Below are 69,872 nucleotides of genomic sequence, written 5' to 3'. Positions count from 1 at the left end.
ATAAAACACAACACAAGTAACCAATAAGGGAAAACACTGATAAAACCAACTCGTTCAGTTGTGAGAAACGTGCTTCGTCAAAAAGCAGCTCCAGGAACATAGCATTCTACTCAAAACCTAGTGAGGGTATCTGCCACATGTGTCCCCAGAAGAAGCTTAGCGTTTGGGTTGCATATTACTGTGGGAGGAAGCACCCGGATCTTGGTGGCTTAAAAGGGCCATTATTATCGTCCCCGTGGTTCTGTGAGTTTGCTGGGTTCAACCGGCCGGTTCTTGCTCCGGTTTCCAATGTGCTTACAGTGGGAGGGGGGCTGGGCTGGAGCCATCTGTTGGGGGTTCAGGGCTCCAAGAGCAAAAGTGAGGGCTGTCCGACCTCCGGCTGCCACCGTGGTCCATTGGTCACAGAGGTGACAGGCAGCTCTGGTTTGAGGGGGTGCACGGACTCCGTCTCTCGACACAGCGGTGGCCTGATGGTCATGGAGGGGGAGGAGGTCATGTTGGCTATGTTCAGAGAGAAATCACCACATTCTCCAAAATATATTAAGATCTAAAAGTTCGTAGGAAAAAGACAGCTATCCCGGTGGCCCAAAGGACAATCTGGCAAAAAAAAAAAAAAAAAAAAAAAAAAAAAAAACTGTGTCAGTTTCTGAGTTTAGAAAGGGGCTGCTTTTCGTGGGTGGAGAACAAGGTAAGAAGGCCCCCACTCCCGCGTTATCGGAGGTGCGGAGGCAGACCACCAAGGGTGATTTTACCCCCGGCAGCCTGGCCGGGGCTGGGTCACCAGGAACCGATGTGGTACAGCCACGCTGGGAAACCCGTGGGACCGTCTGGTAAGACTGAGGACCCACCTGGAGAGACCTGCCCGTCTGCACCACGAGCGAGGGTGCTCCCGGCAGCAGAACGCGGGCTGGAAAATGGCAACGGACCGGCGGTGTGGTCACAGGACGCAGTGGGTGCAGACTGGCCTCTCGGGCACACGTGGCCTGGAGGGCAGAGGGGAGCACAGGCCCGTCAATCAATTTAGATGGACTTCATAGACCTTCCAATCCAAAAGCCAACGATTTGGGGCTGCAGACACATGGTGAGCAGCATCTGGGTTTGGGGTGGGAGTCTGTGTGAGTGTCAGGCTTCACTCCTCAGGCAGGACCCGGGGACCCGGGGGCAGTGGGAGCCCCAGATGGCCCGGGGGCGACTGTTCTGCCAGTGGTGGAGACAAGGCTCGCAGCTGGTGTGTGTGGGCGTGGCGGGGTGGTGTTGGCACCAGATGTGGTGTGAGAAGCCCCTGGGCGCCCTCGGGGACCTCCTGCACCTGCTCCCTGGGGAGGAAGTGGGGGACCGGCGCGTGCACCGACCCTCCCTCCCTCCCCCCCCCCCCCCCCGCGAGTGGTTTGAACTAGGACGTGAGCAGTTGACCTGGGATGGGAAGTTGGTGTATCTGGGAAGGTCACATCCTCTCTCCCTTCATGATGTGCCAACTTTGCGATGTGCCAGCTGGAGCCGTGAGCACGCAGAGCTCAGCCGAGGGAATGGGGTAAATGTGTCTCGGGGCCGAGGGAGGCAGGTGCCGTCCGCCCCATCGAGCTGCACACCCGCGGGACGCTGGTGGGGCGCCTCTGCGTGGGGTTGGGGGTCTGTGCCCGCAGGGACCCCCCCTTTGTCTGGCGTCGGTGAGCTTGTCTAGTGCACCTCCTGCTGCTGTGGATGCTGGGATGATCTTGGCGGACTCTCGAGGGCTTTGTCGTCGCAAGCGGCCCTGGTTGCGGTCACGGTGGGCGGTGTTCTCAGGATCTGTGGCCGAGGAGGATGTGGGGGGCGCTCACTTCCTGTTGTCCCCTAGGCAGCCCGGTCCAGCCGGCGTGCTCCGGGCCACACGGCCTCAGGGACCCTGGGGGGGACACCTGTCCCCGGCGTCCTCCGGGACCACCCACCGATCACCTTGCCGGACTCCGCGGTTCCCGTGAAAACAGCTTCTAAATATGGACGCCCTGGCACTAATTATAGCACAGATTGCGTGGGGAATTTGGCGGCCTGCACCGTGGCAATCCAGATTAAGCAATTAACCTTGATGTCACTGTAATTATTAAGATACTTTAGCAAAATGAACTAATTTCCCCACAGGATGTTGAACCGAAATCAACTTTCACTCTCTTTAAGATGCCAAAATAGGAAATGTTAATGGAAAATTACCTTTGGATGTTTAATAAATCTCCGGGGCCTGTGGCTCCCTGTCAATCCCGGGCCGCGGTGCGACCTGGCGCCTGCCGGCTGGAGCCGGCGTGTGCACGGAGCATCCTGGGCGAGTGCCCCGCGCTTGGGATGCGAGCGACGCAGGTGGCCGCCCCGTGTCCCCGTCAAGGTCGCTCCGCCCGGTTTCCTGGTCCAGGAGCCGCAGAAGAGGGGCCTCGCGGGGCATCGCCGCTCCCTGGGTCCGTGGCTGCACGTGGCTCTGCCGCCCACCCGCAACCTGAGCCCCGTCCACAGTCCCGGGGCTCCCGCGCCCCTCGAGGCACAGACGCTCCGAGGGGACCCGGAGGGGTAGCCCCAGGCCCCGCGGTGGGCGTGCAACTCCAGCCACGTCTCCTGTGCCAACGGCAGCTGAGAACAAGGCGGGCTCTGTCTGTGAAAATAACGCTCGCTCTGGCCGTTGGTCTCCTCGCGTCTGCTTGAACCGGTTAACGACTTCAAATAATGTATTTTAAAATCGTCATTATCTTTGTCATTACTAGATGAGCTGCGAAGATATGATGGCGAATTTTACACTTAGAGTGAGATTCCAAGGGCCTGCGACGCTCAGCTGTGATTTCCTCAGGCTCACTTCCGCTTAGCGGGACGAATCTGGGCTGCAGGCAGCTGGGCCGGCGGGGAGCAGCGAGTCGGGTGGAGGAAAGGCAGCACGTGAGCGGGAAGCGGTGGCCTCTGTTCTGCCGGGTCGCCTGGAACCCCACCTGGAAACGGGCGGGGCTGCAGCCGCAGGTGGGAGGGCTGGACCAGCCAGACCTCTTGGATTTAGTGCTCTTGGAGCCTTCCTTTCGAAAGTCGTTTTCAATGTCGGCGTCTCCTCCTTACTGGAGTTTCACGAAGGTGGCTGGGATCGGACACCCGTCGGCCCCCCGCCCCCCCCCCCCCCCCCCCCCCGAGCCCCCGCACGAGTCAGGCGGACAGACGGCCGGGCAGGCTGCAGCGTCCTCCGCTGCGTCCCCTGCCCTGCTCGGCTCAGCTCCACTCAGGCCTCCACAGGGACACGGGCTCTTCCTGCCGCTGCCACGGGAGCGTCCCCTCCCGTCCTGCCCCAGGCCGGGCGCTGCCCCCGCGGGACCTGCGGAGTCAGGCTGACGCCGGGAGCGCAGGAGTGCGTGAGGACCGGCCCCTCGGCCTCCCGGTGTCCGGGGCCCCCTCTGCTCCGGCCGCCACGTCTCCTCCTTGAACGCTGACCCTCCCGCCTCCCTTATGAAGAACCTGGGATGACGTGAGCCACTCAGACAGTCTGCGCCCGCCCCCGTCTCGGGTCCGTGTGCTAATCCACCTGCAGGGTCCGGTTTGCCGGGTGAGTCACCCGCAGGGCGTGAGCTCAGGAGGGGCGCCTCCCAGGCTGGCGGTCAGCTGCCCCACGTGCGCGTCATTCCCGGGCTACAGCTGGAGGAGGGTCAAGGCTCCGCGTGGACGGGCTCGCCCGGACCTCCAGCTGGAGAACGGCCGAGGAGCTCTGTGTTGGGGCGTCGTGAGAGGCGGACCCCGTGCCCTGTGCCCAGGACGAGCCATCTCGGGACGACCCGTGCCGGTCGAGGGAGGGCCTGGCCTCAGCGCGTTCCTGCCTCTGGACTCGCCGGTCACCCCGCCCCTGGGCACTGTCTCAGCATGTTCTGACCCCTGGTGGCCCTCGTCCCGGCTGACGGCCCCTCACAGGCCCGGGGGACACCGAGCGCTGGCTGAGGGGAGGGGGTCGGGGCGCACTGCCAGGTCTGTGGGGTGTTGGCTCTCGATGGGGGCTCCTGTGAAAGCCACTTGGCCTCCTGCCACCTTGCCTGGACTGACCTGGATGAGTGTGGAGGCAGGACCCAGGTGGGTGAGCCAGTTCGTGCTGCCGCATCGCCACTCCACGCCCACTTGGTGCCCCCCCCCGCCCCCGCCCACAGTCCTTCTCCCCGGGTCTGCGCACCAGCGGGAGGGGCACGGCCGAACTGGGTCTGTCGGGGTCACACCAGGATGCAACGGCAGGAGACCCGGGGGGGCCCGACCCCTCAGGCGGAAGGTCCTGCCGAGCGACTGGCCCCTCGTGAACGGGCAGGGCACCAGCTGCCCCCTCCCGAGGAGCCAACAGCCAAGCCGAGGAGAGGGCTGGCCGCCGGTCACCCAGGGCCTGGGTCCCGGGACCGCAGTGGCCCGAATGGGCCCCGGAAGAGCTGTACGTGAGACCCAACTGGCCGACACCTGGATTCAACCTGGGGACACATGAGCAGAAAGCCCAGGGTCACCGGGAGGTAGTGACAGTGGCTCCTGTGTGCCTCTAACTGGTTACTGGTCATAGAAAATAGCCAAGACGAGTTTCTTTCACTGCCTGTGAGCGACCACAGCAGCCAGGACGAGCGGGGACAGGGACAGGCACTGCAGAGCTTCACACACCGGGGAGGTCCCAGGAGGAAGCAGCCATGGTGAGCGTGGTGCAGGGACGGGGGTCCCCGGGGGTCCCCAGTCTCGCCCAGGCTGTGTGTGCTCGCCCACTCGGGTGGCAGCCCCCAGCTCCCCGGGGTCTGTGCTGGGCCTGTCCCAACAGCAGGCTCCGCCCCGTCATCCCTGCGTTCTCTGTGCTTGGCACGCACAGCACGGCCTCGCGGGGGGTGGGGCCGCTCCTTACGTACACGAAGGCGAACGTACGCACTTGTGTGCCCAGCCTCCACACGGCCGAAGGACAGGGCCGCAGGGCCCCGCTGGGGGTCTTGGTGGTGGGGGGGGCTCCGGGGCCCAGGAGCGGCCGAGGCGGAGGCCACCCCGTCTGGACCCTTGCTGCACAGGCGGCCAAAGACCTGAGCCCTCCCCGGTCCCGCATCCCTAAACGGGCTGGTGCCGGCCACCCGTGTCCGGGCCGCTCCCCTGCGGCGCTCAGGTGGGACAGATGGCAGGTGGCACCGGGGGCCCGGGGACGTGGACGGGGAAGGTGGGCAGAGAGATGGCTGATGGGAGCCTGGTCCCCGTAGACTCACGTCAGCGCGGACGCAGCCGCTGGTTCCCGGCTGTGGACCCGCCGCGTGTCTCAGTCCCACCGCTTCTCTGGATGGAACACGAGAGGGAGCAGACTCCGTGTCTCTTCGGGAGAAAACAGGGCTCCTGTGTGCGTCCGGCCCGTTCCGCCTCCCTCGGTGACCCGACGGCCCGGACTCAGAGACACTGCCGCTGTGCAGTGATTGTGAGAATTGGGTAGAAGGGTGTGTGTGCACACGTGAGTGCACCGAACCACGCCAGGGCTGTCCCGTCTGCAGAGAAGTGACGTGAGGCCCCCGCAGCTTTGCACCAAGAAGACACCACCCGGACGGCTCTGGGAAGGTCAGGGATGCCCGGTGGTGAGTTCCTTGAGAAGAGCCATGTTTCTCGAGAATCCGTGCTGGTCTCCTGCCCCTCCACTCAGCAGGCCTGGCTGTAGCCCACAGGGCATCATGTTACCTGCCGTCTGTGGATGTGGTGAAGGGCCGATGTCGGGTCCTGGGTGCTGGGTGCTCGGTTCCGGGTGTCAGGTCCTGGGTGCTGGATGCTGGGTTCCGGGTGCCAGGTCCTGGGTGCTGGGTTCTGGGTGCCGGGTCCTGGGTGCTGGGTGCCAGGTGCTGGGTCCTGAGTAGGCACTGTGATGCGGGCCAGGAGTCTGTTGGTCTGAGAAGGCTGAGTGCCCTGGGACCACTCTGCACTGCCAAGGACTGGGTGATGGGAAGAAGGGTCCTTACGGGTGCTGCTGCCCCTCCCAGAGAGCGCCCCAGGGTGATGTGGACCAGGCTGTAGCCTGATGTGCAGCAAGGTGGGCCAGGCGCTTGGGGAACGGACGTAGCAGGACCGAGAGACCGATGTGATCATGAGCCTCTGGTCCCATGAGAAACGGGGCCTCTGTGCCGTGCTGCTCAGCCCTTTGGGGCCACAGGCTGCGTCCATGCTCAGGGGGTAAAGCCCCAGCGAGGGCCGGTCGTGGGAGCCTCTGGTTCACAGACAGCACTGGGACCAAGCTGGGGACCAAGTGCTGGGGCCAAGCGCTGGGAAGCGGAGTCTGTATAGCACTGGAGACTCCCCCCAGTTCCCTGGCCTCGTGTAGGCCTGTCTCTGCATGGGGTCCTGAGTCTCAGCAGATGCACCAGGGGGACTACACGGGCTCCACCTTCCTTGTTGGCCGGGGCGCCCCGCCCACGGCCCGCCCCACCCACGGCCCCGCCCACGGCTCCGCCCCCAGGCCCCGCCAGAGCCCGGAGGGTCAGTTTCTAGTGCTTACCTGGATTCCTGCCCACGCGGAGCCCGGTGGCCCTGGTGTCCTCTCCATCTGCACCAAACTGGAAGTCCTGGTGTCCCCTCTGAGCCCAGCGTCCCCTCCAAGCCAGTGTCCCTGACGTCCCGCCCCCTCACGTTCTACTTTATTAGCCCCCCACGCCTCCTTTCTGACCTCAGAAGCCTTTTTGTTTCATTGAAACTTTAAATAATTTCTTAGTGTTTAAATCAAAGGGGAATGTAGTTCATAGAATTTAAGGAAGAAACACATTTATCAGCTCACACTGGCCACGTACACCTTGAAGGGCCTTGGGAGGCTCTTGGAGACTGGAGGTCCCAGGAGAGAGACATCCCAGCCTGTGAGCCCGGTGATTATCCGCTGGCCCGGGTCCCCACCCCCGGGGACTCTGCTCTGGAGGACACGACCCGCCCCTCCTTCACCCTGCTACCTCCCGGGGGCGGCTGCACCCACCCGTCCAAGACCAGGTGGCATCTCTGTTCTGATTCTGGAATCTGCCCTGCAGCTCTGGGTCTGTAGTACCTGAGGGGGGGGGTGTACACAGTGGGTGCCTAATAAGTGTCTGTTGGAGTAGACTGAGGGTGCCTAATAAGTGTCTTCTGGAGTAGACTGAGGGTGCCTAATAAGTGTCTGCTGGAGTAGGCTGAGGGGAGAGCCATGGGGAATGATCTTCAGTACCTGGGGGGGGTGTACACAGTGGGTGCCTAATAAGTGTCTGCTGGAGTAGACTGAGGGTGCCTAATAAGTGTCTGCTGGAGTAGACTGAGGGGAGAGCCATGGGGAATGAGACCCCTGCCTGCTTGACCTTCCTCTTCTTCCCACCCCGAACCTCTCCCATCCAGGAACCCCCAGCCCCCTGAGAAGCTCGGAGCAGACTCTGGGAGGGGTCCGCCCGTCACCCATAGCCTCCACTCTGGGATTGTCAGTCGGGCCTCTGGGCCCCGGCCTCCGACTTGGCCGTGGCCGACCTGGGGAGCCTCTGGCGATGGTGGGCCCCAGACGCAAGGCTAACCACAGGGGACACGGGGCAATGGAGCAGTGGCTGCGGCTCCCCCCCTCAGCGTCCCCCAGGGAGGCCCCCCGGCCTCACTGTGCTCCCTGTGCCATGGCCCCGATGTCTCTGCTGACTGCATCCCCGTGAGGGCCAGAGGACGTGAGGGGTGCAGGGGGACAGGGCTCCCCAGAACCCCCACGTGCCCCTGGCCAGGCACGTGCCCTGCAGGTGACAAGGCCCTTCTCAGAGCCAGCACCCAAACACGCCAGGCTCCGGGCTGTGTCTGATGGCGGTGTGGGTGCTTTGGCGTGTCCTGTCCCCCGGTCCTCTTTTGGAGGCCGTGGAGGTGAGACCACAGCTCTGAGGACCCGCCAGCGTCTCCCGGAAACACTCATCCAGGCGAGTCTGCAAACAGGGAAGGGCCCGGGGACCCAGCCTGGAGGTGCACTGGGGCTCATCTCTGCCAGGCTTGTCCTGGGCATCCAGGCTGGGGAGGAAGACATCCCTCGGGCTCTGTGAGGGGGTGACCAGGAGAGAGAGCCCGCGGTGCAGGGCCTGTCTGGAGCCTGCCAACCCGGAGCTAAGCAGAGTGGGGTCGTGGGGGGGGAGCCTTGTCCGAAATGGGGTGCACGCTCCCCAGAAGCGGCACAGCAACGTAGCGTGCTGTCTTCTTGCCCGCAGAAGGCCAGCCGACGGGGGTGGGGGGCTGCCCGCCCACGTGTGTCCACATCTTGTTTCCTCCATGTTGACAGCTGGCCCCGCAGTCACTGCCCACACGCCTCGCCTGCATCTGGCCCCACGAGGATGCCGGGAGACGGGGCCTGGGGCACATGGTGTCCAGCCGGCCTCCCGCGGGCCGTGTGCTCGTGGCCCTGTGTTGACATGCAGCCTGGCGCTGAGAGTTGCGATCCGTGGAGCTTTGGAAGGAAGGGAGTGCGGAGCGTGACCCGTGCCGGGGTCATGGGCAAAGGGGAGGCTGTGGTTGAGGAAGGTGGGGCTGTGGTCTCCGGCATCGGGGTGGCACGTAGAGGGGAGCTTACGCAGGAGTGGGTGCGGGACCACTGCCACCTGGCGGAATTTCACGGCCCGACTGTGGCCTCTGTCACGTGTTCCCTGGAGGTCTTTAAGTTTTCATGCAGGGATGTCTTGTTTCATCAACCAAATTCCAAAATCCCTCAGGCCAGGACTTAACATTCCCCTCTGTCTCTGGCACAGCCTGGCATGCACACTGCTCTCAGGGGGCTCCGTAAGTCTGCGGGGTTGAGTCAAAGGCACGCCAGATGGAGGGGCCCTCACAAGGCTACAGGGACCCCCCCCCCCGGGGGCGGGGGGCTTCACATAGCAGCTGCTTTGGAGCCAGGGGAGGGTGTGCATAGACGGGGGTTCGTCGGCCCTGTGTGCTGGACTGAACTCTTCCAGAAAACGGCCAGGTCCCAGAGTCCCCACATGTCTGTCCCTGTTTTTGGCTTGGGACGATGAGGTCGGGAGCTGGGCTTTAAGACGCCTGCACTGTGAACTTTTTGCTGTGGGAGCCCCTGGCTGATGTGGGCTGAGTCATGAGGCGAAGGGTGGTTAGATAGTCCCTGGCACTTAACTCGGCCAATGTTTGGTGAATGAATCAGTGGGCGGTCTGCGTAATGGTGTGTGCTTTAACTGAGAGAAAGACTGGCAGAAGGCAGACTTGGTTTTGTTCAAATTTTAGCTTCCAAGGACCCCCAGGTTGGAGGGACTTATCCTGGCAAAATCTTTATATCTCAGCCTACTGAATACAGGTTCCTCATTCTCACCATCATCACCGTGTCTATGTGCGGGTTGAAAGGTGTCATGTGAGAAAGAACCTAGCGAGATCTCCAAGATGAGCCACTGTTACTATAAATGCCATAGATGGCGATGAACACGATGGTGGTGAGAGCACTGCTGGTGACGACAGTGATGATGATGATGGGGTGATGGTGATAATAATGGTGATGATGCTGGTGATGATGATGGGGATGATGATGACGGTGGTGATGGTGGTGACGGTGATAATGATGGTGATGATGGTGGTGATGATATAATGATGGCAATAGTACCTGGAGTGTACATTTTGGGCAGCAAGACCCAGACGATCTCCTTGAGGAAACTGGAGACCTGTAGGAGCCACGGAAGGGAGACATAAGCACATCTCAGGACGAATACAGCAATGGACTCCTCATTCCACACTGAGACCCAACAAACGTCAAATTCCACCTGTGATCAAACCAAAGTCATGTTCAGCCCTTACAGATGGGGAGAAGGCATTTAGTTCCCTGAGCTGGGTCCGGGTCACGCCTTTGAACGCTCACTTCCGCGTCACGGACGCATCGTTCCCCAGACGTCTGGCTCTCCTGAGCACGGAAGCACCACCGATGGCACCACTGGATGCTGACAGCAGGCGGGGTAAGCGCCTGACGCTGGGTCGGGGCTCCTTGTCCTGGCCCAGCGGTGACCTGGCTCCACTGCCTGTATCCTGGTTTTTATGGAAGAGCTTCTGCAGCTTAAAAGCATGAGCATTTGCATGGGAACTGGCTTTATGGGCTTCGTAAACATTTATTTAAAGAGAAGTAAAAGTAGCAACAGAAAATAATTGCCTCCTGACTGTGAAATGCCCTCCCCAGCAGCCTCTGAGAGCATAATTATGCTCACACAAATTTTGTAGCTCCTGTCAAGTACATCGATGAGAAACACTATTTTTAAAGACTTTATAATGCGGCAATAGCATTTCTGCTCCGGCTGAAATATCACAGATCAAGGTGTCACCCAGGAGCTAATAATGCTATAGCCCTTCAATTCACGTCTCCCGACTTAAGTTGTAAATGGAGAATTAATATCAAGGTAGGCATTTTCAGCAACTGCAAATTGTTCTATCCCCGAACTTGGTGTTATCTAAATTAAGAAATTTCAAAGTACGTCAAATGGTACTTTCATCCTGACGTGAGAGTTTCCATTGCACACCCCTGGCCTTGCTGGTGTCTCCTGGGTCCCCTGCTGATGTCACCGGGTGCTGACCTTACTCCCACTGGCTCTGCTTCAACCAAGCTGACCTTCTTACAGGGAAAAAAAAATGGAAAATTTACACTTTAACACGTTTTTATTTAAATTCCAGTTTAGTTGACCTATGGCGTAGTATAGTTCCACGTGTACAATACAGTGACCCAACCCTTCATACAACGCCCGGCGGTCATCACGAGTGCCCTCCGTAATCCCCGTCGCCTGTTTTCCCCATCCCGCCACCCAACTCTCCTCTGTTAACCACCAGTTTCCTCTCTATCGTGAAGAGACGTTTCTCGGTTGGCCTCCCTCTCTCTTTTCCCCTTGGCTCACTTGTTTTATTTCTTAAATTCCACATATGAGGGAGATCGTACGGTATTCGTCTTTCTCTGACTGGCTGATTTCGCTCAGTATTATCCTCTCTAGCTCCAGCCATGGCATTGCAAATGGCAAGAGTTCATGCCCTTCTATGAATGAGCAATATTCTGTTGTGTAGGTACCACCAAGAGGTGGATCCACTCGCCCATCAGTAGACACTTGGGCTGTTCCCGTAATCTGGCTCTTGTACGTGATGCTGCTATAAACGTTGGGATGCAGGGGTATCCTTTTAATTAGCATTTTTGTGTTCTTTGAGTAAATACCAAGTAGTGTAATTGCTGGGTCACAGGGCAGTTCTATTTTTAACTTCTTGAGGAAACTCCACACTGTTTTCCAGAGCGGCTGCACCAGTTTGCATTCCCACCAAGAGTGCGAGAGGGTTCCCCTCTCTCCACATCTTTGCCAACACCTGCTGTTTCTTGCGTTGTTGACGTTAGCCGTTCTGACAGGTGGGAGGTGGCATCTCATTGTGGTCTTGATTTGTATTCCCCTGATGCTGAGTGATGCTGAGCGTCTTTTCATGCGTCTGTGTGTCTCCTTTGGAGAAACGTCTGTGCATGTTCTTGGCCCATTTTTCAATTGGGTTATTTGTTTTTTTTGGGTGTTGAGTTCTATAAGTTCTTTGTAGATTTTGGATACTAACCCTTTATCTGACATGTCATTTGTAAATATCTTCTGTTCCTTCAGTTGCCTTTTGTTTTGCTGATTGTCTCCTTCGCTGTGCAGAAGCTTTTTGTTTTGGTGTGGTCCCAATAGCTTATTTTTGCTTTTATTTCCTTCGCCTCAGGAGACATGTCTAGAAAGAAGTTATTACGTCTGATGTCGAAGAAATTACTGCCTGTGCTCTCCTCCGAGATTTTTATGGTTTCCGGTCTCACATTCGGATCTTTCCTCCATTTTGAGTTTATTTTTGTGTCTGGCGTAAGAAAGTGGTCCAGGTTCACTCTTCTGCATGTTTCTTTCCAGTTCTTCCAACATCATTTGTTGAAGAGACTGTCTTTTTCCCATTGGATATTCTTTCCTGCTTTGTCAAAGATAAGTTAACCGCATAGTTGTAGGTCCGCCTCTGGGTTTTCTATTCTGTTCCGTTGATCTGAGTATCTGTTTTTGTGCCAGTACCATACTGTCTTGATGATTACAGCTTTGTAGTGTAGCTTGAAGTCTGGGATTGTGATGCCTCCTGCTTTTCTTTTCTTTTTTTAAAGTTTATTTATTTATTTTGAGACAGAGAGATAGAGAGCAAGAGAGAGCAGGGAGAAGGACAGAGAGAGAGAGAGAGAGAGAGAGAGAGAGAGAGAGAGAGAGAGAATCCCAAGCAGGCTCCATGCTGTCAGAACAAGCCGGACACGGGGTTCAAACCCACAAACCGTGAGACCTTGACCTGAGCTGAAACCAAGAGTCAGATGCTTAACTGACTGAGCCACCCAGGCGCCCCTCTGGCTTTGCCTTTCTTTTTCAGGGTTACTTTGGCTATTCAGGGTCTTTTGTGATTCCATACAAGTTTTAGGATTTTTTTATTCTAGCTCTGTAAGATTGCTGGTGGTATTTTGATAGGGATTGTAGTAAGTGTGTCGATTGCTTTGGGTATTTGTTCTTCCAACCTATGAGTATGGAACGTCTTTCCGTTTCTTTGTGTCCTCTCCAAGATCTCTCATAAGTCTTTTATAGTTTTCAGAGTAGAGATCTTTCACCTGTTTGGTTAGGTTTCATCCTAGGTATTGTATGGTTTTTGGTGCAGTTGTAAATGGGATCAATTCCTTGATTTCTCTTTCTCCTGCTTAATTATTGGTGTATAGAAATGCAACAGATTTCTATATGTTGATTTTGTATCCTGCGACTTTGCTGATTTGTGCATTAGTCCTAGCAATTTTGGGGTGGAGTTTTTTGAGTTTTCTTTCTTTTAAAACATATTTTGTAATTTAATGTAATTTAACTTAATTTTTTAGTCATCTCTACCCCCAGTATGGGGCTAGAACTCACAACCTTGAGATCAAGAGTCACACACATTACCAACTGAGCCAGCCAGGCGCCCCTTGGGTTTTCTATACATGGTATCATGTTGTCTGCAAATAGTGAAAGTTTGACTTCTTCCTGGCCGATTTGGATGCCTTTTATTTCTTTTTGTTGTCCGATTGCCGAGGCTAGGACTTCCAGTACTGTGTGGTGAGAGTGTACATCCCTGTCTCGTTCATGACCGTAGAGGAGAAGCTTTCAATTTTTCACCATTATGGAAAATAATGGACGTCAGCTGTGAGTTTTTCATATGTGGCCTTTATTATATCGAGGTAAGTTCCCTCTAAACCTGCTTTGTTGAGGGTTTTTATTAAGAACGGGCGTTGTACTTTGTCAAATGTTTTTTCCGCATCTATTAAAAGGATCATATGGTTCTTATTCTTTCTTTTATTGATGTGGTATATCACGCTGGTTGATTTGGGGAGATTGAACCAGCCCTGCAGCCCAGGAATAAATCCCACCCGATCGTGGACTGTTAATGTACTATTGGATTTGCTTTGCCGGTATCTTGTTGAGAATTTTTGCATCCGTGTTCATCAGGGAAATTGGACTATAATTCTCTCTTTCGGTGAAGTCTTTTTCTGATTTTGGAATCAGGGTAGTGCTGGCTTCATAGGATAAATTTGGAAGTTTTCCTTCCTTTTCTATTTTTTGGAACCTTTTGAGAGGAATGGGCTTTAACTCTTCTTCATGTGTTTGGTAGAATTGGCCCGTGAGGCCATCTGCCCCTGGACCTTTGTTCGTTGGGAGAGTCTTGGTTACTGATTCCATTTCTTTGCTGGCTATCTGTCTGTTCAAGTTTTCTGTATCTTTCTGTGTGAGTTTTGGTAGTTTATATGTTTCTAGGGACTTATCCATTTATGCCAGGTCGTCCAATTTGTTGGCGTAAAGGTTTTCATATCACTCTCTTATAATTGCTTGTATATCTGTCGTGTTGCTTGTGAACTCTCCTCTCTTTCATTTGTCATTTGATTTATTTAGGTCCTTTATCTTTTCTCTTTGGTAAGTCTGGCTAGAGGTTTATCAATTTTGTTAAGTTTTTCAAAGAACCAGCTCCTGGTTTCATTCGTCTGTTCTAAAAAATAGAACATTCAAATAGTCCTATATCAATGAAAGAGACTGAACTTGTAAAAATCCAAGAAATAAAAAATTATACCCACAGGGGTGCCTGAGTGGCTCAGTCGGTTGTGTCTGACTCTTGATTTCGGCTCAGGTCACGATCTCGTGGTTCGTGAGATAGAGTCCTGCGTCGGGTTCTGTGCTGATGGTGTGGAGCCTGCTTGGGGTTCTCTCTCCCTCTCTCTCTCTGCCCCTCCCCCGCTTATTCATTTTCTCTCTCTCTCTCTCTCTCTCTCTCTCTCTCTCTCTCTCTCAAAATAAAGAAATAAACATTAAAAAAGGTACCCACTATGAAAATCTAATCCCAGATGTTTTTGCTGGAGAGTTCTATCAAATGTTTAAGGAACGAATAATGTCAAATGTGTATAAACCCTTCAAGAAAATGAAGGGACTGTGTCCAACTCATTCAGAGGCCAGTGTGAACAGAAAACAAATGCAAGAAGCATTAACGAGGCAGCATGGCAGAGCCCAGAATCTCCTATGAGCACAGGTGCAGAAACGCTTCCTACAATAGACCAGACGCCCGCGACACGCGGTGTCAGGCTGTGACCACTGGGGCGTGTCCAGGAGGGGAACTTCGGTGAACATTCAGAAGCAATGGTGTCAGTCCCCATGTAACGACATGAAGCAGAAAAAGCCCGATGACCTCGGTAGATGTGGAAAGAGGAGGGAATTTTCTAAACCCAATAAGGGGCATCTGTGAGAAACCTCCAGCCCATATCTTAGTGAATGTGAAATACTGACCTCGTTCCCTCTAAGCTGGGGATAAAGCTGGGATTTCTGCTTTTACCACTTCTGTTCAACATTCTGCCGGAATCCGAGCCAGTGCACAAGGCAGAAAAAGGACTTAAAACGTGTGAACTTGGCCAAGGATTTGGGTCGGAGGCAGCCTGGGAGGCAGGTGCCGCGGTGCATGGTGGGGCTGAGCCTCCCGCGGGTGGAGGGGCTATTCTGGGCGCTTGTCCAGGTTGACGGCCACACGTGGGCCCTGGGTCTCCTGATGGGTCTGGCTGCTCCGCTCACCCGAAAGAGACCCCACAACAAAACCAAGAAGGCATCCGTGATCAGGTCAGGGTGCCGACCCCGAAGAATGCCCGAGGGGTCAGGCTGGGGCCGCCAGCTCTGCTGGGGGCGCTGCTGACCTGGGCAACGTTGTGCTGTTGCAGAGCATGGGCTGGGGGCTGGGGTGGTGTCAGCATTGGGTACCCATTCCGGTGGCCACGGATGAGCCTGTGTCTGCTTCCTGGACCACCACCGCAAAGTGGCACAGACGGGGTGGCCCGAACCACAGAAACCCATCCTCTTGTGACCTGGAGGCTGGACATTCGGGATCACCATGTCTGCAGGTTGGGGCGCCCCCCGTCCTGCCCTCACCCGCACTGTGTGTTCTCCCCGTGCACGTGTCCAAGCTCTCCCTTTCTATACGACACCACTCGTGTGACCCCATCTTAGTCATTCTGCCTGCAACGACCCTGTTTTTCAATCCAGTCACATCCTGTGGTCCTGCGTTCAGGGCTTTGACACAGATCTCAGGGACACAATTCAGCCCACAAGGGGGCTGGGGGGGCCGCCCCTTCTGCATCCAGTGGCCGACACTGAGGCCACCGTCCCCGCTCCCTGGGCTCGCCAGGCACTGGCTGTCCGCAGACCCTGCCCCAGCAGGACCTTGGCCCCAGGCCCGTCCACCTGAATGGGCCCCAGCTGTCTGCTGGGAGAGCCGGTGGGGGGGGGGCAGGGCCAGGTGTCTGCACAAAACTGTGCCCTCGGGTCGCGGGGAGCTGGCTGCCAGCAGGAAGCACCCACTTCGGCCTCCACTCTGGTCGACGAACTGCACGGACCGGACCGTAACTATTAATGGTGGGAGCTTTTCCCCTTGACACGGTGAAAATCCAAAAGGAACTTATAATATGCATCTAAAATGAAAGGTACCTTTGAAACTTGATAATTTCCTATTTTTCTTATTTCAGAGAGAAGTGAGCTGGTTTGTCAGAGGCAGGAATGACCAGTTTTGTTTTTATCTTAGGAAAGCCACGTCTGTCTGCTTTTCTGTTTCATGATGTCTCCCTGGGGTTTTCTTGTCCTCACGCTGCTGGGGCAGTGCTCCGGGAGAGGCCTCCCTACCAGGCCTGAGCCCCTCGCGTGCGTCCCTGGCGCTGGGCAGTGTGGTGCTGCGGCCTCCGTGTCCTGGGACAACCCCGCACCCCCCTTGGGAGAATTCTCCTCGGACCCCCATCTCTGCAGTGGCAGGGCCGCGGGGGGGAGCTCCCACCTCCCGGAACTTTGCAGAGGGCAGGGGACACGGCTGTGCTCGGGCTCAGGGAAGGCCAGCCCAGGGCCGATGGGCCCTCCAAAAACGGTGTCGGGGTCCCCACGCCTGGCGCTGGATGCTCGGGTCATGTCGGTGTCAAAGGGGGGAAAATTCACTGAGCTCAGAGACTAGGTGGGGTGGGGTGGGCGGCAAACCAAATACTCAGATCACTCCGTCCCTTAGGAGGGGACACGCGCTTGAACCCAGAGCGAAGGAGGGGCCAGAGGCAAGGGGAAGGGGATGTGCCAGAGCTGATTTGGGGGTCAGAGAAGCTGGGATTTGAACCCAAGTGTGACCGATCGGCAGCTGCTGTTGAACAAACCCCCAGCGTCCGGGGCTGACGTCGTGCTCCGTCTCGGGGCGGGGGCTGGGAGCCTGGCGTGGCGGAGGCCTCTGCCCAGGGTCTCACGTGGTGCAAGCACGGTGTCGGCTGGCCGTGGCCTCATCTCAGGCGTGGCCGGTTCCTTCTGGCTGTTGGCCCGAGGCCACCCGTGGGTCCTAGAGGCCACTTCTCCTGACATGAGGGTCCCCCAGCACGACCCCGCTCTCCTAAGCCCAGACGAGGGGAGCACGTGTGTGAGGGATGGGGCCTCCAGTTCCGGGTAGGACGAGGACGTTACTGTGTGGGTGACCACGTGACCGTGACGCTCTGTGCTCTGTCGTCGAGGAGGTCGCAGGCCCGCCCACACCCACGGTGAGCGACGCAAGCCCGTGCACGTGGGCGGGCTGGGATGTGGGGTCCCCGGGGCGTCCACGGTGCAGAGGCCGCTCCACAGTTCCCAGCAGCAGAGGCACATCGTCTGGAACGTGCAGAGGACCCCACGGTCAGCATCGCTCCCAGACTGTCCCGTCCTGGGCCTTTCCATGTCTTCCACGGTAGAGGCCACTGAAATGCCAGCAGGGAGCACCCATGTGTGTCTGTCCAAGGACAGGAGCCTGGCCCTCATGGGGACCGTGGGAGGGTCCAGTGGAAAGACCAGCAGGGCGCATGTGGCAGAGGCCATGCGGCCCGGGGTCGCCGACCCTGGAGACGGTTGCCAGGGCATCCGGACGCGGCGCCACCAGCTGTCCGGCAGACGGCCTGGGGAGCCAAGGGGCGCACAGGGAGCGCCGCGGACGCGTGATCCTCTCTTCCAGGCGCGTCCTCCCGTGGTGGTTTCCATAACAGCTTTATCGAGGCACATTCGGTTCACACACCGCACTGTTCGCCCACGTAAAGCGTGCGAGTCGGTGGTTTTCAGTTTGTTCACAGAGACGCGCAGACAGCGCACTGTCGATTTTACTTATTTATTTTTTATTTATTTATTAAAAAAATTTTTTTTTAACGTTTATTTATTTTTGAGACACGGAGAGACAGAGCATGAGCGGGGCAGGGTCAGAGAGAGAGGGAGACACAGAATCGGAAACAGGCTCCAGGCTCCGAGCTGTCAGCACAGAGCCCGACGCGGGGCTCGAACCCACGGACCGCGAGATCATGACCTGAGCCAAAGTTGGACGCCTAACCGACTGAGCCACCCAGGCGCCCCCGCACCGTCGATTTTAGAGCGTGGTCATCACCCTGAAAGAAACCGCATGTGCTTGGGCTGTTCACCCCGGCTCCTCCGAGGCGGGGGTCCCTGTCTCGGCTCCAGAGACGCGAATCCACGTACGTTTCCCGTGAACGGACCAACATACACTGAGGCCCGTAGAGTCCGGCCTCTCCCACAGAGCGCCATGTTGTCACGGCTCATCCACATTGTAGCACGAGCCAGTGTCTTGTTCCTTCTCGCGGCCGAGTGACGTCCCGCCGCGTGGGCGGACCTGTTCTGTTTATTGTCTGTCCACTGATGGACACGTGTGTGTTTCCACCTTCGAGCTCTTGTGGGAGGTGCTGCCGTGACCATAGGTGTGCAGGTGCCCGCATGGACACGGACATGGACACGGACTTGGACACAGACACGGACTCGGACTCGGACTCGGACACGGACTCGGACACGGACACGGACTCGGACACAGACACGGACACGGACTCGGACACGGACTCGGACTCAGACTTGTTTCGTTCTCTTTGGTGTCGTTTCTTTGTTGCTCTGCAGCTGATGTGATGCTCGTGTGTGAAACTTGCCACAACGCACCGCAAAGTTCACGGCCCCCAGAATTGTCACATAAATGTTGCGCGTTGCATTCTTTAAATCCGCTTTCTTGCCTGTGCGAAGGTCGCCTTCTGTAGTGACCGCGTTTCAGATCCGTAGCTGCGTCCGTCTTGCCGCTAAGCCTCCACGTGCACAGACGAGAGCCCCAAGTACACCGGCCTCCACTCCGCAGATAGCGCTTACCCCGTCGTACGAGTGTGATTTGGGAGACAATTAGGCCCGTGTCAATCACGGATAATACTGGAAGGCAGGCTGGTGCCCGGGGGCCTCCTTCGAGCCGGAGACGGCAGGGGCTGTCAGATTAAATTAAAATTTACAACTCTTGAAGCTAAGTGGGGATTTTCGTAGGAAAACGAGAACTTTTCTCTCTCGGCTATGTGCGGCAGTAATTTGGGAGAGCGCAACGGCCGTGAGATCCTGACTGTCCCCGCAGACCTTGCCTTCTGCCTTGGGCACGTCGCCTAAGCCTGAGGCCTGGTTTTGACCACGAGTGATTGAACAGAGGCTCGTGGAGGGTACGACGCCTACCCTCCCACTGAGTGTCCACCGAGCCTCTTCCCACGGGACCTGGCCGTGTCGGGGGGAGCCAAACCCCTCCCCCCGCCGCCACAGCGTGGGGCCCGATTTCCTCTCACCGGGGCTGGCACAGGTGGGCACGTGCCCCACTCTGACCAACGGCGCACGAGGGACACTGACCGCAGGGAGGACACAGACCCCAGGGATTCTGGACGATCTCCCTTCCCGGAGACCGTTTGAGAATAGGCGGCCCCTCCTTAATCTCTGGGTGCTGCTGCACCTGGATGTGATGGCTGGAGCAGTGGCAGCCATCATCCCCCTCCAGGCTGAGGTGGGGCCTGAGCTCCCGGCTCACCTGGACGGTGCAGGGCACGGGGGAGGGGTGGATGCGGACGGGCAGGTGGCTACACCCACCCCCCAGACCCTGGAGGGCAGCGCGCCTGTCCGAAGCAGTCACGGATGCCGTGCAGACTCCGGGCAGCTCTCGCTCTCCCTCCCATACCTGCTGCTCTGCCAGGTGACCTGCAGGGAGAGGGCTCCCTGGCCGAGCCTGCTGGGGGAAAACGCAGGGCTGCCCCCCACCAGCCGCCTCTCCTCCGTGTCTGCCCCCTGCCTGCCTCGCCGGCCCCTCCCCGGGCACCCCCTAAAAGGCCTCCGTGAGCCCGTGACCTGGACAACCTTGAGGGCTCAGGACAGGCGTGTGCATAATCCCATTGCCCAGGCGGGAAAGGAGACCCACAGAGAGGGCGTTGCATCCCCAGGGCCCCCTCGACGGTGAGACACGCACCCTTCGTGCCGAGCAGACCCAGTGCCTGTGCGCGGGCGCCCAGACCTCGCGGGTCAGGACCCGCAGGGGGAAGGGGAAGGAACGTTGGCTCCCTTTGCGTCTGACTCGCTGCAAACCCAGAGGTCTCCTTCTCGTGTCTGGTTTGGGCAGGGCTTTCCGCAGGCTTCATTTATTGATCGCGTATTTTGTCAACAGGACGGGATAAAACTGACAGCAGGTTGGAAGGGAAAGTGAACAGCAAAGGCTCCCGTTCCGCGGCCGTGAGTGGTCAGACAGAGAAGGGGCGTTCGGGGAGCTGCAGAGAGGAGCCCTCGCGGCGGCTGTGGGATCTGGAGGACCGACTCGCCCCCCCAGGTGCCCTGTCTGTGCTCCTTCGACACCAGACGGGAGCGGGATCCACGCGAAACACGGCTCTCCTCTGGGAACGCAAGGGTGAAAACTGCCGGCCAGGGTGCGAAGAGGCGTCCAGGCTCCTGGGGGTTTCGGGGCGCAGCCCAGCTCTCGTCCGTTTCCGAGCGTCACCTCAGGCGGCCTGACCGTCCTCGCGCGCGTGCGCCGGGATTGGGTTCCTCTGTGGACCCCGGAGGCAGGTTCCGGCTGTCTTCAGCGGGACTCCTCCTCCCCAGAGGGGCCTTGAAGAGGTAATTAAGGTGACAGAGGTCGGGGGGCGGGCCCTAAACCGACAGGACCCGTGTCCTCGTAGGAAGAGACCCTGGGGTTCCCACACACAGGTGAGGACAGGTGAGGACACGGGAGGGACGGCATCCACACGCCAAGGAGGAGGCCTCAGGAGGGACCAGCCCGCCCGCTCCTGGATCCCGCACGTCCAGCCTCCGGGACCCGGAGACAGTACCTACCGCTGGTTGGAGCCGTGGTCTATGGTCTGTGGTCGGAAGCCAAGCACAGGCTGCGGAAGCTGCTGACGGGGAGGGAGAGGAGCGCCACGAGTCTCCACCAACTACGTCCACCCTCCAACACCTGCACGAAGCTGAGCGGGGCCGGGACCAGTGACCGGCTTCGGTGGGCGCCGAGGGCCAGCCTGGGGCCCGGGGGCAGTCAGTCCTGGGGGGCGGGCACCTCGCCCCCGGGCTGCCTGGTGTGATGTGCTGAGCCCCACGAGGCCGTGCTGAGGGGAGGGCACCGTCCTCCCGGCTCGTCCGGGCCTCCCTGCATCACCGCTGCGTCCCTGGGCACCGGGGACCCGGTGTCAGGCCCTGCCTGCCGGTGGCCTTCCGTGACCTCCACTCCTGCCTTCCGATCCCTGCTGGCAGTGAGCCGGTCACCCGCATCGGCCCCTTGAACTCATTGGCTTCATTGTCAGTTTGCGAGGTGATTGGCCCGTTAAAAAGCCGTGTCGATCAGACTTGCATTTCTCCTGGAGCACAATTCCAGCTGTGACCTAGGGCTTTCTCTCCGTCCCCGAGGTCTGTTTCGCGCTCCCTCTGCTGGATGATGTCTACCATGGCGGCCGGTCTACGGGCGCATGCGTCCAATTTTAATATCCAGGTAGGAACCCACGGCATCTCTGTCCGCCGTCATGTCTGGGAAGCTCTGGGGTCGGCCGTACGCCGTGGATGGCAGGGGGCTCTCCCAGCCATGGCCGTGGCCGTGGCCGTGGCCGTGGGTACCCAGGTGGGTCCCTGACCTCCACTTGCTTTTACAATGCGCTCTTACCAGAAGTTTATCGCCATGGAATTAGATAGGTTTTCGTCGTATTCACCCTCGTGGAGGCTCTGTGGCCGTGGTCTGTGGGTGGACGTCGTGGCCAGCTGTGTCAAGGTCTGACCGCTGTCTCAGGCGTGCTTCTGTCCTTCCCTTGATGGGCGAGAGGCGCCCACATAGTCACGCCTGATGACGTTTAATTATAAAATGACACTGATTTATGGCCTGTCACTAGAGATTAACATTTCTGACTAAGTAATTTTTAAATTAGAACCGTTAAAAATGCTTATTAAATAAAATTCTAAACTGAACAAAAAATCTGGGCAGGGGAGGCAGGAGTCACCGTCCAGGGAAAACTATCCTTGAAGATTTAGAGAATTTCCCGTGTTTTGTCTGTGAGGGGATTTGGAAGCTGTCTTAAGTTACGGCCGTGCCTTAGACAGACCTTCCCGTCCCGCTTCCCTTGGGGTCCAGGGGATCTCCGGAGTCGGCTTGAACGTCTTATTTCCGAGATGCTGCGGGGACTCGGCCCTAAAGCAGCGCTGGGGGCCCCCCACCGTGTCCCTGCCCCCATCGCCCTGCTTCACGGGGGGCGCCTGAACATGTGCGGCCGGGCTCCGTGGCCAGTGGGGCGCCGCGTGTGGCCAGAGGCCGGTCGCTGGTGCGCGGCTTCTCGGTCATGAGGGTCACGCCTGCCGCTGTCACCGGGGCCACGGCGCACGGCGTCCTCAGCCACCTGCCTCTGGCTGCGTTGACCTTCTCGGCTGAGAAAATGTTTTTACTGCGTAACTAGGGGATCAGCCATAGGTTTCTAGGCTGTTTTCCTTTCCTCTGGTTTCTGTGGTTTGTTTGAGAGCGGAGACGATCGTGTGAAAATTAACCTGCGTTGCCCTTGCTCTACCTGTCCTGACCTGCCGTTTCGGGGTTCCTGGAGGTCTTCCCTTTCCCCGAGTGTGATGGGAGACTCCCCGGACACCCCAGCAGGAGCCCCTCGCCTCCCATAACGACCCCGAGCCCCCAGCGCCGGCAGACGTTCACCCTCACCTCCCGCCTGCTGGCCTCCCTGGGGGGTCCCCACCTGGGGGCTGCCAGGCCGGGTCCCCCGCCCCCACCGTCCCCTGTCCTTGAACGGGCAAGCCTCCACTCAGGGTTAGCAGGGCAAGGCAGTGGCGAGCAGGTGGGGTCCCGAGGCCGTGCTGTGACCCTTCTGGGGATGGGCCAGCTGTGCCCGACCTCAGTTCAGGGAGCGGGGCGTCTGCACGTGGGTGAATTAAGATACTGCCGGAGATCTGGGCACAGCAGAATTCGGTCTCATAATGGCCCCGATATCGAGGAAAGCGTGTGGGTATGGTCCATGTCGCGGTGAGCGAGCAGGTGGCCATGGCTGATGCCGGCAGCCCCGGTGCCGCTGGGAGGAAATGGGGACCCGGGGGCACCTGCCACAGGTGGGTGAACGTCTGCCCCCCAGACGGCCCGAGGCCAGCCCTGCTGCTGCTGTGATCTGCTCTGAGCCCGCACGATACCCCTTGGGCTGACCTGGGCCCGGTCGGACTCTGTCGGTGGCAACCGGCCCTCATGACGGATAAACGTGGACAGGCAGGACACAGAAACACCGAACCCAAAGAGCTGGCTTGTTGCCAACAGCGACCGTGGGCTGCGGGCACACGTGTGAGTGTGGCCGGGAGGAGCCCGTGGCGTCGGCGGGCGCACGTTCGGCACCGCTAATGCGGGGTTGAGACCCGTCGCCGCCGGCCTGGCGTTGGGCACAGGTGGGTTCTGGGTGAAGGTGGCACATTTGTTCCCTCGGAGTCGAGCCCCATCCTGGAGCGGCTCCCGGCTCTGACCTCGTGCGCTCTGCCCGCAGCGGTAACAGGGCGGCAGGCTATTCACAGGGCGTTAATACAAAACGCCTTTTTTAGAGCAAAGGAGGGTCGTGTCCACGGGGGAGCGGGGCCACGTAAGAGCCAGAGCGACCTCCACAGGGAGTTTTCCCGGCTCTGGATTATCCGCGCAGGGCGGGCGGCTCACCCCTTATCCGCGGACCATTCTCAGCTCCCTGCTGACTCACGTTTTCCTAATGAGTTCCTACCGGGTCCTCAGGGAAGTTACCGGAAAGCAGCGTTGTCTTCCGTGGGCAGTTTGTCTAGTGTAACAGGGGGCTGGGCCTCCTCCCGACCCTGGGTGCCCCTCGACTCTGTGGCTCCGGACACATGCGCCCCCAGCAAGGACGGTGGGGCCACGTGTCCCAGACACGGTCCAGCCCGTGGCACGAAGACGTCACCGGAGGGGCCCGTGCCCTCAGAGACACCGGTCACTGCTGGCCATTGTGCCACAGCCTTTGCCCACCATCCTCTTTAATGTGGAGTCGAGATGCGGGGAGTCCGGATGCCTCGTGTCCAGATGCAGAGCAAGTCTGTTCCCGGCACGTCCAGGCCTGTGTGACGTGAGCCCTGGGGGTCGGCCGCTGGGACCTCGTGGACCCACCAGAGGCGTCCGGAAAACGTGCCCTCGGATGCGTGTCGTGGCCTCCTTCCCTGTGGGCACCTCGTGTCACTGAAGGGTTTGGGCATAAAAGTCAGGTAAAAAAAATCTTCACGCGATGCTGGCATTTCCTGTCTCCCTGGGCTGCCCAGTTAGGAAGCAGGTCAGCATGTGCCTCGTGGGGGACATCGTGCAGGGGACACTCACAGGGGGCAGAGGGCGCCACACAGGGGACACCCCAGAGGGGACACCCCAGAGGGGACACCCCACAGGGGACAGAAGACACCTCACAGGGGCAGGGGACACCCCACAGGGGACACCCCACAAGGGAACCCCACAGGGGACAGAGGACACCCCACAGGTGACACCCCACAGGGGACAGAGGACACCCCATAAGGGACACCCCACAGGGACAGAGGGGACACCATGCAGGGGACACCCCAGAGAGGACACCCTGTGGGGTGTCCCCTGTGGGGTGTCCCCACAGGGACAGAGGACACCCCACGCAGGGGACACCCCACAGGGGACAACTGTCGAGGACGCCGTGCAGAGGACACTGTGGTTTGGCTGTGGGCACAGCAGGGGTGCCTGCCAGGCTTGACCTCTTGCCCCAGGTGCTAACACGACTGGACATGCGCCCCGGGGCTGTGAGAGACCGAAGTGCCACCTGTGTTCCCAGCACAGCAGGACAGGGGTGCTGTGGCCAAGCTGAGGGCCCCTTCTCGGTGCCCCCATGTCAGGGCCGGCAGGGAGGGCTGCAGCGAGGGTGGGCTGGGGTGCGGGAGAGGGCGGCCTTCTCAGCACAGCGCTGAGTGCTTTGCGTGCCAGCAAAGTGACCCATCAGCGCGCAGTGCACGGCGTGGCTGCAGGTGCGGCCCAGGTGGGGGGGCCTCGCTGTGCGGGTGGACGGGCTGCGGCTTTGTGGGGCCGTCCTGCTCCAGCCCCGGGGAGGCCCCTCCTTCGGGCCGAGGTGGGACGGTCTCCTCCAGGCTAGCGTTTCACTGACTTTTCCTGTAAGTTCGCCGCACAGAACACACAGCCACAGAATGTTCCCGAATGGTCTGGGCCTACACACCGAGGTCCAGCAGTCACCTTGCCGACCTGCAGATGTGCACGTGTCTGTGCGTGTGCACGTGTGCGCGTCTGTGTGCACACACGCGAGTGTCCAAGTGTCCTGGGGGCCACAGACCCCAGAGCAGGTGAATCATTGCAAATGCCCCCATCTTTAAACTTAGACACGCACGCGCCCCGAGTCGTTTCGTTCCTGACTCTGGTCCTACTGTGCGCGGCCTGGAGAAACGGTGAGGGATTGTTGCCGCGCATCCCGCCGGTCACTGCCATGTACGTTCTAACCCCCAGGTCAGGAGAGAAGGAAAACACGTCTGTGGAAAGAAACGTAAATCTGAAACCTGATCAGTCCTCCGAGAGGTGGGTCCATGTCCTGACTTTCTGGCATTTATCAGGACGAGAGTGCTGACATTTTGAGAGCTGCGCGGGGTCTCCGGCATCGGGGCGGAGGGAGGGCCGTTCGGGGGGTTATGGAGGTGCTTCCCTGTGACACGAAAGCGGGAAACGGAAACCAGGAAAACGGGCAGAATTGACCACCTGCTCTCAGCAGGTGTCGCCTGCGTGAGTGTCTGATGCTGGGTCCACCGTGAACGCCGCGGTGGCGGGCTGGCTTACACTCTTCTCCAAAACGGGGACGGCCGCCTCGCACGCGAGGGCAGTGGGGGGCTCTGGGACGGCGTCTCTGACACCAGCGGCTCTGCGGGCTGGTGCGTGGGGGACCGCGTGCCCGTCACAGTTAACACACGTGGTCGCCCCTCTGTGTGTCTGTGTCCTAACCTCCGCTTCTCACGGAGATCCAGCCCCACTGGATCAGGGCCATCCCAAGGACCTCGTTTTGCCTTAATCAGCTCTTCGAGGGCCCCATGTCCAAGCGGCCCCATTCTGGGGGGCTGGGGGACAGGACGCATCTGGCTCTCGGGGCCGCAGCTCAGTCCCAACAGCAGTCCGGTCGCGAACCCACGGCTTTCCCAGGGCCCAGACCTGTGCCATTGCCGTGGCAGCACCCACATGTGGTTTCTGGACACTTTTCGGCTTTACCGGGGCACACTTAGCGCACAGAAGGTTGCACATGTTCACCACGATCAAGGTAACAGACGTAATCTATCCGCCCCAAAAGATTTCTGCACCCCTCTTTATGTTTCCGTTTTTGTGGTGAAAACCTTAGTTTGAGGTCTGCCCTCCTGGGTTTCAAGTGCTCAGCAGGTATTCGCAGGGGGAGGGGAGGGGAGGGGGGAGGGCGTCCTCTGAGGCCCGTGGCCTCTGCTCCGTCTGTTCCTCTGAGTCTGGGGTAGCGTGAGGCTCACTGACATCATCAGCAGCACAAGCAGTGAAGACGCCCTTCTTCCCCGAGAGCCGGGAGCAAAGCGGCGTCGGGGATGCGAGGAAGGGGCGTGCAAGGCGGCGGGCTCCCGTCAGAGGCTGCCATGTGCTCACAAGTCGTGTGAGTGTGTGAGTGTGTGTGCGTGCGTGCAGAGCCTCTGTGTCCAGGGAGCCCCTGGGTTTTGTGTTTTTGGGCCAGAAATGATGTCAGAAGAAACGAGTGAAGAAACTCTGAGCCCACCTTCCTTTCTCCGTCTCTTGCGAATGTTCCCCCACCCACGCAGGCCGAGCAGCGCCTCCTGTCCCCAAGCCGCCTGCCCGGCCGGTGCTGCCTGGAGGTTTCCTTAAACCCACGTCGGCACCCGCTCCGGCTGCCCGGCCCGCTCTGCAGGGTGGGCTGGGGGCCGGCGGAAGGGCCTCCTCCCTGCGGTCCGGGCCTCTCACCCTGTCCGCCCCGCTCCATAAAAGCACGGAATGGACCTCGGGGTTTCCCTTTGCCTTTTCCCCGTGGAGAGGGAGGGCTTTCTGTTCTGTCCCGTGTGGCTTTCATACATTCCGTTCCATCCTACCAGGCTGACAGGGTGGCCTGTGTTGTTGTTGGGCCACACGGAAAGAGACAGAGAAATAGAAACTTCTAGAGTCCTTTGCCCCCAGGAAGGGCCAGGAGACCCAGGCCGCCCTCAGCACTTGTCCCGGGGTCAGGGCCCAGAGCCGAGCCCGGTGACCTGAGCCTCAAGGAAGTCGCGGTCAGTTCCCCTGCCTGGATCCAGGCCTCCTGCCCAGACTTTATTCCAGTCTTGAGGCAAGTAAGAAAGTGTGTAAACTTACGTGTCAACGTGGCCACGGCGCCCAGCTGTTTGGTCAAACACCAGCCTAGACGTTGCTGTGAAGGTGTTTGGTGGATGTGACAGCATTTAAAATCAATTAGCTTTGTGTATGCAGGTTAGCCTCCATAATGTGGGTGGACCTCGTCCAATCAGTCGAAGGCTTAAAGGCAGGGACAAAGAAGGAATTGTCTGTCCTCAGGACTGCAACAAAGAAACCAGCCTGAATTTCTGGGCTGCCCGCCTGCCCCGTACGTCCCACATGTAAGTGTGTGTCCTACACTTTCAAACATGAATGTGCCCATCCCACAATCGCATGAGCTGATCGCTTAAAATCGATCCCTCTCCCACCGTGGGTATGTGTGCGTGTAACACACTTAGGGCCCACGCCCTCCCTGGGTGCCTAAGGGGACACACATTACGGGAGGTCAGGGAGGTGCGCTGGCTCCCCGTTAGTGTCTGAGTGACAATTCAGAGGGCAAGACTTCCGGATGGTGGAGTAGGGAGTAGGGGCCTCGGAAAATCCACTCCCAAAAGCACTGAGAACACTGGCCAAAAAAAAAAAAAAAGAAGGAAGGAAAGAAAAAGCAAAAAAAAAAATCAACTTTCAGAACACTGGAAATTAACCAAAGGCGTGCAAATGTTTGGAAAACGTTTATTGAAGAAAGATGAATGCCGGTAGGAATAGAATAACACGGACACCAGCACCGAGCACTGCTGGGCGAGCCTGGAGGGTTTCAGCTTGTGCTGCGTCTGCCCCGTCTCCTCCACCTCCCGGAAACCAGCCTCCCTGTGCTCACGGCTCCTGCGGAAGCCGGCGGCCCAGCGGCCAGGGGAGGGGAGCCTGGGTCTGGGCCCCACAAGCCCGTCCCCGGAGAGCTGTCACACTTCGGCCCCATCTGGTGGCTCCAGCCCTGGGCCCTACAGACAAAGGGGGGGCTCCTCCCACAGCCGAGCCCCCAGGTACGGCCCAGCCCGGCCACGGACGGACTGCGGCCCGAGGGGGGCCCAGCTGCGCCCAGACTCCTGCCCCGCAGAAACCGTGACATAATAAAGCGAGATGTTTCCAGTCACTAGGTTTGCAGGCATTTGCTGCACAAAAATAGATAATAAATATGCACCGTGTGGCCTGATTTTCCTTCTTTTTTCCCCAGAGAGTCACTGTCCTAAAGGCAATATTTAGCAATTTCCATCTCCCCTTTGGGGACTTGCCAGAATTTTAAAAAATATTTTGCATTCTGGAACGTTCATGTGCATTTAACAAATTTCATAGTGTACGTGCGTTTTCCACTCGGTAGGAAGGTCCGGGGTTTATCCATACGGACTCCCATTTAACTACGTGATTAATTCTCCCCGCGACACTGAGGTCGCTCCTGCGCCTCAGACCCCCGGCTGAAGGACTCTCTGGGAGTTAATAACTGTGCCGGGTTATTTTGGAGTTTCCCTTACAAACAGTGAGGAGATAGAGATTCCTGGATGACCCTCTTCAGACATAGACACGGGGATTTCTTTACGACGTTGGCCTTGAAATAAGTCGCTGAGTCGTAGGGAAACACGCCTCCAGCCCTAGAGTGCAGGACTCACCGACGTCACACCCAAAGCAGGGCTGGAGCCGGGGTGGGGGGGGACGGGGGAGGGACAGGTGGGGGGCGGGCGGCCAGCACCTGAGTCAGCAGCACCTCACGCCGGGACCTGTAGCCCGAGTCCGATTGGCGTTGAATGTCAGCCTCCTTCTGCACGCCTGGCGTCCTGCTCTCCGAGAACCTTCCCTTCCTGACAGCTGTGCTTTCGTATCGGTTGTAGGGTTTCTTGTTACGTCAGCGTTACTGTGCCCTTCGTGTGGATACAAATGAAAACTGTCTTCCTCTGAGGTTTGTCTCACTTCATGCAAATTGTCTTCGTTCGCACCGGAAATGTAAGTGTCGTGCGTTCACACTACTGGTCTTTGCCCTGTGCTTTACGCTCAGTGTCACCTGGCTAACGCCCTCCCAACCCGAGTCATAGTGTCTTCCGGAAACTTCTCCCCACACGCTTCTCTCTTTGGCTTTTCCCGCTGAGGCCGAGTTCCTGGACGGTCTTTGTGGTTGTGGGAGGTGGGTCATCTGACGGTCCCTTGTCACCCTCCCCGCCTCTGCCTCCCACTTGCCTTCGGGAAGGGCTAAGGCCCCCCAGCAGGTGGCATACGGGGGCACTGCTCCCAGCACCTGCCCCCGCTGTGCATCAGGTGAGGACACGGGGTGAGGAGCCCCCGGTGGAGGGGTGCGTGTGGGCGTGGGTGGGAGGGGTGAACACCCGAGATCTTCCTGGCTCTGTCTCTTCCCTAGCCCGCGGTGTGGGAGACGGGAATAAAGGGGGTCAGAGCTGACCCAGTGTGGGCGTGTGTCGGGAAGGTGGGAGCCACGGGGCCCGTCCGGGGACCTCCTCCCTGGCAGGCGCCCCCCACAGGGGCTTCCAAGGTCCCCCTCACTCTCCAGCGAGTGTCCTTGGCCCACGGGCTCCGCGTAGGAGGCAGCAAAGTCGTCTGCCGTCCTGCTGTCCCGGGAGTATTCGCTTCTGGGATGTCCATGTTTAAATAAAACTTTTATATATCTCAATAATGATATCAATAGATCTTAATCCGGGTAATTAAAATTCAACGAGACATTCCGGGGAGGTAACAAACGCCCACAAACCATTTTAACGACCACAAGCTGTTCCCTCGCAGGGAAGCGGCCTCACCGGGCGGGGAGCACAGGGCTGCGGGCAGAAGGCCGCTGGGGCTCTTGGGAGGCTTGTACCTGGCAGCAAGTTTTTATCCTGAATTTTATTAGCCTCAGAGGAATCCTTCTGTGAGAGGACAGTCCACACACGGCGGAGGAAACGGCCCGGGGTCAGGGGCCGGCTTTGCTCGCGCACCGTCCGTGTGGCTGTGGACGAGAGGGTGACCCTGTGTGAGCACCTGCAGCCCCGTGGACGCCCGCCCACCCCTCCCAGGGCTCTCCGGCGTTGTTCATTCCAGCACGGTTTCCCGTGTGCCGCTCTGCCAAGGTCGTTGCAGAAGGGGGCGGAGGGCAGGACGCGTGGCCTTCCCGCCCCATTTGGCAGTTTGCCGCCGTCCATTTCCAGTGAGCTGAGCTCCACACGGCGGCCAGAGGGGGCCTTGTGACCTTCACCCGCACGCAGTCACCGCCAGCCCCTCCTGAGTGTGCTCGGCTGGGCTCAGGGAAGTGCGAGGGGGGGGGAGGTGGCTGGGGGCCGGGGCCGCGATGACCACAGGCAGGGCCACGAGCCAGTTCAGGGCTGCTCCATGGGATCGCAGGCGAGGCCCCTCAGGGTCGTCTTGTGGCCGTGCGGGGGCGGGAGTGGGTGGGCGGGGACCAGGACGGAGCTGGTTCTGGGCGGGCTCGCCTTCCTCCAAGTCTGCAGATCGGTGTGGACTGGGAGGGCAGTCCCGGTGCAGCGGCGTCCCGACAGCTGGGCCCAGGGCACGGGGTGCATGGGGGTCCCGCCTGGCCAGGGCCTGGGCCCCGGGAATCACGGACAGGATTCAGGGCCCTGGACGGAGGCAGTGCGTGGGCTCCCCCCGGGCTGGGGTCTGGTGGGGGGGGGGTCAGCCTGTGCTCGGTGACCGACAGGAAGCTGGGACGCGTACCTCCGGTCCTGGACCGTCCCTCCAGGCTGGTGGAGGCTCGGATCTGGACGGGTGTTTGTCAAGTCTGTGTCCACGGTGCGTCAGCCCAGCCACGAACAGGCCCTTGCCACGTGGCCACAGGTGAGCCTGTTCAGCAAGCGAAGTCCCACGCCTTCCAGGTTACGCCCCCCGTGACCCTGGGGCCGCCCGCACCCGTCACTCCCCAGAAAACACAACCCAGTGGTAGTTTTGCTTTATTTACATTAAAATCAACAGATGTTAGCAAGTTAATGTCATTTATTATATCAGATGTGATGACAATACAATTAGTATTTTTTAAACTGTAATTGTAAAATTGACCTTATTAAAATTCCACTTCCTCCATAATTAAAAAAAAAACTAATTACTTCTAGTAATTGGACCAGAAATGACATTTTGAGTTCATTAATATTCAGCAAATTGTTTTTGAAGACGTTCTCGCACCGCGCACTGTCAGTCTCCCGCATTTCTGTTTGTTTCTTATTGAAAACTGGTCTGGAAATAACACTTTGCATTTTAACAAGATGTACGTCCACCAGCTGCCTTTATAAATAAAGTTTTTAATTGCTAATTAATTGGCGGGGGGACTGTCTCCGCAACGCTTTCCAGGCTTGAACGTGGCGGTGGGCCCGACGCCCGGGCCGGACGCTGGTCCTCAGGCCTCGCGGCCACCGCCCGCCGTCTGCGGGCGGCCGGTGCGCAGGGACCCGGTCACGCTCTGCTGTGCCTGAACGCCAGAGTCTAATTACTGGGCGGCTGCGGGAGGTGGGGGCAAATCCGAATGACGGAGTGCGAACTCGGTGTGTAATTAACTGAGCTCAGTGGAGAAGGGTTAGGAAGAACGAAAGTCGGACCGTGCAGGGCCGCCACGGGGACGGGTTCCTGGCTGCGCGGGAGGGCGGCCGGGCCGGGCGCAGGGGCGTCCTCTGTCTCGGGTGGGACAGACAAGGGCTTCCGTGATCCTGTTGTCTGTCTGTCCCCTGCAGGGATGCTCTCTTGACACATGAGCTGTGGCTTATTGTCTGCTGAGGTAGGTCCGTCCCCCGGCTCCTTGGAGGTCCCCACGGCCTGCGTGCAGAGAGGCCCCAGGCTGCCCGCTGGACCAGGGCGGTGCCCCCAGAGAGGGTGGTCCTCCGTGCACGAGTGTGGAGAGCTGGTCATGCCCCACCCCGGTAACCTCTGGCCGCGGCCTGCGTGACCCCAGGGTGGGTGGACATTTGGGAGAGGCCTCCCCGTGGCCCTCCCTGTCCAGGGCGAGCTCCGGCCAGCGACACCCCATGCAGCCCGGGGCTGAAGCAGTGGGATGGGGGGGTCGCGGCGCCTGCCGGAGTCAGCCATCCCGCACGTGTGGCATCATCAGGCTGTCTGTCCTTGGTGCCCCGGCGTGTCCCCCGTGTGTGGCGTCCACCCCCCGCCCCCGTCCTGCTGCCCACGCTCCAGTCTCTGTACAGCCCTCACAGGGTTTCGGCGGTGCTGAGGGAGGGGTGTGGGCACCGGGGCAGAAGCCACCTGCTCCTGTGACACAGGGACGTTCCGCGTCCAGCCCCACAGAGCCTCTGCAGCCCGTCCTGCCTCGATGGGCCCAGGAGCCCCACACAGACTCACAGGTGAGGGCCAGTCACCATCGTGAGTGTCACTCAGGGGGTCCCGAGGGCCCTGGGCTCACAGATGCAGTGTCTGTCGGGGGTTGTGACGCAGGGGCTCTACCTGGGGCTGGACTGGCTGAACACAGAGGGGCTGCTGGCCCTGAATTTGCTGAGACCCCAGGGCCACGCGGAAAGCTGCCTGAGGACGTGGGCGGGAGAGAGACGGCCACAAGGCCACTGTCCCTGAGCAGAGCCCTGTGGCCCGGCTCACGGCTCGTCTGAGATGCGTCCCCCTCAGAGGGCAAGTCCCCAAGGAGTGGAGGGAAGCAGATTGGCTGGGGGGGGGGTGTCCCCGGAGCCATGGCCGTGCCTGCCGTCACCTCGGGGGCGGGACGCTGGGGATCCGATTCCCGGGCGGGTGTGGACTCGGGTGCTGGGGTCCCGCTACTTTCCGCGTCGGGGTTTCCTGGAGGAGGTGGGCGTTCTCCTTCCTGCACATCTCAGGACCCCTCTGAGGCTCCCCCGCAGGCCGGCCCCTCGGACGTGGGCCGGGTCCCGCTGCCTCCTGTGCTGCCTCTCTGTCTCTGTGTCCCTCTTTCTTGTTCTCTCCCTCTGTCCGCCTTTGCGATCATGGTGGGATGTTTTCCCTCGGAGGTGGGGTCAAACCTGCACCACCAGAACAAAGGGCAGGGGGGACCCAGAGGGGCCTTCTGCTCCCCACGGCCTCCGGGCAATAAAGCGGGGCCTCGGGCCTCTGCCTCGCCCGGCGCCCCGTCCCCTCCTGGGCAGCCTCGAGAGCCCTCGATGGGAGCAGGACGCGCACACAGGGCATTTTCTAGGCGAGGGAGGTGTGGGGCCCTGCCGGGGCCCCGTGCTCTCCCGCGGGAGCCCACTGACCCGCGAGCCACGGGCCCAGGGGCCCGAGCAGACCTGCTACCCACCACCCACGGGCCGAGGCCCTCCTGGCGCCACTTTCTTGAAACTGACTTTCTTTTAAAACTATGGATGCTTTTATTTAAAAGAGAAAAGCTTCATATCCACTGTGACCAGAGACAGTGTCCCTTTTGCCTCAAGGAGGAAATAACCAGGAGGGCCAACGTGGTGGAGGCCGGCTTGGCCCTGAGACCCCGGGGGCCGCCTCCCTGAAAAGGGTTTCCCCCTCCCCGTGTCCCGGGGCGGCTGTGACAGATGACCACAGACCGGGCTGCTTAAACATCAGAAATTCATCCTCTCAGTCCTGGAGCCGGAGTCTGAAGTCGAGGTGGGGGCAGGGCCGTGCTCGCTCTGGAGGCTCCAGGGAGGGTCCTCCTGGCCTCGTCCAGCTCCTGGGGCTCCAGGCGTCCCCAGCGTCTGCCCCCGTCTGCACCTGTGTGTGCCCGCATTTCCTCTTTTCAGAAGGACACCAGTCGTACTCCGTGAGCGTCCAGCCTAGTGACGTCGCTTCACTCCATCACTCCTGCAAAGACCCTATTTCCCCGATGCGGCCACACTCGCCTCGGCCTCTGGCGTATCTCTCTGAGGGACACGATTCCACCCGTAACAGAGATGTGAGCGGAACCCCACAGACCCGACTGAGAGCTTCTCCCTGAACGAACCGGAACCTTGAAAACCACAAAGTTCCCCCCCACAGGCCTGCAGGAGGTGACGTGGCCCTTCGGGGAGCGTGGACGGAGGCCTGGCAGGACACTGGGGGCCTGGGGACCGAGGGGACGAGAGCCCTCGGGGGGTCTGTGTCCGTGAACAGATGGACCCGGGCAGACGGGCTGCAGTTTTGCAACGCGGGTGCACACGCGTGCCTGTGCTGAATACGTGTGTGTGAGTGTGGCGATGCTCTCGGTCTACAGATCGGGGCATGTGTTTGCACACCAGCAGGCAGTGTGGAGGAGGAACGCGCCGGATGTCTGAGCCTGTGTCCCCGTGGACACAACAGAAGACTCCCTCCTGACCGAAGCCGGAGGCAGCGTCCCCGAGGGGCCGGAAGGGCGCCTGGGTCGGCACTGGGGCTCTGAGACGGCGTCTCTGATGCCAAAAGGTGGCGCGGGCCCTGTGGACAGGCGTGTTGGTGACCACGTGCCCTTCACACGTGGCACACGTGGACGTCAGCACCTGCCTTATTAACGCAAATCCGAAACAAGTAGGTATTTTACTCCAAGGCCCTGAGGAGATAACACAATGTAGCTGGACTCTCTCTCTCTCTCTCTCTCTCTCTCTCTCTCTCTCTCTCTCTCTCTCTCTCCAGTGCGGTAAAAGCTTACAGTTAAAGGCAGATCAAGGAAGGCTTGAATATGAATTTTTGCACGGATGCCAATGATGGAGAATTTCCATCTGAATCTTTGGCAAACCCCATCCGGACGAGCTTCCCTCCTGGCTCCCTACCTCCCCCGCCACCCATCTCCCCCTAGATGATGCCCCTCCCTCCACACCCCCTCCCCAGAGTCTCAGAGTCCAGGACAGGACCGAATGTCACCCAGCAGGACCTCGGGGCCGGGAGGGGTGCGGAGGCCGGGCTCTCAGGAAAGTGTCTCGATTTTACAAGTGCCTCTTCTCCCTTCTCGGCGGCCCCAGGACGGGCAGGATCACTGCCGGCGTCCATGTGGGTGTCGGGAGATGTGCTGGTCAATCCTTTGCTCAGCAAGTAGGGGCATCGCTGACGAGGAAAGGGGGTAACCGTGTAGAGCAGACCCTTTGGAACTCGTTTTCGGGAATTTCGAGTACTTACCAAACATATCAAGTGCCCAGAGCAAGGTGCTGACACCCACGCGACCTCGTCTCGTTTAAGACGCGGCGTCAGGGGCGCCTGGGTGGCGCAGTCGGTTAAGCTTCCGACTTCAGCCAGGTCACGATCTCGCGGTCCGTGAGTTTGAGCCCCGCGTCAGGCTCTGGGCTGACGGCTCAGAGCCTGGAGCCTGTTTCCGATTCTGTGTCTCCCTCTCTCTCTGCCCCTCCCCCGTTCATGCTCTGTCTCTCTCTGTCCCAAAAATAAATAAATGTTGAAAAAAAAATTAAAAAAAAAAAAAAAAGACGCGGCGTCGCCTCTAGGGCCCCCCTGGACACGCCCACTGCCTCCCGCCCCGTCAGCCGTGCCAAGGGTGCCGTGCGCCGTGTGTGCATTTGCCCCCGTGCTCTTCTGAATGTCTGTCCTCACTTCGCTCCTACAGTTAGAACAATGTGGGACATACTTTGGCATGGTTTTGAATTTTATGAAACAGCCTCATTTTATAGGAGGAGGATTCATTTCCGAAGCTTGCTGACGTCACTCCTGCCAGTCACTGACATTGATTCCTGCCCCTGAAACACGTTCGTATTCATTGATGTTCCGTTGCACGAACGTATGAACATATTTTATTTATTGACTTAATGATTGAAGGACACGTGGGTCACTCCCAGTTTTCTGGTTTTCTGCTTTTGCGGACAGGACGCCTGGAGCTTTGTCCGTGTTTTCCTGACGCGCACAGCTCGTCATGTGTCAGAGGTTCAGCCTGGCCACGGAATTGCCTGAACATAAATGTTGCTCAAGTTCACTTTATCTGACAAGGACGGTTATTTTCCAAACTGATCACTCCGACCTTCTCCCACCAGTGGTGTATTAATACTTCCCGTTTCTCCACATCCTTGTCAACACTCGAGACTCTGAGATTTACCACTGTCTGTTCTGCTGTTGATAGACGTCTGCATCGCACCGACAATTACGTATTATAAATTGCGTAGCTATGACCATGTACAGGCAAGTCTTTTTCGTGGACATTTATTTCCACTACTTAGCAGCAGAATTGCTCGGTCAGAATCGGACACTTGCATTTGGAAGAAATCTTTATTTGCAGTTTTTCCTTCCTTCTTTTGCTTTATTCTGCCTTGACGCCGTTTTCTCCTTCAGTTTTTCTCGGACAGTTTGGACAACGCACACGCTTTCTGTTACCTCAGTGATTCGTCTATAAATGTCACTCCTCCGCTTAATTCGTCAAATTATAAAATTAGTCTCCTCAACTTTCTCCATGCACGACGGCGGCCCCCGGACGTTCTGATCGCCTCTCTGACTCCTGTGCCCTAACTGTTATATACATATTTCTGGTAACGCCTGAGGCGTTACTATATTTTGCACGGCTAATTGTTCATCTCCTGTTTGCCAGCTTGTCTACGCCTCCCTCCTCTCCCCGGTGGAGATCTTCCTTCTGGCCGTCTTCCGTGCGAACTGCACACTTACTTTCTGTTAGTGATGGTCTGTGGATGCAGCCGATCCCCGGGTTGGGGTTTTGAAAAGTGTGTTTCGCTCTTGTTGCTGAAAGATGCTACTTGCGGGTGTAGACCCCGGAGTTATTTCACCTGTGCGATGTGGGCTCCAGTCGGCCGTCTCCCCGAGTCCTGGCCACACTGGCAGGTCAGCTCTGAGGCCGAATGCGGTTCCTGCAAAATGTCTCCTGTGTCTGTGCACATCTGCACTGTCCCTGTGCTGTCCCAGTGCACAGGTCCTCTTCAAATTTATTGATTGGAATCAACTGGCCTGGAGTCGGAGGTATCTTTAATCTTCTATTCTTTTAACATTTGTCGGCCAGTATCGTTTAAAACATTGTCTCTGTCCTGTTGTCTGTCTTTTGTTCTCTTTCGGGGGCTCCAGTTAAATCCAGTTACGTGGCTTCACTCGGCCTTCAACCCCCGGCCTCCCCAAGAGCTGGCCTCTCCGTCTCTCTCGATGCATCTGCTTTAATTTATTTTTCTGGAACTTGTAGCTACCGATCCCTCCTTCTCTTCAGCTTTGTCTGTCAGGTATTAAATGTATCACTTACTGCCTGCAGCCCACTGACAGGTCCTTGAAACGGGCAGAGTGACCTCCGTCCAGGAGCTCAGCTGCCTCGGCGAGGACACTTGGCCGGGGGCGAAGGGGAATCTCGGCTTAGCGCTGTCCTGAGCTCCCGGGATCCTGTGAGTCTCCTTAGACACATAAAAATTCATTTGCGAACTTCCTTTATCTTTAACCCCCGAGTGCACGCTGGCAAGTGCACGGCAAGCTTCTGCCCCCCTGAGATGCATCTGAAGGGTCTCACGACCGAGGTTTGGCTGCGCAGAAATACGTCGTCTTTTCCCCACACAGCTCAGCCCTGAGGGTCCTGGCCACCTTGCTTCCAGAATTCCTTAGAGACTTACTGCATCCCTGCCCCCCTCCCAACCTGAGGGTGGGTGAGCAGTCACCCGTCGCGACCCCAGCGCAGCTCCTCCTGCCCACGGGTCCTGTCCCCGTGCTTTACTAAAATCACCTTTTTGCACCAAAGACGTCTTGAGAATTCTTTCCTGGCCGTCGGCTCCGCCAACGCCCAGCACCCCAAAACTTCATGGTGCGGTTTGTTAATCCAGATCAGAGTGGATCTTTGTGCGGGACACTTAGAAGATGCTGTCCTCCTCCCGTCTCCCACGCGGACCTTTCCCCGCGTGGGCCCGTGGCGGGGATCCGCGCGGAGATTCAGTCCTGGGGGGGGTCTCTGTGCGCTTCCTACCTCGGGAAGATTCTGGGCTCTGCCTTCTCTCCCGCAGACGGCCAGGGAAATGGACGTTGGAGTTCCCTGCCTGTGACCCGGAGGTGAGAACCAGCTCAGGGGGACCTGCCGTTCTCTTTGTCCACGGATGCACTTCATACATCGTGAAAGTATTTTATGTGGAATGTTTTTGGCCTTCAAGAGGCGATCCAGATATCCATGCTGCCAGATAAAATTCTAGCGCAGAGTCTAAAACCGGGGTCACAATTACTAGGTCATGAAGTCAGATTAGAGGCTGTGAGCAGCATTTATAAGTAGGACCGACTGAAACGGAAGGGGACAGATGGAACAGAAAATGTCAGGGTGGGACGTTGGCCGTCCTCTCGTCGGGTTTCACACTCATGCGCGTACCCGGGTGCGCCTGTGCGGGTCCCTGGGTGCCTCGCGGAGCGGGCCCTTGCTTCCGGTAATCCGTTATCACTCCAGGTTGTTACTGTGCCTCCGACCCCTGGGGCTCTTGCTACAATGCAGATTCTGATTCGGCAGGTCTGAGCCCGGGGCCTGGGCCTCTGCATTTCCAGCCCGCTGGGGCCCGGAGCACAGGGCCCTCTGTGGGGTGGGGTCTCAGGACGCCTGGGGTCATCTGGACACCCTCCCCCAGGTCCGGGCGTGCCAGGGACGTCAGCCACCACATACCCTCCTACCTTGCGGCCCAGGCACTCAGGACCGGCCCAGGCAGGTTCCCGAAACAGCGGGTGGTCATTGTCTTCACGCCTGGGTTTGGGTTTCTGCCGCGGAAGGATTTTCGCTCCCTGCAAGACGTGCCTACCGATTTCCAGAAGTCAATCGCCGAAGGCTAATAAAGATGCCCAATAAATTCGGAATACACCTTCAGATGAGAACACCATATGCAAATGACGACGTAATCCCATTATTAACTGTGATTCCTGAAACGCCAGCACCAGGCAGAGCTATTTAAACGACAGGTCGGTGTAATTGCGGCTGGGTTTCTGGCAGCAGCTAAGACTGTGTCGAACGGCAATAAAATGTAATAGGCTGTTCTGCCCGCCTTTGTTTTCCAATGCAAACTACTTGCATTACTATTTACATATCAACGCAAACTTCCTTTTGCTAAATCATGCAAATGAAATAGCAGAGTTCAGCACAGCCCCGCAATGGAGCGCTGGGGATCACTTTGCGAGCTATTTTTTATTTATCCCAGGTCCCCAGACATTTGGGCTGGCCGGGCCAGTAATGCAATTGCTCTGAATCTCTGGCTCAGAAGCGCTCGCGTTCACTGTGCCCATTCGGTGTGAACTCAGAGATGAGAGGGGCCGGAGGCGTCTCCAGCCCCGCTGGGCCCCTGGTGCCCCGAGCAAGCCAGGGCTTGACCCTGAGGGACCCGGGAACGTCAAAGCAGCCTGGCCTGGCCGTTCCCTCTCCACTTCAGAAATTGCAGGGTCTTGACTGCTCCCCTACGGTTGGCATCCAAGCCGCAGCCGGGCTTTCGCCAGGGCGAGCGGCACAGGCCGCTGGGGCCCTGCTCAGAGAGGCCGGGTTGGCAGGTCCCGCCCGAAGAGTGGGTGAGCTCCTCGCCGTGTGCCTGTGGACCCGACGTCGTAGCCGTGCAGCCGGCTGCTCCCCGGGCCGCTGATGTGCCCCGGGCCCTGCGTGTTTTCTGTCTGGGGGTCCCCGCATAAGGCCACACTCCTTAGAGCAATGCCTGGTATTTCCTCGTGTTTGGGTGCAGGAGTCACAGCATGGACACGTGCAGGAGCGGAGGCGGGCAGCCTGGCTGTGCTGGTGCAGCTGGGGGGTGGGGGGAGGGGGGTGGGGTGTCAGCTGGTGACCCTGGGGCACAGCCACGGGAGCCTGGCAGAGTCAGTCCTCCAGGAACTTGTGGATAGCATTTGATCAATCACATCACTCCCCGACCGCCCCCCCCCCCCGACCGCCCCCCCCCCGACCGCCCCCCCCCCCCCCCCCGACCGCCCCCGCCTTTTTTTAAATCAAGGGAAACCAGGGAACAGGGCGGATCCGGGCAGTCCCTTGACCTCGCATTCGAAACAGTCACCTTCTGGCCGCCCTGCTGGTCAGCCAGCTGGAGATTCCCCGGAGGGGGGCCCTCTCTGCGGGGCTCGGTGAGCCCCAGAGCGGGCCGTGGGCAGCTTGCGTCTTGCAGAGCCCCGGCCACAACATTTAGGGCGGGTTTCTCAGTCTCGGTACGATGGCCCTTTGGGTGGGATGGTCCTCGGGTGGAGGCTGCCTTGCGCGTTGGAGGGCGCCGGGCAGCAAGCCGGGCCTCTGCCTGCACATCCCAGCGTCGTCTCCCAGGCTCGACGGTCGGAAACGTGTGCGGACATTGCCCCACGCCCGGGGGACACAGCCCCCTCCAGAGAAGACCACTGACTGAGCATCACACTTCAGGGGATGCTTGTTGGGCTGAACGCGACTCCTGTCCCAGTGTCCCCGCGGCTGCCGGAGAGCCGTGGGCATGCCAGACTTGCCCGGTGGAGTCTGCGGCGAAACACCGAGGAGCCCTTTTAACCTTGATTTGCTGGATGGAAAGGAAAGACCTGAAATCACTCAGGGTGCGCTTGTGTTCACGATCAGACAGCTTGAACAACAGGGCACAGGCAGTAAAGACGTTTCAAGGCCCCACAGGGGAAGCCTGGAGCTTGGCAGGGGGCTGGCTTTTCTCCTTTCTGCTCTGTTGCCGATGGCTCTGCCAACCTTAAAATAAAATAGCTGCTTGTTTACCAGCACAGTGAGTTTATTCGGGAACACGCGGGAACGGCAATGCGGGGCCAGCAAACGCGTGACCACCGGCAAGTCGGAGGAGCCCCAGGAGAGGCCAGCTCTTATTAGGTTTTAGGAGGAAACTGGGGAGGGTTGTTTTGGACAGAAATTCCTGGGAGAAGAACGAGGGTTTGAGGTGTGGCGGCTTCTCGCCGGCTGCAAGCAGGGTCTGGCGCGTCATTGCTGGGACAGGAGGACCTTCCTTTTCTCAAAAGCAGGAGATGGAATTTCTATGTGAAATCTGTTCTCTCTTGTCAAGATAAGCCTTGTCCCCCTTCTTGCTGCTGGTTGCGCACCTGCGGGGTTTGGTGTGTGCCCCCTTCAGGGCTTCCCAACTCCACTTTCTGTGAGGCTTTTCTTCAGTCATTCACAGCTTCATGGTGGCAAGGTGACTGCCAAGGCACCAGGCATCACCGCCACAATCGAGGATGGAAGAGGCGGCAGAGCTCCCTCTGTGTCTTTCATCAGAGAAGCAGGAAGGCAAACCTCTCTTGAAGCTCCCTGCGGAGCCCCCCAAGGTCCTAGCTCCCTGCGGACGCCCCCCCCCCGGCCCCCAAGTTCCCAGGTCCCCGTGGACCGCCCTGAGGTCTTGGTGGCCACATCTGGTCACACCAGCACCCTTTGCTGCAAGGCTGCCTGGGAGGTGGGAGGTGGGAGGTGACGTGGGGAAGGAATATGTCATTATTTTATTGGAAGCAGCACCCATTTTTTATTAATGGCGACGCGTTCTTGCTCTCTCTCCTGCATTGTGAGCATATTTTCCTTCTTCCTCTGCTTGTGGTAACGGGACTCGGACTCTGATTGCAATGGATAAGGTGCTTTTGTTTTGTTTTGATTTTTATCTGTTTAATTTCAGAAGGTGCCGGTGGGGAAAGGAGGCCGTGTCTGGTCCAGGTTCCCAGGCCAGGGCACGTCTGTGACTGGCGAGGCTTAGCGTGTTCTCCTCCCCGACTGGACGTGTCCCTGGGGGTCCCAGCCAGGCCTCGGGGATGCTGAGTGGGGCCAGGCGGGGTGAGGGAGGCTCTCCAGGCTTCCCTCGTCCCTCCGGCTGGTACCAGATGGCCCAGGGGCTCCCGGGTGCCGACCCGCGGCCCAGTTGTGACTGGCTAATCCCGGAGCCTGGCATAACGTCAGAAACAAAGCCCTCGTAAAACGTAGCGGTGGTTCTGCCGCGTTCACGGTCTCCACTTCTCTGGTGAGCACGTCATCTCTTTAATTTTTCCTACTTTTCCATCATGGAAAGTTTCAAATCAAATTGTCCATCCACATCGCCCACTACTGGTCAGACCTCGCGTGGCCCCGCGTCCCTCCCTGTGCACTTTTTTCCTTCTATCTTGGAATATTTTGGGGGAAATTTCAGACATTATTTACATTTCTTTCTTTTTTTTATTTTTTTTAACGTTTATTTTTGAGACAGAGAGAGACAGAGCATGAACGGGGGAGGGTCAGAGAGAGGGAGACACAGAATCCAAAATAGGCCCCAGGCTCTGAGCCGTCAGCACAGAGCCCGACGCGGGGCTCGAACTCACGGACGGCGAGATCATGACCTGAGCCGAGGTCGGCCGCTTAACCGACTGAGCCACCCGGGTGCCCCCAGACATTATTTACATCTCGAGTAAACATTTCTACGTGGGTCCCTCAAAGACGAGGCTGATGTTTTTGAAGTGTGGCTTTGGTGTTCTTGCCCCCAGACTTGATATGATTTCTCAGTTCTGTCAGAGCGAGTCCACTGCCTTCCGGTTCCTCAGTTTACCCTTGGAGTCGGGGTCTGAGCGCAGCCCGCCGCCCTGCGTCCGTGGGGCTTCCCGCAGCCCCCGTTCACCACCGCGTCGGGCGGATGCGAGGACCGGTGAGATCACGTCTGCGCTCCCACGCGGCTGCTCAGGGCGCTGGCGGTGCTCCCGCCGGGAACGTGTGATGCGGGGCGGTCCGTTCTGGGGAGCACACGGGGCGCCGCTGAGGATTCCCCACAAGCGCCACCCATCATTGACCTCACGGGCGCTCTTCCAACGTGCGTTCGTTATTTGTTTGTGCCTTCTACCTGGAGCGCAGGTGGACGTCCAGAGGACATCGTGCTGTCTCGGGGCTTGGCTGCCCTCAAGCACCATTCTCACAGGAAGGCGGGATAAACGCTCGGATCTTTACTTTCAGGGGCCACATCCCGCCTAGTCAGCGGGTGTCTTAGCGCTTTCCAGCCACGACGGGGGCGATTCCGGTGTTGGTATCGTCGTGACTCAACACACACGGAGTCACTGATGGGTTTCAGGGCGTTGCAACTGTTACCTTTATCGATAATAATTGACGCTTGCGACCTTTGACCTGGTATTTTCAGCCGTTGGTCACTTCTTTGTTTTCCGGGGTAAGGAGACGTTAGGCTCACCTCCGCCAGCATCTGCCATTTCTTCGAGGAATGGTGATTTCTCCCAGTGGGAAGTGGGGGTTAAATACCCTGCTCTTTGCTACTGGACTGGTTGATGATTCAAGGCCGTTTCAGAAGACAGAGCTGGACCGTTTTTAAGGATAAAAATCCACCAAGAACTCTCGTGGCAATTATTTTCCAAATTTAGGGCTACCTTGTCTGGAAAAATCTTATCAATAGACCTTAGTACCTCCTTCCATTCAGGCCCCAAATCCCACTTTCCAAAGATGCTGACAGGATTTCACCTTGGCACCTCGTGCAGCCTTAGACTAGAGCCGCCCAAAACGGCAGGTTCGCCGGAAGTGGTTTACGGCTCGGATTCTGCAGAAATTTTTGTCATTCTGGGGTATCTCACTTGGGGTGTGCAGTGAAGTTCATTTTATATTGCTTTCTGTCTTTTCTGCTTTAAAAGATTTCTTCTACTGTATTTTTCCATTTAAATTTTTAAAAGTATTCAGTTTTGAGAGAGAGAGAGAGAGAGAGAGAGAACAGGGGAGGGGCAGAGAGAGAGGGAGACACAGACTCGGAAGCAGGCTCCAGGCTCTGAGCCGTCAGCATGGTCACTTTGAACCCTGTCTACAAGTCCAACCTTGAGGTCGTCTGTGGGTTTGCTTCCGTCACTCGTGTTTTCTGCCTGGTTATCCCTCGTGTGTCCTCCTCATTTCGTGTCTAGGAATGTCTTTGTTTTGTGGTTTTGTGATCTGTCGCGGGACGGTCCTGATTTTCAAGTGCGTAAGGAGCACCCGGCCAGAGAGACCACACTCTGAGTCGGGAAACAAAGCTCAGCCATTCGAAAGGATGAGAGGTGAACGAAGTGTGTCCAGTGGGATCCACTCCCGGGCTGGGGAATATGGTGTCACGTCGTGTCGAGGGGCCACCATGCGGCTGTCAGAGCATCTAGAATAGGAAGGACAGGTGCTAGGAAGTGCTGACAAGGGCGTGGAGAAGCTGGGGCGCTCGCACATGGCTGGTGGGACGTTCTAGAAAACAGTTGGGTAGTTTCATCTATGGTTAGACGTGCACTTGCCCTGCGGCCCGCCAACTCCTCGTCTTAAGCGTTGACTCAAGTGGATTGAAGACCGTGTTCCCGTTGGATCCGCACGTAGGTGTTAATGGAGAGGGTAGCTGCGCGGCCAGCCTCACGCTGTTGGACGGGCGGGTGGTTGAGCAGACTCTGGGGCGTCCACGGGGTGGACAGCACTGAGCGACGAGAGGGAGGGAACACACCTCGGCTTGTGCGAATCGCAAGCCACCGTTTCGAGTGACAGAAGTGATGGCGAGTGGTCACATGCGGCGTGTGACCCCATCGTGTGCTGCTCGCAGTGGGACGGAGCTATCGTGGTAGGGAGCCCGTCACCGGCTTCCAGGCATCAGCGGTGGGGGAGGAGTGGCTCCGGGGACAGACGGGGCGGTTTTGCGGGGACAGAGCTGTTCTGCCTCCCGATTGTGATGGACTCCGCTCCAGCCCGCCATGAGCTCTTGTCTAGACAAACAGACGGGGTTTCCTTACCACCTACCCGGATTCCCGCCGGCACCTGTCAGATCCGGTCTCCCCAACGATAGAGTGAACTCTTTCTTTTTTTTTTCAACGTTTTATTTATTTTTGGGACAGAGAGAGACAGAGCATGAACGGGGGAGGGGCAGAGAGAGAGGGAGACACAGAATCAGAAACAGGCTCCAGGCTCTGAGCCATCAGCCCAGAGCCCGACGCGGGGCTCGAACTCACGGACCGCGAGATCGTGACCTGGCTGAAGTCGGACGCTTAACCGACTGCGCCACCCAGGCGCCCCATAGAGTGAACTCTTTCAAAATAAAATCTGACCACCGCGCCTGGATTCACTTTTCTCTCCCGTCCACCAGCCCCGTCTGCTCTGTTCCCCTTGACATTCTCTGGGGCCTCATCCCTCAGACGCTTCCGCCCCCGGGGCGGGGCCTTTGTGTATGCTCCCCCCGTCTCTCTCTCTTCTCAGATTCTGTGAATCCATCAAATATCAGAGTCTCCATCTCGGCCGACGGCTCAGCTCCGCCGTTGTCCTTTCTCATCGCACGTGTCCCGTCCGGCCCAGTCCGTGTGCATTTTACACTTACTTCTGTCGGATCGCTGCTTGGCGTCCCCAGGTGGTGAGCCCTCGAGGTCTGGGCCGCGGCCGCCTTGAGCCCTGGCCGGTGCTGGGCTGGGGCGGAACATGTGCTCAGTGAAAATCTGTGAGTAACTGCATGGACGTGGGAAGAAACAGAATGCATCAGACACACGTGTGCCCCCAGGGCCAGGTCTTTCTGGCCACAAAATGAGGTTGTTTCCTTTACTCTGAACCGTTTCTAATCATAATCAGACCAAAGAGAGCACTTTGAGATGCCAAGTGTGGAAAATGGACGGTTAAGCTGCACAGAGTGCCTGTCTGTGCTGCCCATCTGGCCCCACTTGGCCGGGTGCCCAGGAGGCCGCTGTGGACTCTGCCTGTGGCGCCGTGTGTGACCTGGGAAGCCACCCCACCCCCACTCCCCCTACCAATCCATTCGCCCCTGCTGGGCTGGCCTTGATGGTGACTTTGAGGAGTGATATGAAATACGTGAAGACAGGACCGAGAGCAAAGCACTGAGGGGTGTCCTCTGCGTCACGACCACCGTCTCGTCCCGCGACACCCCGAGATGCGGGGCACCTCCTCCTTTCCAGCAAGGCAGCCACGGGCTCACATCCTGCTTCCCGGCTTTTTGCCTCCTTATCTTTTGAAACGTTACTGCGTACGGGTGCCTGCTGTTCTCCTCGATGGGTTTCCTCAACTAATCCCCGTGGACAGGGGCCCTATTGCACCCGTTTCATAGGGAGGGTACTGAGGGGCAGACCCAGGTCCTCGTGAGATGGGAACTCATGTTGGGTGCACCCAAGATGACGCGATGAAAACCAGGACCCCAGACGAGTCTCCAGTCCTCTCCCATAACAACTTAGATTTCGGGGTGCGGTGGGGTTCCTCTCGGAGCGCTTGTCTACCATACACTGCCGAGGTCCTTCCTCCCCCCTTCCTGCCAGCTCTGTGCTCCCCTTTGCTGCCGATGCTGACACGTCCCCCAGGAATCGGCTGGATGTCCCTTCCTTGGAGAACCTTGTTATTGCCCCCGATCTGGTGAGCGCTCCTCGATTCCGGCCCTTGAAGCAGGCTACGCCCTTCTTTCGTAGCGTTTATTACGGGAAATAAGCAGCTACAGGATTCGTGCTGGCCCAGAGCAGCAGAAGGCTCCAGAAGGGAGGTTTTTCCGCCATGGTCCCTTTACTCGGCAGAGCCGTGCTTTCTTGTGGAGAAGATGGGCACTGGGGACGTGGGGGCACATATGCCCGGCCTCCCTCGAGGACCCGAAACTTGGGGGGAGCCGCGCGGTGAGCCCTTTTTATGTTACGGAGGATAGACATTAATGCCATGAAACACAAAGGAGCAAGGGACACGTGCCTCTGTGGAGCGGTCAGGGGAGGCTCTGCAGGGAGCTGGCATCGGTGTGCATTGAAGGTGAAGGGAGCTCGCTTCAGGCCAGCGCGGGAGAGGCCCCCATGTGCCTCGTCTGCCTGTGGACAGTCTGGAGAGATTGACGTGTGTGGCTCAGGACCGTGTCCTCAGAGGTGCCTCATGCAGAGGGGGAGTTGGTGCATTTTTATTGCACAAGCAGAGTGACGGTCATTTGGAGTCTCTGGCTGCCTTTCTTGCTCTGTTTATCCTCTGTTCGAAGCAGGGGCTGTGAAGCCAGACTGGGGTGAGTCTCGACCGTTTGAGCAGTCAGGCTGCGGGATCTAAACCAAGTGACGTAAAGTAACGTGGTCTTTCACGCGTCACTTCCCCCATCAGCGCTTGAAGAAGAATAAACGATGCCTGTGTCATAGGCGCTGCGATGGTGAACAGTAGGTCGTTTCTGGTGTTCACGTCACTGTCACCATCACAACCTCCTCCTCCTCCTCGTCGTCATTGTCACCACCACCATCGTCATCGTCATCAGAATCACTGGCACATTTTTCTAGCTCATCACCAAATTTATGAGCATATCACGTACTCGTGTGCCATGTGATTCTCACCAGTGTCCACAGGCTTCTGTACACGGTAATCACACCTTTCAGCTTTTCTAAGTTGAGTTGAATTTTGCCAAATGTGGCCATTTGTGACCTGGAAATCATGAGGCTGTTGAATCGACAAGGACAGTGGATTCAACATTTGGATATTGGCTCCGATACTCTGTTCTATGGTCTTGGTGGAATTAGTGATGTCTTCAACCCTTGAAACATCAATGGCCTAAACGAACCGGCAGTGACCCAGGCTAGTGTGGGGTTGTCCCAGAGGAGTCAGGAAAGGGAGGAGGTGTGGACAGCTCAGGGGTTCGGTGAGACTTGACAACCGGCTGATATTTGGGGAGGAGTGAGTCAGGAGGGTGTTGGAGGGTGGGCACCTGTCGAGGGTGGGCACCTGTCGAGGCTGGAGTGGGGCTGTCCACGTAGCAGACCGTTCGAAAGCGCCAGCGGTGGAGTCAGACGAGCCAGACGGGAGCCCGGCACCTGCTGTGTGACTTCGGACGTTCTTGGAACTTCTCTGAGACTCCGTTTCCTCACGTGGAAAATGGAACGGTAGGGGCCACTGACCAATAGGTTTGTTGTGAGCACTGAAAGGGGATGAGGGACACAGTGGGGGTTCATCTGCGTCATGATGCCTGAGCTCCGTTGGAGTAAGAAGCGACCCCGAATCTCAGCGGGTCGACGCGTCAAACCTTCTTTCTGCCTCACGCAACTTCTGCAGAGGCCCACGGGCTCTGGGCGACTGTCTGCGTCTTGGGCCAGCGTGCCCAAGGGAAGCCTTGATCCCCAGCACCCTCAGGTCAATCCGGGCCTCTCAGGTTGCGGCCGTGCGGGGAGCAGAGCCTGGCGCAGTTCCCGTCAGCAGGCGAGTGCTCGGGGTCGGGGCGGCACCCGTCACCTCTGCCTGGGACCCCCCCCCCCCCCCGCCGGGGCCAGAACTAGTCGAGTGGCCCCGCCTGTCTGCAAGGGGGAGAGGGGAGGCACAGTCCTCCTTGAGTCCTGGGAGGCGGACGGGTGTGAGGCTGACGTGTCAGGTGGGAGCGTTTCCGCTTTGCCGTCGCAGCGGGATTTGTGGAAGGCTTGAAGATCGCTGCTCACGTGTGTTAGGCCACACCCGCCTCTTGCCGCCACGCGCGGGCTTTGTCGCAGCAGCCCCGTTACACACCGCCGGGCCACTGTGTCTTGCTTCACAAGCACGAGGAAGAGGGGGTGTGCGGGGGGTCTCGGTGTCGGAGGCCAGGTGGGGGCCCCGTGAGAGGCTCTTGGGTCGCCAGGCCCTCAAAGTCTCCGGGCCACTGTCTGCATCTCGCATTGTGCTGGGTCACACCCGATTTCGAGATTTAAAAAACCTTGATGAGAAGCAAACGCCGGTTTTTAAAAGGAGCAAAAGTGCCTTTCGGCCTCTGGAGGCAGAGCCGCCGGGCCCCTCCCAACACGGACTGCGGCTCGGCCACTGGACTCTCCTGATGCGGACCGCGGCTGGGCCTCCAGACCCCCCCCCCCCCACGCGGACCGTGACTCGTTTCCAGAAAACCGGCAGGATGGCCCTACCCCCGTAATTTAGACCAAAGAATTACATGATCGGCTTGTAATGTAAAAATATGTTTTAACGTGTAAGTGATTGTGGTTCAGTTGGAACTAGGAGGGCTTCTTGGTTTATTTTTCCTTTGGAGGAAGGCGTAGGTGAGAAGCATTTCTTGGTCAGATTGAAACTTTGCACTGGGATGTGCCACATGGGTTCCCTAGGGGCGAGAACACACGTGCAGATGAGACCTTTGAAACTGCCGGGGAGACAGCGCCCCTGGAGGTGGAGGGGGCCACTGAGCCACAGGCTTCCCAGGACAGGGCCTCTGGGGTGAGGGGGCGAGAGCCCGGAGACGGACCTAGGTGGTAGCTGATGATGCCGAGGACGGGCCGAGTGGGGCCCCAGGAGCCACAGACCTCAAGGAGCCTGGGGTTTCCCTGGAACTTGAAGGAGGAAGAGTTTGGGGGTGCCCACGTAGCACAGGGTTTGGGGGTGTCCACGTGGCACAAGGTTTGGGGGTGTCCACGTGGCAGAGTTTGGGGATATCCACGTGGCACAGGGTTTTGGGGTATCCACATGGCACAGGTTTTGGGGGTGTCCACGTGGCACAGGGTTTTGGGGTGTCCACGTGGCACAAGGTTTGGGGGTGTCCACGTGTCACAGGGTTTGGGGGTGTCCACGTGTCACAGGGTTTGGGGGTGTCCACGTGTCACAGGGTTTTGGGGTGTCCACGTGGCACAGGGTTTTGGAGTGTCCACGTGGCACAAGGTTTGGGGATGTCCACGTGTCACAGGGTTTGGGGGTGTCCACGTGTCACAGGGTTTGGGGGTGTCCACGTGTCACAGGGTTTTGGGGTGTCCACGTGGCACAAGGTTTGGGGGTGCCCACGTGGCACAGGGTTTGGGGGTGCCCACATGTCACAGGGTTTGGGGGTCACATGGCACAGGGTTTGGGGGTGTCCACGTGGCACAAGGTTTGGGGATGTCCACGTGGCACAGGGTTTGGGGGTGCCCACGTGGCACAGGGTTTGGGGGTCACATGGCACAGGGTTTGGGGGTGTCCACGTGGCACAGAGTTGGGGGGTCATATGGCACAGGGTTTGGGGGTGTCCACGTGTCACAGGGTTTGGGGGTGTCCACGTGTCACAGGGTTTGGGGGTGTCCACGTGGCACAAGGTTTAGGGGTGTCCACGTGGCACAAGGTTTGGGGGTGTCCACGTGGCACAGGGTTTGGGGATGTCCACGTGGCACCGGGTTTGGGGGTGTCCATGTGGCACGAGGTTTGGGGGTGTCCACGTGGCACGAGGTTTGGGGGTATCCACATGGCACAAGGTTTGGGGGTGTCCACGTGGCACAGGGTTTTGGGGTGTCCATGTGGCACAGGGTTTGGCGGTGTCCACGTGGCACAGAGTTGGGGGGTATCCACGTGGCACAGGGTTTGGTGGTGTCCACGTGGCACAAGGTTTGGGGGTATCCAATGGCACAAGGTTTGGGGGTGCCCACGTGGCACAGGGGGGTGCAGTTCACTCGCTGTCTTCTGTGCCTTGACTTCCCCTCTGCACCCCCAGTCCCCTCTGTCTCCCCCCAGGACCTCGTCAAGCCTTCCACGAGAACGGGGCTCTGTTTGTTCACTACTCTGTGCCTCTCGTCATTTTAAGGCAAAGCACGTCCTTTGGTGTCCCAGATGGGAAGCTGGCAGGTTTCCGGAACGTGCTGCTCTTTGCTTTGGGGTCCAGAACGACAGGCCGAGGGGCGTCTCGCCGGGGACGGCCTGTCCTGCACACTGTCCCCGCCAGTCCGCTCTCTGCCCGCCCTGCCCGTGTCCGAAGCGTGGAAACGCGTCACTCACTAACCTGGCCGCCTCGTCTGGGTGACGGTGATGTCGGGTGCCGCACAGAGGTGATTTGTCGGGCTCCGCGGGTGGAGGAGACGGTTGGAACAAGGGCACAAGAAAATCTATTGTGAATTAATAGCGACAGATCCAGGCAGATGGGGAAAGTGAAAAGCTAATCAAAGTGCAGATCAAGGAGGTGGAAAATGAAGATTGAGGATATGAAGCTCTCGCGGGCGTCCCGGTGGTTGCCGTCTGCAGCTCCCCGATTGCCTTTTGCACGATTTCGGTGGTGCCTTCTCAGTCGTTGAGACCCTTCCCGGGCCCTGTACCGCGTGGCTGGAATGTGCTGTCAGTGGAGAGGCGGGCTGATGAACTCAGACTCCCCGCCGTCCCCTGTAAACGCTGCGTCTTGGAGGACGGAGGGCGTCCTGAGCCACAGACGGGCGCTGGGGAAGCTGTCTGTGTCTCCCTCCGAAACCAGTGCCCGGCACGCGGATGAAAGGAATCTTGGCGTTCGTGGCATAGCGTAATAGAAACAGAGATAGGTCGGCCTGAGTTCCTGCCCTATTGGTGACTCTCCCTGGGTTACTGCAGATGTCACCAGGATTTACGTGCAAAATGACCCACGTGCTGCTCTGTGCAGTGTGACGCCCCCGGGAGGCTACGCGACAATCAGCCACCCACGCCCGTACCGCACGCCGTCTGGCCACCGCAGGCAGGCACAGAGGCCTTGAGGGCTGAGGGAGGAGCCGCCTGGAGGTCATCGGGCATCCACTGGGAGACCCTGCCCCCCAGGGCTGTAGCCGTGGCTGTGGCAGTGGCAGTGCACGGAGGCTTTACTGTGTGTCACCACCTCCAGTGGATGCTGTGGGCGTCGAGGGGGTGCAGCCTGCGTGCTGCTCGCCATCTGCTCCCGGGCGCACAGGACGGTCCCAGGCAGGAATGACGTGGCGCAAATGTCCACAGCTCTGGGCCGGGGGCCTTATCCTGGGACGGCTGTCCACAGTGGCCGAGGGTCCGTCGCCAGATGTGCTGAGGGTGCGAGTTTGGTTTGGGCGCCCAAAGACTGGCCTTTCCTGTGCGCTCCAGGCTCCTGCTCGACCCCAACTCTGGGTGAGCCTGCATGCTCCCTCGGTCCCTGCCCGCGTGACCTGCTCACCATGCCTGGGGTCCTTGGGCTTTGCTGCTCTGCTTCTGGAGGACAGGTCCCGTCACTGTCCCCACCCCCCCACCCCCCCAGGGGTCCTGGGGAGCCACTTCAGCCAGCCTCGGGTGTCCAGGCCACGGCTTGGAGCCAGTCCGCACGGCCAGCTCCGGGGAGCCACGCCAGTGGGCCCCAGGGACGCTGATGTCGGGCCCTGCCGGTTGGCCAGGCGGCAGCCAGGCCCGAGAAGGCTCGGCCTCCGCTCACTCCGCGTCTCTTGGCACCCACATGTAAAATAAGATGCAATGGGTGAGCTGCTGAATTTCATACCACGGGCGTTCTCCCCATTCAGGGAAGGGAGAGTGCTGTGCGCGGGAGTCTCCTGCCACAGCGTGTCCTGAGCCGGGCCCACCTTGATGAGGACTGGCAGGGCAGGGGAGTGGGTGAGGCCCGGGGAGGCCGTCTGCATGCGCCCCGGGTGCGCTGCCACAGAACACAGGCAGGCTGGCCGCGTGTGGTGCTCACAGGTCACACGCGGCCCCAAACCTCTCCGTTCTGCTGTTTAGGCTTCTGGACGCTTCTCACTGCTCACTCATCAGACCATCCTCTGAGGGGTCTGTGCTGACAAGCTCCCGCTGTGGCTGAAGCTGTCTGTCTCCCGTGGCTCTTTCCACTTTTCTCCACGGTTTTCGAAGTTACCTTAATATTTGCCTTTACTCTCAACATGACTGTATCTCCTTGGTAAGTGCCCATTGCTCCTTGTAGAAAATCAGAACTGTTCTTTTTTTGTTGCTTTCAATGCTATTTGCCCAAGATATGCCTGTATTTCTCTTCTCCCTCTTTCTCTAACCGTATTAAATACACACACACACACACACACACACACATTATCCTCATTGGGGCTTGAACCCACAAACTGTGAGGTCATGACCGGAGCTGAAGTCAGATGCTTAACTGGCTGTGCCACCCAGGCGCCCCCTCATTGTACTTTTTTAAGGCTTGTAAACACCACACGGCTTGAATTGTTTTAACATGATGTGCTTGAGAGCCTGCACCTTTTAAAAGGTATATTTAACTCATTTATATTTATTGGGTTACTCATATAATTGGACTAATCTGCCAACTTATTTTGTTCTTTGTGGGTATCGACCCCTCTCTTTGCTTCTGTTTTGTCCCTCTTTTCTTGCCGTTAGTCTTATTGACGTGATTTTCTTGAGAGGCACCCATTTCAGTGACTGAGGACAGACGCGGCCCCCTCTTTGGATTCTAGTTCTACCACTTACCAGCTAAGTGTTCTTGGACAAGCACCTCACCTCCAGGTGTCTTTGATTTTCTCTCTGTAAAACGGGATAATAATAGCCCTTTCTCACAGTGTTTGGGTGAAGAGTAAGTGAATCAATGTCTGTGAAGTGTCTGCGGAGAACTATATAATCATTAGCCTGTGTATTCAGTTTGTCTCCCTCAATTTGGTACATTTTATGTGTGTGTGTGTCTATACGAATAAAGAATATTTATCACTCTTGCATTTTAGCATATTTTTTATGATGAAGTCTGAGGTTATTCAGTGTGTCTGTCCTCTTCCCGAATGTGACCAGGGTGTCAGCACCTCTTAACTTCCTTCCAGGCCCGCCCCTCACAGCCCCCATGCTCTGGAAGGTGCTGCTCTGGAGCGGCCGGCTTTGACCTGTGGGGCGTGTAGGTCTTCTGTCTCTGGGATCTGTCTCACAGATGGTCCAGCAAGATTTGTGGAAGATTCCTATCTCTTAGCTTGTAGAATATTACCCCTCCACATCATTTCTGTCCTCCTGCCCATCCTGGTGGGTGAGTGCTGGACAGACGGGCATTTAGACGGAACTGTCAGCGGGCACCCTTTCTCCCTGGGCCCCCATCACCACCAAGGTGGCAGGCTGGTCCGGGGCCGCTGGTTCACACCCTGAACAAGGGGATGCGAGGTGCTGCTGCCGGGCTGGGCCTCCTGGGGGGCAGCCAGGGGCTGTGGCAGCACAGAATGCTTGTCATTTACTGAGCTCGCAAAACCCCAATCCCAAAGACAAGCGGCTTCCCCTGATGCCGCTGAGTGAGGACGAGCGAGGACAGGGAAGGGGCCCCGGTGCAGCAGGAATAACGTCTGGCTCTTTACCTGAAATCACTTCTGAGTTCTGCAACCACCTTCGCAAAAAAGGGGAAAAAATTAAATAGGTCCCAGGAGTGGGTTTTTAACTTTAATTTTTTTAAGAATATAATTTTATATTAGGTTCATTATTTTACTTGACTTGACTTGATTATTGTTTTCATCCAGAAACCCAGCTCCAAGCTAAGATAAATTTCAACTAAACACTGGAATAGAATCCAATTTAGATGTTCCACTAATTCAGGAAACCTAATTAACTCGGTTCTGCCGTTTGGGTCCGTTTGCCGGGATGTGATGTTTCTGTTTGGTAAGCAGATAAGGAGATAAATGGGTCACTGTATTTATGACTGCTCATTATTCCTTTAATATCCACACCGGAGAGTGCGCGTTCTGATCACAATTAAAATGCTTTTATACCATTTTAGCAGTAATTGAGCGAACCCGGCAATTTGTACTTTGATTCTCTCAGTTAAGTAATTGACGATCACAAGCCATCATTGGTTAATAACACGTTCAATCACTCGCGTTCTGCTGTGTATTTAAAAATAGCTCAGGAGTGCACTGCTATTCTGCGTGGACAGGGGGGCACCTGTGCACTAACGGTGGCTTCTGGGGGCCACTGCCCGGAGTTCCAGGGAGTGAAGTCTGGCATGGTCTCCAGGCGGCTGCCGGCATCACCGCGGATAATGCAGCCCCAGGAGTCGCGGCCATTCCCAATACCTCCTGATACGAGCCAACAGGATAAGCAGGATGCGGGCAGAGCCCCCCGCAGGTCTGTGGCCAGCCTGCAGCCCGACTGTGGGGCCCAGCTCAGAGATCGTGGGTGTGCAGACACTTCTACCAGGAGCTCGCCTTCAGGCAAAGGGCGCGCCCCAGAGAGAGCCCGGCCGGGGCTGGAGGGGTGGGGGGGGGTCTGTCCAACTGGCTTCTGGCGTCCTGAGCCTGAACAGCAGCCGCCCCGGAGGGGTCCGCCTGGGGTGCAGGGTGGAGGCACTCTCCTCACTCCCGTGGGTGGGAGGTCCCCAAAATGCACCTGAACAGGTAGGATTCCCAGAGGCACGGGGAGCAGACGGCACCCTCACAAGTCATGTTCCCAGGGTCCAGCTGGGGCCTAGAGAGCCAGCCTGTCCTGGGCAAGGGCACTGGGGGTCCTGCAGGAGGCAGCAGTGGCCACAGGGGGACCCTGTGCCGGGTCCCAGCTGCCCAGCACAGCCTGAGGGACCTGAGGCCAGAGCGCAAATCCAGATTTGGGTGGAGACATCCTGGTGGAAGGCAGAGGGCAGGGGAGGTATGGAGCCCGTCCACCCACACCCGGCTCTGCCCACTCGGGACCCCGAGCCCCTTCAGGGAGCTGCTGATCACGGAGCCTGGGGTGCGCTGGGCCGTGTTCCGGATGTAATCGTGACCCTGCAGTCGGCGGAGGGAGGCAGGTGCCCCGCGAGGAAGGATCTGACTCTAGCCCTACAGGAGTGCGATCACGGAAATGCCCTGGCCTCTCTCGTGTCCTCTGCTCAAACCCCAAAACAGCTGGCTTGTGGGGAGTTGCTGGCCGCAGCCCCCGTCTCCCCCGGGGCTCGGTGGCACTTTGGGTCGGGTCCGGGCATGATGCCTGAGAAAGGGCTCTCGGCTGGGGAACCAGGGGAACCAGGGGAAGAACGTCTGGGGTTAGAGCTTGGCTCGATGCTGGGGCCTGGTGACCTGGAGACCCCTTTAGCTGCGGGCTCGGCTACCCCAGGCCTGTCTTCTGTTCCCTTCTCTCCTCCTGCCGGGCCCTCTGTGGTGACGGTGATGCTGTTGTGTGCTAATGAGGCCTTACTGGTGTCGTTCACAGAGACTCTGCAGCTTCTGGGTGCAGGGGCTCGGTGTGATCGTCTGTCAGGGACGGAGGGGGAAGGAGAGACAGGCAGTGAACGGAGCCCAAGAAACAGCCGCCGGGTGGCTGGCGGGGAGCTGGCGGGAGGTTAGCGCCGCTGAGGGTGGGCGGGCTGGCACGGAGCTGCCCTGGGGAGGGGCCGCTTCCTGCCCACGAGAGCCTCATAGACTCTGTCGGCCCCCAGGAGACCAGGCCTGGCCTTGGACAGTTAGGAGGGGTTCCCAGCAGTCCTAAAGATCATGTCCGGCTGACGCCGGTCAGAACCCCGCACAGCAGGAGGAGGAAGTGCCTACGTCCCAGACGGCAGACGGCAGCTGGGTCTGCCCGACCAAGCCACCCCGGGTGTGTAACGAGCCGTCCCCGCACCTGCCGTTGTGTCCTGTGGTCCTGGCTGGCCTGGCCGGGCTGTGTGCCCTGCAGGTTGGGGGCTGGGCCTCCGTCCTCCACCGAGGGGGCCCCAGCAGGCGAGCCCGGTGCCGCCCCTGTGCACCTGCCGTGTGGCGCCCAGAACAGCCTGCAGTAGCCCGTGGGGCCGGCTGTCCCTGAGTCTCTGCGGGAGCCCAGTGAGTCGAGGACAGTCCAGCGCAGGGGCGAGTCCAACGCAGGGGAGAGGTTCTGCTTCTTGCTGGGCGCTGCCCCCAGGTCACCGGGCATTGGGAGGCGTGAGTGGGGGGAGGAAGCCCCCAGCCCTGCTCTGCGGGGTCTGGGATTCCCTCCTGTGACCGCCTCGTGGCCGTGAGGCCCGGGGAAGACCTCAGCCCCACCCCCCCCGCATCAGCTTCCCCGAATGTAGACGGATAGGAACACAGCCTCGTGCAGATTAGCCCAGGTGACTATGTGGGATTCTTGGCTTCTCGCCTGGCACTCGGGAATAATGAATAATCCCTCTTTTTGTTGGCGTTGGTCTGAAAAGCTCACACTGTCCATTATCAAGAAGGAATTTGGCAAATTGTGTTAAACATCGAGTATCCTTGGTCTGTATAAAGTCGATGCACTTTTTTTTTGGTAAAGATGTAACTCGGAAAAATAAATAGGCAGGAACAGCCGCTGGGCGTGTGTAAGTCGGGAGTTGCTCTTTTAATGGTGGCGTCGGCGTCGGTCGGGGTGGCCGGACTGGTGGCACCGGCTGCCCCGAGGGCAGAACTCTGTGCGGGCGGCTTGCGGGGGCCACCCCCCCGGGCTCCTGAGGTCGGGGCCACATGTCCGTCCCCCAGTCTCCGCCGCTACCCTTCAGGAACGTGGCTTCCGGACACGTGTCTCTTCCCAGCTGGAGCACCTCCCTCTCCCTGGGAAGCCGCCACGGCCCGGCCGGGACGCTCGGCACCTGGTCAATGGAGGGTTTTCTCCTGTCCTCAGCGCTGTGGGAGGAGAGAGTGCCCCCTCCTGCCCGACCAGGCCCAGTCCCCGGATGCTCCTCGGGCTCTGTCAGCCATGGAGATGCCCCGAGAGCTCTGTTTCCAGACCCACCAGCGAGGCCCGGTGCCCCCAGGACCACATCCTTCGCGGCAGGATGGGTTTTCAGGGTGCCGTGAGTCCTGACCTGCCCTCACTCAGCGACGTCTTCTGGCCGAAGTGTGCTTGCCCGGCTCTGCTTTGTAGGAAGCAGCCCTGACCCTCCGGTGGACCCCCTTCCAGGCCACGGCCGGTGTAGCCAACAGTGGACAGAAGTCATTCAGAGAAGGACCAGAGGCTCCAAGAAAGGTCAGGGCAGAGATGGTCAAAGGTAAAGTTATAATTTTGTTTTAAATTTTTAACTGTTTATTTTTGAAAGAGAGGGGGAAAGTACGAGTGGGAGAGGGGCGGGGGGGGGGGGGACACAGAATCAGAAGCAGGCTCCAGGGTCCGAGCTGTCCGCACAGAGCCCGACGCGGGGCTCGAACCCACGAACCACAAGATCATGACCTGAGTGGAAGTCGGACGCTCAACCGACTGAGCCACCCAGGCGCCCCAGAAACTCCTTCCTAATGTATTTAAAACCATGCATTTCAGGGAAATAGAAAAGTCCACATTGAGCCCAGTGACCCAGCAAGAGTGAGAGAAAAAACCCCGCTCCAGAGCGTGTCCGGGCCCCTGTGCCTTGTACGCGATGGTTTCGAGCCTTCACGCCACGGAGGTTCCCACATTACCCAGGTTTTTACAGACAAGGAAACGATGCACAATGTGCGTTTAGTCTTTCAGACGCCGCGCGGCTCGTGCGGGGCCTCAAGGTGGGTGGTGCTCGTGGTGGGAGTCAGGCCTCGCTGAGGGCCACGAGGTGGCGTGGGCGGAGCCCCGTGGTGAGCGGGTCCTGGGGCGCGACCCGCCCGGGGTGTGGGTCGCAGCAGGACGGCGGCCCGGACCCGCGGGGGGAGGGCCACGCGGCTTTACTCTCCAGTGTCTTTCACGCGTGGCTTTCCGTTACTCTGTTTTCTTCATGTGGCACGTGTCGCTCTTGAAATTCGTGAGCCGTCATCGTAGTTTTCAGGAGCACCACCGCTAGCGGCTGGGAGGAGGTGGGAGTAGAATTGGCGCAGTCGAGTTGGGGGCGTCGTGGGGGTGGGGACACAGGCCTCTTTGGGGGGGACAGCTAAACAGCCCGGATCAGCCCCAAGAAGGTGACAGAAGGGAACCCCGGGGGCAGAGGGTGTGCAGGGTCCCGTACCTGCAGGGCGGGCGGGTGGGGGTGTGGGCGGGGGCCTGGGTCTCCGGTGACAGTCGAGCGGGGGCAGCCCTTTCCTGCTGTGGCCCCTCGTCTTCCCCCAGAACCGCTGGTGACACAGGTCGGTGAGGGTGGGCTCATTCCAGATGAATCCATGCAAACTGTGAGCTCGGGCCTATAGAGAACCAGTCTTTGTTAAAATCCACCCAAATTCTGGGCCCTGAGGGTGGGTGCCCCCCCCCCCCCGCTCTGTGGGTATCATGCTGTTCCTGTTACCCGGTGAGGCCCCACATGGGGGCTTCTGATCGTACCTCTTCTCCTGAAGCCACGTGGTGAGGCCAGCCCCCCTCCCGTCCCCGCCCCGGAAAGCCCTCCTTCCACCTGGCTCTCGGGAGTTCTGCCCCAGGTCTGCCCGCTCCAGGAATGTCTCTGCGTTTCCAGAACCCGGCTGTTCATGGGCCTGGCCGGAGCATGTTGGTGTGGACAGGGACCCCTGTAGCACCATGGGGACATCCGGACAGACCAGCACAGCCCCGGGACCCTGGATAGTCACCCCCAGCAGTGTTTTCCTGGAGAAGAGCTCATTCTGCCCTCAGAGGGTCTCGGTCTTAGACCATCGCTTGCTGGATGATCAAACCACACGCCCGTTTCTGCCTCAAGGACGTGTTCCCGTCTTTTCTGGAGGGCGGTGATGCGGCTCCAGCTGGGGGCTCGGGCTCAGTGTCGTCTTTATCGTAAACCTTCCTTGTCAGGCCTAAAATAAAGTGCCATCATTCATTTGAATAAATATCGGATAAGTATGAAGTTCACTAACTTTGTGTCTGAGACAAAACCCTCAAGCCCCAATCTCATGTCCTTAAATGTCTCAATCTTGCCTGAATTTGGGGCTGTCATCTTTCATGAGCTACTAACACTGTGTCTTTGCTTCATTGTTTAATGAAGTTGTAAATGTCAAGGCCAATTCAGTGTCTGGAGTGAAGTTTCTTTCTGCTTTATCGGACATCCCATTAAGACTTTATAGTTCATCTAATTTTCTGCGTGTGGACCAGAACAAAAGCATTTCTTCTGATTTCTTTCATAAACGGAACTATAGAAAGCGTTTTTCCAGTAAGTCCTTTGGTGTTGGGGGGGGTGGAAGTTGTGTGGCCCCATGCAGGGCACACCGAGTGTGTGGTGGGCCCGTCAGCTATTGTGTGAGGTCGCTGCGTGACAGGTAGTCACGTCTCCTCCAAGAAGCATCAGTGTCGCGACTGCTGGCTTCTGCGGGACAGTCTCCGTCCTGGGCGGAGCCCGGTGACCAGTCTGGGGTTGGATGAAGGCTGGTGACTTGTGCTGGCTTTAGCGGGGTGACTGGGGTGCCGAGCATCACTTCCTCCAGCCCAGGCACGTCTGCAAGCTGCCCAGGGGTCGGCGGGGCAGGTGTCGAGGATGTGTGTGTGTGTATGTGTGTGTGTGTGTGTGTGTGTGTAGGGGAGGAAGGTGTAGTGACCATCTGTGAACTGCAAGGGTGTGGGGCGGGGGGGGGGCTCCCCGAGTTGAAAGAAAAAAAGAAAGATGATAAACAGAAACTTGACACAACATCAAAAAAAGAGGAGAGGAGGGGGCACCTGGGTGGCTCAGTCAGTTAAGCATCTGACTCTTGGTCGTGATCTCGAGGTTTGTGGGTTCAAGCCCCGTGTCCGGTTCTGTGCTGACTGTGCAGAGCCTGCTTGGGATTCTCTCTCTCTCTGCGCCCCCACCCTCCCCCCCCCAAATAAAAAAAATAAACTTTAAAAAAAGAGGAGGTAAAAACAGTAGGAAAAGGTAGAGTTGAAAATGAATAAAATAAGTAACAGGGAAGAAATAAAATTAAGAATATTAATGCAACTTAACGTGAATAGAATAAATTCTCCTTTAAGTGGCAAGAATGACAGACTGATTTAGAAAACAAAATTCAGCTCTATGGTTTATAAGAAACACTTAAGATTAAGTGGCATAGAGGTTGAATATAAATGAGTGACAATTTTAGCTTCACACAAAAAGGAATTTAACTGTAAAGGCGTTTGAAAGGAAAGTAGGTCATTATAACAACACATCGCCTAATTTATGAGACATTAAATTGAATTGGCGTGAATTGCTAAGCAAAAAACAGTATAACAACTAAATAAATAGAGAAAAATCTAGAAAAGCCAGAATAACATGAAAAAAAGAAGTATAATGGGATATTTTAATGCATCTTTTTGGAATTATACTGTTCTAGTGGAAATAAAGACTATAGAGAACATGAATAATAAACAATATAATTTATGTTCTTCAAATAGAAAAATCACTTTTGTCATATTGATTGAATATATAAAAAATTAGGTTGTACTTGACCACCAAGACAACCTTAAAACATTTAAAAAGTAGGGATATTCTAGGTTGTTTACTTTGACTTACAAACATGATCAGGAACCAGGAAATCTATCATAATACAATATACAACAAATTCCAAAGGGCAAAAAAAGATATTTTATAAAATCTATAAATTATTTTTATTTATTTAGTTATTTTAAAATATTTTTTAAGTTTATTTATTTTGAGAAAGAAAGAAAGATAGTGCAAGTGGGGTAGGGGGCCAGAGAGAGAGAGAGAGAGAGAGAGAGAGAGAGAGAATGAGAATCCCAAGCAGGCTCCACACCATCAAGGCAAAGTCAAATGCGGGGCTCAAACTCATTAACTGTGAGATCATGACCTGGGCTTAAGTCGGATACTTATGTGACCGAGCCACCCCAGCGCCCCTATAAATTATTTTATTTATTTATTTATTTTGAGAGAGAGGGTATGAGCAGGGGGAGGGTGGGGAGAGAGAGAGAGAGAGAGAGAGAGAATCCCAAGGAGGTTTCACCCTGACAGTGTAGAGCCTGACATGGGGCTTGAACCCACAACATGTGAGATCATGACCTGAGCTTAAGTCGGATACTTATGTGACCGAGCCACCCAGGCGCCCCCTATAAATTATTTTTTTTAAGTTTATTTATTTATTTTGAGAGAGAGAGGGTGTGAGCGGGGGAGGGGGGTAGAGAGAGAGAGAAGCCCAAGCAGGCTCCACACTGTCAAGGCAAAGTTGAATGTGGGGCTTGAACTTATTAACTGTGAGATCATGACCTGAACTTACCACCCAGATGCCCCTATAAATTATTTTTTTTAAGTTTATTTATTTATTTTGAGAGAGAGGGTGTGAGCAGGGGGAGGGTGGGGAGAGAGAGAGACAGAGAGACAGAGAGAGAGAGAGAGAGACAGAGAGAGAGAGAGAATCCCAACCCAAGCAGGTTCCACCCTGACAGCATAGAGCCTGACATGGGGCTTAAACCCACAAACTGTGAGATCATGACCTGAGCCTAAGTCAAGAGACAGATGCCCAACGGACTGAACCACTCAGGCGCCCTACATAAATTATTTTAAATAAAAACTGTGGCAAACAGAATTCTAAGAGAACCTGGTGCATAGGTCCTGTGAAATTCCTTCCCCTTGGAAGTGGGTAGAACTTGTGAATACAATCAGATATCATTCCCATGATTATGTCGTGTTGTTGGACAAATCAGAGATTATCCTGGTGGGCCTGACCTAATCAGGCGAGCTCTTTTTCTTAGGCAGAGAAGGAATCAGAGAGACATGTTACTGTCCTTGAAGAGGCAGCACCCACACTGTGACTGCCTGGGGAGCCCTGTGGAAGAAGTGTGGGTGGCCTCTACCAGCTGAGACCTGTCCCTGGCCAAGAGCTAGCAAGAAAATGGGGGCCTTAGTGACAGCAATGAGGGAATGAATTCCGCCAGCAGTCTGAGGATCTGGAAGCAAATCCCTCCCTAGTCAAGCCCCATATGGATGCAGCCCGTGAGCAGATCCGGCGTATGGCACCCAGAGCAGAGGACCCAGTGTATCTGTCAGCTCAGGCTGCTGTAACAAATACCACAGTCTGGTGGCTTTAACAACAGACATTTATTCTCTCTAAGTTCCTGAGGCTGAAAGTCCAAGATGCGGGTACATCAGGGTGGTTTCTGGTGAGGTGTTCTTTCTGGCTTGCAGACGGCCGCCCCCTCCCTGTGTCCTCACACGCCCTTTCCTCCGAGTGGAGAGATAGTGGGAGGGAATCTGGTGTCTCCCTCTTCTTACAAGGACAGCAGTCCCACTGGAGCAGGGCCCAGCCGTGCGACCCCATTTAACCTCGGTCAGCTCTGTAAAGGCCCCACCTCCAAACTCACTTGGAGTTTAGAGCTTTGACATGAGTCTGTCCATAACCCAAGCTAAGCCAGGCCCAGCAGTCTCCTGCCCTGTATATCTTTGAGATAAAAAATCCTGGGGCGCCTGGGTGGCGCAGTTGGTTAAGCGTCCGACTTCAGCCAGGTCACGGTCTCGCGGTCCGTGAGTTCGAGCCCCGCGTCAGGCTCTGGGCTGATGGCTCGGAGCCTGGAGCCTGTTTCCGATTCTGTGTCTCCCTCTCTCTCTGCCTCTCCCCCGTTCATGCTCTGTCTCTCTCTGACCCAAAAATAAATAAACGTTGGAAAAAAAAATTTTAAAAATCCATGCTATTTTAAGCCCCTACATCTATGGTAATTTGTCATGCTGCAATAGAAAACTAACAAGAATCCAAGGCAAAAGTTTGTGCAGAATGACATGTGAGAAATCACAAAGACTCTGAGAACACTGAGGTGTTTCCTTGAACGTGAGGGCCCCTGTCACTCTCAGGCAGCAGCCTTGGAGGCTCAGCGAACGTAGTAAGACAAATACTCAGTACTCGGTCATGAGTGTAAATATTGGTGAGGCAAAGAAGAGACAGCTTTTTACCTAACAATCTAATTGTATAGTTAAGAAACCAGAAAGATTGTTCTACAAAAGAAAAAGAAAAAAATAACCCGACTAGAGTTAATGTAAGAGTTTTGTAAATGTTGCTAGATATAAGATAAATTTTCAAGGTCAATAGATACTCTTTTTTTTTTAAGTTTATTTATTTTGAGAGAGAGTGAGAATGTCATCAGGGGAGGGGCAGAGAGAGAGGGAGGGAGGGAGAGAATCCCAAGCAGGCCCACACTGGCAGCACAGAGCCCGAGGTGGAGCTCGGACTCACGAACCGTACGAACCGTGAGATCGCGACCTGAGCTGAAATCGAGAGTTGGACGCTCAACCGACGGAGGGCCCCAGGTGCCCCCGATATTCTTTGTGTTAGGAATAAGCGGTAGGAAGTAAACCAAGGATGACGTCTAGTTAAAACAGGTGTGGGTTTGGTATGACACACGTCTTTGGGAACAAACGGGAAGCTGTCTTTGTCGGTTTGGGCTTCTGTAAGGAAACACCATAGCCTGGGGGCTCAAGCAGCAGAAATGTGTTTTCTCCCGGTTCTGGAGGCTGGAGGTCCCAGCCGGGGGCCAGTGGGGTCAGCTTCTGGTGAGGCCCGGTGACCCCTGCTCTTCTCACAAGGACCCTGACGCCACCAGGAGGGCCCCGTCTTATTCCTCACCTGCACTGATCACCCCCAAACACCCCACCTCCAACCGCCGGGCACCAAGGGTTTCAGCGTATGGATCTCCGGGGCCACACTCAGCCCACAGTGGATGTGGCCCCTTGTTCTTGGTCAGAAAGTCTTAACCAGAACCGAAAGGTCGATTCTCCCCAAGCGAATACATAAATTCAGCGCAGGATGAAAGTCCCAGTGGATTTATTGTTAACGTCGGACTGAACGATCTTCAAGCCCACATGTTGGAATAAATGCCCCAGGACAGCCAAGAAAACTGTAAAGAAAATTAGTGCGAAAACACTAAGTTATGCAGACGCTGGGATAGGAAGGAGTCGGCAGGAGTCGAGGAATGGATCCTGGCACACGTGAGGCGATACGTGTGACCAGGCTCACAAGTCTGGTTGGCGTGTGACGCGGGAACATATCCAGCGAACGTGTGACCTCAGATCCGCGCGGCGTGAGCATGGGTGAGAAGGGTCCTGAAACCACGCGTCCCATTCCTCTGACCACAAGAACTCTGACATTAGTCTGAGCCGGAGGTCGGGGTAGTGACGCGGCTTTGTTTCACCCCCACGGATTCTTCTAGAAAACGCCCGATGTGCGGCATCTCAGACAACCGGCAGGAGAGCTGTGCTCCTGCTCAGTCACTGAGGGAGAGGCTCCGTTAAGCCACAGACAGTGGTGCTTTTTGTGATTTTCCAGCTCGACAGAAGGGGAAACGTTTATAGAACCTTCTGTTCATGTTAAGCATTTAAAGAACTGTTAACGGCAAGTGCATTTGCATTTAAAACTCGCTCCTGTCCATCCCCCGAGAGGTGGGGTGGGAGGCCGCCCAGGATGCAGGGGGGCCGTCGGGAGACATGGGGGGGGGCCCTGTGCCCTCGGCTCGCGTGGCGCCCCTCGGACAGGACGGGAAGAGGAAGGGGACGGGCGTGGCCTGCAGGTGCGCCAACGTCAGCGTTTCCAAGGAGGCGCTGGCGACAGCGAGCTCCGTGCTTTGACACCGTCCGCCTGGTCCCCGCTGACCGCTGGGCGCCTGCTGTGGGAGGCCCCCGGCCTCGCCCCCACACCCGGCCTCCCTCCCCTTCCCTCCCCAGGCTCCCCGTCTCTCAGCCCCTCTCGGAACGCCGTCTGTCCCCACCACGCCTGCGTCTGTCCTTACACTGAGCACCGCTCTGCAGCTGCCTGGCCCCCAGACCCTCTCCTCGCCTCACCTAGCTCGGTCTCCCCTGGCCTCTCTCGACAGACGTCCACCGGCAGTTCGAGGCCCTCAAACCACCTCCAAGTGTCTCCCCCCACCCTGCGCTCACACCCCAGGCACTGAGCCCGGAGCTCCCCGCGTGGCCTGCCTCACACCTGCAGGGTCTGCGTGGGGGAGGTCGGTGAGGCCCACCCACCACCCCCTTCTGGGAGGGTCTCCCCCGCCGCCCCGTCCCCCCGCTGGCCTCCTGCTGCCGACCCCGGGCTGAGCCCCCGGCAAGGCCCGGGCACTGGGTCTGTGGCCAGGACACCGTCTGCGTGGCCGCCGGCAGGGCTCCGGCCGTTCCTAGCTGAGCAGAGAGGCCTCGGGCGGCTCGGGGGCCCAGGTGGCATCAGAGGATGCGGAGGGAGAGACAGGATGAGGGAGGAAACCCATCCGTGCTGCTTGCTCCCTGCTGACGGCTTGGGTTCTGGCTTCTCAGTTCGGAGCCTGCGCTCCGTGGGAGCCCGATTCCCACGTGCAGTGGCCCTTCCCGTCCCCGCGCTCCCAGCCTCTGCCGGCCGCCCTTCCGCGGCCGCGTGGCCTGTGGTTCCGTCATCCCCTCTCCGCTGGGCCTCCCCGGAGCAGGAGATGGAGACGTGGGCCTGGCAGCAAGGGGGGTTGGGCTCCGGGCAGCGGGAGGCGGGCACACCAGCCCCCTGGGCACCTGCTCCGCGACGCGTTCCTCCCGTTCCCGAGATGGGGCAACGCGCTCGACTCCCACCCTGGCGGTGGGTCCGTTTTCACCCGACCCAGAGGCACGGGAACGGAGCACACGGAGCAAGCCGTTTCCAGGACGACGAGTGATCCATCAGCTGGATTCAGGGCAGGTTGTGGGGTCCGGAACGCCCCACCCCGCGGACGCCTACAGGTCCCCCTTCCATTCTGGCGGGTGCAGGCCACGGAGGGGGCGTGAGGCGGTCTGGGGCACCCCGGAGGCGTGAGGGACGCGGGGACGCGGCTCTGCTGACACGGCCACCTCCTCGCCTCCTGCTTGGGGGACGCACCCGGAAGCGACCCTGCGGGTGCCGGGGCCTGGGGGAGGCTGGGGGTCTCCAGGACGCGCATCCGGTCACGTGAGCGCCCACAGCCTCCAGGGCATTGACCACACCCGCCCCGAACTTTATCTCCAGGAAGCCCTGGTGTGCACAAACGCGCCGTGTTTCACGCACAGCCGGCCCTCGTGAAATGCATATTCGTTGGGTGGCGGGGCCGCTCCTGCCGCGGTCCCGCTGGGAGGGGACGGTGCCGGCCCTGGGGCCCAGGGGAGGGGCCCTTTCTCACCGGGCATAAACCTTCCAGCTCCTCGAGCTCCCGGGGCCCAGACCCTCCCAGCACCTAACGTCACATGGACGTGGGTGTGGAACGGTGGCCTCCCACACGCCCTGCTGGGTCCTATGCCCGAGGAGAGATGGGGGTGACGGGTGCCCGTGGCCCCCAGCCCGGGAGTTCCCGCGCGGGGGCCCGCGGGAGATGGCCTCGTCTGGCCCGAGTTCCCGCGGTTGCCCCGGGGCCCCTGACGTCCCTACCTCTGACCAGCTCCCTCTCCACCCGCCTGCCTTTTCCTCAGACGTGGCGCATTTGCATCCACGATGCAAGGTATGTGTTGAGCTTCGTTCAGGGTCTGAGCTGCCCAGTGGGGTCCTGCCCGGCGGACCAGGTGCGGGGACTGTCCGGGGACGCGGTGCGGCCACACGGGCTCCCCTGAAGCTCCGTGCACCGGGCACCCCTGGAGATGCCCCTCCCGCCCTCCCGAGGCGCCCTGCACGGGGAAAGCAGGGGGAGAGCAGACGTGTTCCCAGAGCGGGCCGGCGAGGTCCCTCCTCCCCTCGGTGGGGAGCCGGGCGTCGTTAGTGGGTCCTGCGCTTACGGAGCAGACCTGGCTGGCTAATAAGATTTGGGTCTGGTTTTCCTTCTGATCATCGATTTTTTTCTGCACAAATTCTCTGAATGGCATGTAGATAAATTCCTGAAATTATTAGTGCGCCCCTTGAGACGAGATTTCATCGTCCTACCTATTTAACTAATTTATTAGTTGCGGTTACAACTCAAAATGGCACGGAGTCCAGCATAATCAAAAACTACGTTTCAATTATTCATTGAGACTTTAATTAAGAAGCCCCACTAAATTAATAAAAGCCTCAGAAAAAATGTAATGAGAAAGACAGGGAAAACCTCGACCAACATTTCCCCGTCTCGGGGATGAAGTTTCCTTCTGCAAACCGCTGTGGGGCCTCGTGTCCTGTGACGGTGCTGCGGCCCGTGGACGCTCACGTGGGCGCTGTGCCCTGGGGCGTCGCCCGCCTGCCTTCGAGGTGTCACATCCGCACTCAGGAGCCCCTGGGAGGGGGTCGGCCAGGCGCCAGGAGTGGGCTTCGCACCCAGGAGCCGCCTGTAGAGTCCCGTGGCAGAGGCGCTGACTTGGTGCCTACCTGGGCCGTGCCTCCTCCGGCCCCGGGCTACCTCCCGCCTTTCGGATGCTCAGCCCCAAGGCGGGTGAGGAAATGCAGGGCAGAGCAAGAAGGGGAGGAGGGGGGCGGGGACAGGTGGCTGCGCGCTCCGCCCTGGGTCCCGTCTTCTGACTCGTCCTGGATCCTGCCGGACCCTGGAGTCCGCGGGTCCAGAGCTCCGGTGGGAGACGCCCCATGATGAATTTTTCGCGCCCCAGCCTGCGCGGTCTGGCTGTTGGTCACTCCTTTGTCACAGCCGCGTGTGAGCAGCCGAGCTCGCTGGACGAGACCGTGGTTTGGGGAAACGGGTGGACGCCCTGCCCCCAGCAGTCCTCATAGTGTGGGGGGTGGGGCGCAGGTGAGCCCGTCGGGGTGACGGGGTGGGAGCCGCACGGGAACGGCCAAGGCAGAGACAGCATGCTTTCACGCCACGGAGGCCCGGTCGGCCCAGGACGCTGCAGTGGGGTCAGCGTCCAGCCGGGGTTGAGCACAGAGAGGTTCTGGGAGCTGATGTGCGGGACGGGGTGGGGGGGGGAACTGCACCGGGAGCCCCTCGGGGGGACAGGGGCTCACCTGCACGGCGGGGGGATTCCTTCCCGAGGTGTCACCCACCCAGCGGGAGCGAGTGTGCACACGGGTCACCACGGGTCTGCGGGTGTCTGAGGACTGTTTCCTGGTTATGATAGAAACCGGCCGGGATGGTCGTGACCAGCTGAGCACAGGCTTACCTGCAGGACACGGGACGTGGACGAGGCCCTTGGACAGAGCTGGCAGCACGAACATCCCAAGCCGTGCTCGGCAGCTGTCCCCGAGTGAGGCCGAGGGCAGCTGGGCCAGGTGGCAGCTCAGGGAACCTTCCAGCAGGAGGTGGGGTGCCCCCTGAGTGGAGACCTGTGGCCTGGGCGCAGGGGCCCTCGAGCAGGTGGGAGGAGGGGCCCCCACCTAGGGCCCTGGGCGGCCTCGCTGGGCCAACTCTGGGGCTGGCGGGGGGCCGTGGGTCTGGGAACGGCCCTTGCGTCGGCCTGTGCTGCGCAGGAGGGAGGGTTCGAGGGGCCCTGAGATGAGTCAGCTTTCTCAGCAAGGGTCCCGCTGGAACCCACTCGGCACCCACCCCAGCCTTGGGTTCCACGGGAAGCAAGGGAAGGGAGACAGGGCTCCCGGGGGCTATGAGGCAGCTGTGGGGGCTCGTGTGAATATGGCTGACACTTCCCACAGGATTTACAGGACATTCTGGGCATGTGACAGGCACTGTGATAAATGGGACATATACCCACAATCACTCCTTGTGCTGGAGATGCATCACGTGTCCTACAGCAGAGAAAACAGGCACAGTCGCTGACCCGCCCGCTGATCCGTCCCCACCACTTATGACCTCAGGCCTGGGCACAGGGCGCAGCCTGTGCGGGGCAACCTCTCCCCTGGCGTGGCACCAGACTCGGGGAAGGCACAGATGTGTGTCCCTGGTTTCCGGACCCCAGGACGACAGCCGGGCAGGAGGCAGCAGAGGAGAGCCAACCCCCCCCCCACAGGAAGCTCCCAGGGTGTCACTTCTAGGCTTTATCAAGAGATCTTGAAAAATTAAAGAACAAAGAATTTATGGGATGAATTCATTGCACTTCTGCGCTTGTCAGAATATTACAAGATGCGGTTGGCAATTAATAATGCATCTTTATAACATCATTTATTTCATTGTCCTTAACTTAGGGATTCTAGCTCTGAAGCCAATGTTCTATGTTTGACTCTTTATTAATAAAATACAGACAAGGAATGAGACAATACGAGCGGCATTTACCATCTGAAAGCAGTAGAAAAGGGTTCACCCCACGTGTCCCAGTATCTGTGCAGAAAGATAAAAACCGTGCGAGTCCTCTTGGCGGGGGGAGCTCTTCATCCAAGGGTGTTAGGAAACAAATCGTGGGGGTTTTGTTTTCCCGAGCAGCTGTGCTCACTTCACACGTCTCGGACTGGTCCTCTTTGCCCCGGGAGGATGAACGGGTGATGTCCACTGAGTCCGGGCTGAGACGGGATGTACACGGACCTTCCCTCTCCTCCCTGTCTGTTCCAGACGTGCACGCAAGTGTGCACGCACACGCAAGTACACATGTGTACACGTGCACATGCAGAGCCCACACCCACATGCACGCACACACGTGCACACACGTGCACATGCATAGCCCACCCCCACATGTATACATATGTGCACACGCATAGCCTGCACCCACATGCACACACACGTGCACATGCATAGCCCACACCTACATGCACACACATGCACATGTGCACATAAGTGCACACACATAGCCTATACCCACACGCACACACAGATGCACACACATAGCCCACACCCACATGCACACGCACACGCACACACATGCACATAAGTGCACACGCATAGCCCACGCCCACATGCACACACATGCATATGTGCACATAAGTGCACACGCATAGCCTGCACACACACAGATGCACACACATAGCCCACACCCACATGCGCATGTGTATACACACATAGCCTA

At 58.0% G+C, this 69,872-nt stretch overlaps 1 protein-coding gene and 1 long non-coding RNA gene across 2 annotated transcripts; both read left to right on the top strand.

Annotated features, from left to right (window-relative positions):
* The first annotated feature begins 30,451 nt into the window (after nt 1-30,451).
* LOC123386783 lies at nt 30,452-35,842 on the top strand. Its single transcript, XR_006601213.1, has 4 exons — nt 30,452-30,837; nt 31,722-34,455; nt 35,544-35,618; nt 35,737-35,842. It is a non-coding gene; the product is annotated as an uncharacterized LOC123386783 (long non-coding RNA).
* Nucleotides 35,843-49,895: 14,053 nt separating this feature from the next.
* Nucleotides 49,896-58,068, top strand: LOC123386782. The gene is made up of 2 exons (XM_045062534.1): nt 49,896-57,281; nt 57,548-58,068. The coding sequence occupies exon 1, from the start codon at nt 54,436-54,438 to the stop codon at nt 55,648-55,650; it is 1,215 nt and encodes a 404-aa protein (XP_044918469.1). The 5' UTR covers nt 49,896-54,435; the 3' UTR covers nt 55,651-57,281; nt 57,548-58,068.
* The last annotated feature ends 11,804 nt before the right edge of the window (nt 58,069-69,872 follow it).

This window comes from Felis catus, chromosome B4 (genome assembly GCF_018350175.1).
Source record: "Felis catus isolate Fca126 chromosome B4, F.catus_Fca126_mat1.0, whole genome shotgun sequence".
NCBI classification, from domain to species: Eukaryota; Metazoa; Chordata; class Mammalia; order Carnivora; family Felidae; genus Felis; species Felis catus.
Note: the sequence above shows the minus strand (reverse complement) of the source record. Positions and strands in the feature narration are given on the sequence as shown.

Bases quoted from the DNA above. Each gene is read 5' to 3' on its own strand.
- LOC123386782 (XM_045062534.1), top strand. From the start codon at position 54,436: ATGCGGGCAGAGCCCCCCGCAGGTCTGTGGCCAGCCTGCAGCCCGACT.